The 66,403-nt window shown below is 39.2% G+C and overlaps 2 protein-coding genes across 2 annotated transcripts in view; both read left to right on the top strand.

Moving 5' to 3' along the window:
• The window catches only part of LOC139137278 (uncharacterized), a 20,030-nt gene extending 2,338 nt beyond the window's left edge, over positions 1–17,692 (top strand). Inside the window, exons 2-11 of the mRNA XM_070705279.1 lie at positions 274–1,811; positions 9,375–9,444; positions 9,888–9,968; positions 10,513–10,606; positions 11,177–11,404; positions 12,390–12,633; positions 13,157–13,383; positions 14,508–14,805; positions 15,509–15,695; positions 16,196–17,692. Of these exons, the coding sequence (XP_070561380.1) occupies positions 1,059–1,811; positions 9,375–9,444; positions 9,888–9,968; positions 10,513–10,606; positions 11,177–11,404; positions 12,390–12,633; positions 13,157–13,383; positions 14,508–14,805; positions 15,509–15,695; positions 16,196–16,386 (2,373 nt within the window). The 5' untranslated portion in view covers positions 274–1,058 and the 3' untranslated portion in view covers positions 16,387–17,692. The remainder of the gene's footprint in view (positions 1–273; positions 1,812–9,374; positions 9,445–9,887; positions 9,969–10,512; positions 10,607–11,176; positions 11,405–12,389; positions 12,634–13,156; positions 13,384–14,507; positions 14,806–15,508; positions 15,696–16,195) is intronic.
• Positions 17,693–31,309: 13,617 nt separating this feature from the next.
• On the top strand, positions 31,310–60,352 carry LOC139137277 (guanine nucleotide-binding protein G(s) subunit alpha-like). Its single transcript, XM_070705278.1, has 14 exons — positions 31,310–31,458; positions 40,678–40,929; positions 42,409–42,481; positions 44,953–45,007; positions 52,427–52,546; positions 53,539–53,636; positions 54,411–54,465; positions 54,788–54,861; positions 55,149–55,207; positions 55,512–55,632; positions 56,083–56,216; positions 56,690–56,779; positions 57,224–57,291; positions 58,007–60,352. The coding sequence occupies exons 1-14, from the start codon at positions 31,428–31,430 to the stop codon at positions 58,157–58,159; spliced, it is 1,383 nt and encodes a 460-aa protein (XP_070561379.1). The 5' UTR covers positions 31,310–31,427; the 3' UTR covers positions 58,160–60,352.
• The last annotated feature ends 6,051 nt before the right edge of the window (positions 60,353–66,403 follow it).

The raw sequence follows: 66,403 nt of genomic DNA, 5'->3' as shown, positions 1-66,403 counted from the left end.
GGGCCTAAACAGTTAGACCGACACCGCCAGCGATGCGTGTACTTGCTCTATCATCATGTACGTCACAGAACACGTGCACTTGATATACCATGCCGCTATTTTTTTCAAAGTCAGTGTTCATAAAAAATCAATGTCAAACGTTGAGTATTTTCCACTGTGCCACTCTCAATAAACATATTGTGGTTACTGTAATTTGAGCCCGAGCTCCTAGGGTTGTCCTCTGTGCACGCATTGCTAATTTCAATTTCTGTTTCCTCATTTACATTAATTCAGATACGTTATACGGAATGGCACCAGCGCTACCCAGAATGCCCGCTATGTCGACTGCTATGTTGAAAGCTGGACGCGAAACGCATGACCGGAGTTTGTTTTAGCAGAGGCATAAGGTACGACACGCCTGTCGGCTGTTAACACCTGAATTACCATCAATAACATTTGCTTGGCATAAAGACCTGCAGTGACCGGCGAGGAAAAGAAAAAAACAGTCTGAGTGAGGAATTACATTTCACTGATAAATGCAACGCCGCTACATGGCAACATCATGTGATGGATGATCTATCTTGTCAATTTCATTGTATTGAAATGGACACGTGACTGGAATCGGTACTTCTCCCGGAACGACAACGAAGCGAGGGCTTCGCATTGTATTTTAACTCCCGTGGGCTCTGCCACGTCGTCGAGGCCGGGAAAAATATTTCATATACCTCGCGTGATTCGAATTAATGTTACGCATAAGTAGGAGCGGAACGAGGAGCACTTTGTGAAGGTTAGGTAATTGGCGTGGAGACTGCCGACAGTGGCTTTATTATGGCGCTGGATTCTTCACCGTGTTGCGTTTTACCATACTCTGTGAATTTGTAGTGTTGAGGTCACTTTGTCCACGACAGGACTAAACCGCGTTGTGTTTGAAGACCTCTGCACCTTTGGCATTCTAACCACATTCGATTTTTACAGTATATCTGTATGGCTCGACTTGAGAGCGAGCGAGCGATGAGTTGTAAATTTTCACTTAGTGTGTGCTGAACATCGGTTGTCGTAGAGACGGCGCGCTATAGAGGATGCACACGGTCATCAAGCAAGCCCGCGAGCGGGATCGCTTCCTTCGGGAGACGGAGGAGACGAGGAGACGCGAGAGGGAGCGACACGAAAACAGGGAGAAGTCCGACCTTCCACCGGTGTTCAACAAGAGGTTGTACTCGGCAAAGTCGCACATCGTCATCACCAAGGAGGCGAAGAAGATCATGGAACGCAACCGACAGTATGTGATGTCGGATGAAGAGTGCGCGATGGCGAACTACAGCCTCAGCAACCACGAGTTTCTGCACATGAAATTCATCGTTGAGGGATTGACGTTCATACACAAGGGACAACAGTACGTTGCCGAATGCCTGGCCCATGTTTTGACGCTTGAAAAATACGACGCCTTCCAGTATATTGAGAAACTGCCTCATGAAGACAGGTTTTCCTGTTTGTACATCCTCAGCGGCGTCGTTGAAGTAACCTATGACCCCAAGACTCCTTCGGCCTTCAATGCCCACGACACGAACGTTGTCTATCCCCACACCACGGGGGAGTATCTGGCCCTGGTGTCACCGGAGGGACCGGACAAGGATCTGCCTTCCCCGGCTACTATTTACACCGTCGAACCGTGCGAGTTCCTTCGCATCGATCGGCGGCGATTCCACGAGACGATCGGAATCATGCTGAGAAGACGAGCGTCGATAAAGATGCAGTACTTGAACACGATAAGCGTGCTACGGACACTGCCTGAAGAGAACAAGAGAAAACTGCTGCCAACCATGATAAAACAGGTGAGTCTGAGATGGGGGGGGGGAAGAGAGAGAGAGAGAGAGAGAGAGAGAGAGAGAGAGAGAGAGAGAGAGAGAGAGAGAGAGAGAGAGAGAGAGAGAGAGTGAGACAAAGACAGAGTTAGTATATATATATATATATATATATATATATATATATATATATATATATAAGTGTATATATAAAATTAATATAAGTTTTACTGATATATCATTTTTATATTTAAAATATTCGCTTAAATGGAGATTAAAAGTATATTTTAAGTATCATTGTGTGTACACATAAACATGTATACATGTAAACATACATACTTATGACTCGTTACCGTATTAGGTGACTTTAATATAAACAAAACATGTCTGAGAAAAGTTATGCTTAAGGAGGTAAAAAGGTCACCGACATGTCAAAAACCAAGTTGAAGTTGTTATCAAAAAGACAAAAAACTGAAATAAAGGTGATGTTAATATTTTGTGCTGTTTTTGACATCAAGTTCATCTCTATACTCATTATGAGAAATCACTACCGAAGAATCGCAACACCTCATCGCCGAGGTGTCTACGCCCTTTTCCAGCTCTAACATTTGGTGACGTCGACATTTTCTATTAAACAACTAAACCCTTCTTCTTCTCAAGTTCCCAAATTTTTCCTTTTGTAAATAAAGAAAAATTAACCCACGGCAAACATAGCATATTATGTACAGTACAATGTGTGTTGTCATTGGTGACAAATGAAATCTACATAGTACTCTATTGTAAAGAAGCACTTAGACTTATGGTAGAACGCGCCTCGGGTACAGAAATTCCAGCTTTCAAATTTTATCAATTCTCTTCTGACCTACCTCGTATGGGGGCTCATTTTAAAGCTCTTGATGAAAGGAAGGTTTTTTTTCACCGTGTTAGTTTTTCGAAAAATCGAAAATTTCACTTTCCTCCAATAGACTTAACACTAGGTTGGCGGTCATTTTGAATTTCAAAATTAGCACAACAAAAAGCAATGAACAACAGGCACTTCAACACAATTTTTGGAGTGGAACCAGACCATTTTACAAACCAAACAATTTCGTTTCAAAATTTTTAAAAGTTATAATTTCAAAGCCGCTGTACCATTCATTCCTGCCTCAACCCCATTTTCCCGATGTCTGAAAATTTCTTAAATACCGTCTTTGTCTGCATTTGAACATCATAGAATTTATTATTACTACATCAGATACAGTGAACGTTTTGAAGAACCGATCATTTTGCAAGATACATTAAAGCTTAACAATTAATCATTTTAAGTGCTATCCAAACAGACTATGTAATTGTTTGTTTGGAACTGACATCGTTTGATAAAATTCATCAAAAGTCTGTCATTGTGTTTATTTTTTGAGACAGTATCGCATCACCCTGTACATTTTACGCAATCATCGATTTTCAAAATGCAGTTGCTTGGAAACTGATGAAACCCATAAATGGTTGTTGCCATGGAAACCTTTTATCCTGCGGCACTAAACAGTATTGTAGAATAGTACCGGCTGTGATATCGATATAACTGAAATATCCTGAGTTCCATCTCTACCTGGCCAGCTCCCTGGTAATTATTTTAATCTCTAATAGGTTCCCTTTACTAGTTAAGGGATGCCATCCGGGATTAACATGGAGTGTTACCTGAGAATGCATAGGAAATTTGTAATTGAAATGTAGGCAATGGTTTGTAAGTACTGCAAGCAGGCCGAGGTGCACGAACGATAAAATAGGGCTAGGGTACTACCCCCTTCCCTCCCTCGAAACAGACTTCGCGTTCTATCCTTAGTATAGAATATAAATACACTGAGCTATTTCGAAGACAACGAGAAAATTGACAATTTGCCGAATGCAAGTCTGAAGTATAGGCGGAAAATGTTACATAAAAGTCAACATCGTGTGTGTGTTTTTCTTGCTGACGACGGCCCTCTTGACTTTGTCCAAACTGGGTTGGACAGCATGTTGTAGTCACTCTCTCTAGTTCCGCTCAGAGTACTGCTGCGCTATATACGAGTATCATAGCGGTTGAATATGTAAAAAATTTGTCGGAAACACTCGGAGATGTTATTTGAAAATGGTTTATACGCTTTGCCCTGACGAACAAAAACACATTTGGCGGATCTCAAATTGAGATCCGGAAATTTGTGAAAGAAAAGCTATTGGCTTTGACATCGCAAATACAATGACACTTCGCAAAAACGCAGCACGATTTTGTGTGTTCGACACGTCGTGAACGGGCTCGTCAAACTTGCCATAGTTGGTCACATATAACATTATTAATGAAGCGGCGTTTTCCCCCTTGATGCACTCTGTATTGTACCAGGCAGTCGACCTTTTAAAGCTATCAAATAAGTCCGTTATTTCAACACTGAGAACATTCTCAAATACACTTCAGTTCTACGTGACAAATATGTTCTGAAGGCTAGCAGTTAGCGTTCGCGTATCGCCTTATGTCATATCACGGCAGTCGCCATTTTCGATACCTGTTTCCCGCGCTTTATTTATCGTCTGGCATTTGTGCAAGTCTTAACTGAATTATAATTTAATATCATTTTTGACAGCATATCAAAACTAGAATAATGTAATCGCATCAGGTGGTCGTAGAAAAATCGACTGTAGCCCATAATTTTGTGTGCGTTAATGTAGTATCTGCACATTCAGATTTAATAAACGTTTGCCACAAAAACACACTCAGTACATTTTTACTGCAGTCGTTTGACCCAAATACAAAGAACATATTGAGCTTTAAACATAAGGGATCGACCTTTTAAACTATGTGTATTATCTGTTTTCTATTTTTGCTAGTTTGTTTGAGCTTGACGTTAATAACTTTTTTGATAAAATATGTTTGATTTTTGATCGATGAAATAGAGCAGTAAACTATTCGGAGACGACTGTGCGTCGGTGGAATTGAGAATCAAAACCATTATTTTGCGCATGACAGAGTAGGACTGATTGCTAATGACGTCACAATTCCATCAATAACGTGCAACATATAAATATTTCCCTGACATTTCGAATAGACTGTCGGAAATCCCCCTCACAGAAAAAGGCGGATCGGTACTTCATTATCACCAACGTTATGATTTGGACATTAAAAAAATCACACATCAATAGACCCTACCATAGACTTCAGGCAATAGCGACATCAAAAGGCAAAACCTTTGAAATTCATTGTCGGCAGAAGACAATATGATGCACGCCATGCCATAACAGACCTACAATCACGATATAGCCGCAATTCTAATTTACATAGTCACGATCGTTCACGCACTGCCAAACAAAGACCGTCCCTGAGAGACAGCCAAATCAGCTGTAACTTTAATCAATGTGTATCCTGTAGTCTGTATGGTCTGCAGGAATTAGTTAAAATTCTAGACGCTGAAAGATCGTCGACGGGTCTCCTTCCCATCGGCTAAATCTTTTCATGATCCGCTGCTTTCTGTCAAACACATCCGCGTCATGGAATTAAGCCATTCCGCTCCTCTGCTGAGTAGAACGACACATGAGGAAACTACAAAGGGAAATCACATAAAATTGTTATCAACGATTCGGATGGCGATCTGTGTACAGCTGATGAGCGATGTTACCATAGCAACTGGGGTCAGCACGACAACTATGCAGAAAGGTCGATGTTTCGATAAAGATTTCGTTTCGTTATTAGGGAGTTTGTTTCATATCTAACGTGGAACCATAAAATGTCGTATTTCGAAATTTCTATAATATGTAAAAATATGAAAATATGTTAATGTAACACAATAAGACCGCCAGATAGCTATGCCATTTGATAGACTGAACGTACAATCAACAATGTTTGTATGTAGAGAGATGGGCAGAAAAAAGACAATAGCAAATAGACTGAGTAGGCTAGCTAATGAATTGACAGACAGACAGACAGACAGACAGACAGACACACTGACTGACGATTTATCTTTCAATGAACAGAATTTTCATCTTCTTGTAAATACACTTTGATGGTTAAAAGATAGATAGATAGATAGATAGATAGATAGATAGATAGATATATAGATAGATAGATATAGATAGATACATAGATAGATAGATAGATGGATGACTTAGTTGATAGATAGATACATAGATAGGTGGAGAGATAGATAGATAGATATTCCTGACAGAACGAATTGCACGGTAGACAAATTACGCCAAGTCGGTCGATCAATGTATCGACTCCATCGTAAACAGCAATGGGTAAATACGACATGTTTAATTGTAATACAAATCAGCGGAACGCCAATTACGAGAAAATTAAATCGCTACAATGTCTTTGGATTTACTCAGAGACAATACTCAGAACAATTTCCATAATGCACTTCCGGTTTTACAAATCAGGCGCAAAATGACTACATGTCAATTATCTTAATTGGTGTCTCTCACTTCCGGTAATGGCTGGGCTATGACGTAATGTTAGGTGCCATCTTAGCTCATAATGGAATAAAAAAACAACAATTAATTGCATTCGCTCTCAGCAAATTTGAATTGCAGTGTCGAATATCGTAGAATATCTGCTTCAGTAGCAACAAAATAATAATGCCCGGAAGCTGGACAGAATTGTTAGCAGATCCCCATGGCAACAGTCTGAATATGTAAAATTCAGCCAAAATCAGGCGTGCAATTGTCAGAAGCAATTCCTAACATAGAGTATTTTTTCAAGTATTTTTTCAAGGCACGCAGTTTATATGCTTTATACTTAATTATTTTACCACCCAAGTCATGCCTAGATCAAAACAGCATCGAGCATTGAAAATAAATTTTGTTAATTTTTCGCATCAATGCCCATACAAATACTTCGAAGAAACATACAATACACGTACTAAAAAAAAAACATTTTTCACTGAGGTTATTTTGACACGCTTCCTTTGAGACGGTGCAGGAACTTCTTAGCTCTTGATTATATCATTAATCTTAACACTATATACAGTATGACGGTTCTGCATAAATTGAATGCATTTTGGAACCATATATATTATGGTTGTAAGAGTACACACAGGTATTCGTGTCAGAAAGCTTTCATAATTTTCCAGCCCAGTGCACAATTTTCTTACACACTTCATCCTTTGGGCAAGCCGTATACAAATGCTATAGGGAGAACAGCATGAGGATATTGCACACACGGTATAAGCACTGATGAAATCTACCAAAAATTGCATCTAAATCTCCTTTCTCGGACATACTGTTCTATCTACAAGAACACAATGACATTGAAAGTCCATTTAAAGCGTTATGAATTGATAAAGTACCACAAATTGGTATCATTCTCGTATTATATTCCCTTGTATATTTATTTTATTAACTTGCTTGTTTACAATGCTCTCGGGTAAACATAAAACCAGTTATTTAAAACAAGCAAAAATGCCATTTTCTGGTTGCAACTGTAGCTGTTTTAAAATGCAAATAAATTTTGCATGAGGAAGGTAAACAAGGATGTTACATATCAATGGAATCATAATATTGTGCAAGTTGTGGCGAAAGACACTGATCTCAGGCCGTCTGCATATTCCAATATTTACTCATGCGTTTGTCAATATTGAAAACGTAAAACTGGTCGTTGACTGATCGTCTGTTTCAAATATGAATAGTTAGAAAAATTAGAAAATATGATTTTTTCCCCTGGGGAAATGCATAACAGCGTAGCTTGCCTAGAAGCACGCTGGACGAATAGTTCGCATAAATTATACACGATGTTAGATTAGATAACCCAAGCGTGTACGTTGAATGGCACGAATAGGAATGAATTGGCGTAATAAAGCAGACGTACACTGCTGCCCACGGGGTTCAATCAGTAAATGCTACGGAAAACCAGATTAAAATGCATAATGCATGAATAGTTAATATGCCCTGTCACAAAAGAGTGCACTATGGCGATGGGATTAGAATTTATGAGTTTACCTGGAGCGGGAAGATGATATCGATTACATTGTGTAGTGTATTCAGCTCGACGTAAAATGTGTATGGGTTTCATGTCTTGTCACGTGACTACACAGCCAACTACACGTTTTTTCCATCGACAATTTTATCTTTTATTCATTTCAAATTATGCACACTAAATTGATGGAATGATTGTAATTTTTTGAGGCTGTCGTCATGAAAACAGAAAAGGCTGACAGAATTTTCCCGAAACTATATTTTTACAAATCACCGCGTATTCTGATAGAGTCTCTCTCGCATTCATTCTGTTTGTTCTGTTTGTATTTCATGTTAACATTTGCTTTTAACTTATTGCATTTAGCGACAAAGAACAAGATTTCTACCCAAGTATTCCCGGAAAATATCGCATTGGCCGTGTTAGATACAATAGTAAATTTCACATTTTGTCGTCTGCGTATATTTCCCGCGCTCTCACTACCGTATTTTGCTCACGTCACCTCCATTTCCAGACACGCATCAAGCACATAATACGTTTGCTAATAGAAGCAAATGATACTGCTGACTGACAAACGAATCGTTGAACCAAAGATGAAGTCGTGTAAAACGCACTCTGAGACTTTCAGCCGGGCAATCTATCAAAGTCGAAACTTTAAACCAGTCGAACGAGGAATGTAGCTGAAACCTCCATGAACGGTTCGACGACTTTTCGCTACCGCAGCATTATGATTAAAATTGATAGCTAAGGTCCCAAAGCACAATGCTTGCTTTGTATTCGACTTGAACTCGCGGCATGTTGCTCAATTCATACACAATGTTTTGCGACAAGGTCGGCAGTAAGGGCTTTCACCTAAACAAGAAGCAAGATCGCGAGGTATTTCCTTTGACCTTGGTATAATAGCGGTCAAATTTATTGGATTCCAGTAACGCAAATTGTGTTCGAGTAAACATAAGTATTATTATTCGTGGAATCAATTTCCATGACATTGGATCGAGGTCAAACAATTATTTAACGGGCCAACACAATTCCAGGATGGCCACCTGACCGATAACACTCAGTTAGCATTTCAAGAAGAATTCCTAGTACCGATCAAGCATCTAAGAAATAACATTGCTTTCTTTCACGTCTTCGGTCAAAATTGTACATATCGCGAGATTCCCCTTCAATGAGCTAAATAACAGACGATGACACTCGTGGTGTCACGTGTTTACACATTAACGCATGCTCTTACAAACTTCCGCTAACTCAGAAGCGATTCATGGCGGAAGTTGAAAATCCATGGTTTATTTTCCATTACCTCTGACATTATGAAAATGCTGAGCATCTGTATCATTTTTTGCCGTCTATCCGCAATTTTCTCGGTCAAATATTAGCACTCTATTTACATAGTAAGCGCTTGTGAAAGTCACTATAACGTGATTTCCCCGCACATTCTACATGAATATTAATCAGAAGATAGTCCTACCATGGATTTTGTGACCATAGTTTGGTATTGCTCGGTATGAGTTTCCAGATCTTCGATGTATTTCTAACCGGAAGCTGAAAGCCGCATTGTCGATAACTATGTTTACGTTGCACAAGGGGTAAAGCCAATAACATGAAAGAGTTGCATATGTACGTAAAGACGCATTTCTCAGTTTTCAGTTTGTTTCACGCAGTCCTTTAATCTATTCTTACAGACGTTTCCAGCGGAGAAAGTCATTGTGAGACAGAATGACATCTCCAAATTTTGGTTTCTGGTTGTCTCAGGTGAGTGAATCAAACATTACAGTGCCTTTGAGAGGCTTCCTTTCCAGTAATATACTCGCTATAATTAAGAAGCAGTGCCATTGCAGCAACCCTCGGCCAGCCCTATCAGTTTCAACTCCTAGTTTGCATTTCACGTCAATATGGCAGGCGTGTTTGTAAAGAGGAAAAATGGAAACAAATGGAAAATTAGTATAAAGATGATGATGATGATAATGATGATGATGTGATTTGCGATGTCTACCAAGACAACGATGAAGGTGGTATTTGTATATAGTGTTGGTAAATATAAGAAATGCCCTAGGCCTCAATCTTTACTACATCAGTTTTACATGTTATCGAAAAGTTAGTGTATGTGACAGCCGTGCCTCAACGCTGATAATCACAGTTCTTATAGAATGTCGTCGCAGATCGCTCATCCGCCCCTTCTTTCTTCTTGCATCCAGGTCGGTGTCAACTTCTGCGTCAAGTCCATGTACCCGAAGTGAACAAAGATGTCGTTTTCAAGCTTGGCATCCTTGATGAGGGTGAGAATGTGTCACTTTTGCGCATGTGCGATTATATTTTAACTAACATCGTCTTCTTCCACAATCTCTATGTCGGAATCCAAATGGCCTCAGCATTTACATGCCGCGTTTTGGTATTGTAGAAAAAATGTTTTAACTTTCTTCCTCCCCAATGTCAGTTTGTAGCACGCTTCTCGATTGCATAGAACCCGTGCGACCTTTGACCAAAGTGCTTATGACTGTTTCACCCCAAGAAAGTTAGCCGATTTAGAAGTAATGTTGGAATTGCCAATGTTTGTGTACTGCACTCGTCCCTTGCAATGAGCGAGAGCTTAATAATTCATCTCCATCCTTCAAAATGCATTCTTAAATGATCCGAGGCGAACAGTTTAACCTCTGACATACCACTTAGTTTCACCAATGACAACTTGAGTCTTGGTAGTGTACATTTTATGGGCCATGCAGTAGACAGTAGAACTTCTCCGCTCCACTGTCTTTTTTCCCGGTGACATTATTGTAACAGCGACCTCAATGGTTGAAAGATAACCCATTTCTGTCACTTCAGGTGATTTCTTCGGGGAAGAGGGCGTCAAGGATGACAAACCGAGTGATTACAGCGTCGTTGCTATGGGCGTGGTCACGTGCTACAGAATAAAAAAGTAAAGTATTTTTATATCTATATTAACCAATATTGTTGTTCGGTTTAGAGTGAGAGCAAAATTTAGCAGACGGATTGTCCAAAAGACATAGCACCTAATCTTATTAGCCAAGTGTTATTGTATCGTAAGAAAAGGAGAAAAACCTTTTTGCAAATGAAATATTTAGGAAAGCAAATCTCACAACGCCGAAGTCCAACTTTACAGTTCGTTCATTCCATGTTCAAGGTACTAACTAATATTACAAATATTCTCTCTTCACAATCGAAAGCAGCGTAATGAAGATATGATATTAAATAGATTTTCTTCAAGTGTCCACATGCGCATGCCATTTTTTGATTGTTCAATTTTTGATTCTTTTTATTAGCTTATTCTACGTAATTATATCTTGGAACTGTTCATGCTTTAAAAAGAAATAATATTATATTCACAATATTCGCTATTGTTAGAGCTCGTTTGCTCATTTTATGCTTTCGCGAGTACAACGTGAGAAAGCGAGCTGTAAATTTTAGCCCCGGTGTTTCCAACAAGACATATGACAAACTATACGTCCGTACACATTTCGCGTTTCAGACTTAGTTTTGAAGGTGTCGCGAAAGGACCGTTGATGGCGTTTCTACGCGAACACAAACGTCCCCACATCAGTGACGCTTTCATCAAAGATTTCGGATACGATACATCGGTTTGGGAGGAATACAAGAAAGATGAAGTCCTGGCCACGATCAGGAGAAGACCGGCTAGCGAAAAAGTCATTTCAAGGACGAGGAATAGCTGCGTTAAAAAGCGCCCTCAGACGACTTTGTGAGTATTCTCATTTTTACATTCTCATTTTTTAGTGCCCGTGTTTGCCTTCTAACATTTTCCTGACCACTGAACGCCACTGGAAATCGATTGAGTTATAAAAATAAGTAATAATGTTTACTCTAATTTGAAAAAACTCACTAAAAGTATATTTCGTCGACTGTAGTTAATTTTCTGGCGTCATCTGGCGACGGAAAATCCCATGCACTGATGGAGGTGACATTCGTTCTTAACTGTCGTGAGCCATTGCTCATTCGAGTATCCTCACTAATGGCCGGTTGTACAAACTCATTAATTGCCAAGACGGCAGTTGAATTTTCTGATCATTATTCCACTCATGTAAATATTTATAAATATTAAACATAACGGTATACACAGCGACAAAGGAGACGGAGAGATATAAATACAGAGCGACAAAGACCGATGAAAACGAAGGCAAACAGAGGCGGTCAGATTGACACAAAGGCACACAGGCTCATACAAAGTCATAGACATGGCGTGGACGGTAACATATGATGCTACAGAGCGCTCACGTTTCCGAGACTTGAGGGAATTCAAGTCAGTGAACTCGTCCGCATTTGTGCTTGCACAAAGATAAGAGTGCAAAAGTAGTTAGAAAGTAAAGGGAAACAGCCGTCAGAACTGTGCCTGTGCGAGTTTCTTGTGTACAAACAATGTATTTCGTGCACGATATCTAGATGCACCTCATCATCATAGCTGAAACATTTAAATTATACGATGATAGATTATGACACACATGTTTTAACTTTCATCAATCACCATCGTACCTTGGATACAGTGTTTACATTGGCCTTATGGGTCCCATACGACCTTTGCGCGCAGTTTCGACGACTGTGTCCCTTTAAACAGACGCACAAATGAGAGGTACTACATGCAGCATCCACTTATAGACTGTACAAGGAAAGTTATAAAACTAAACGAATAGAAACAAGGCGGCTGATCGCATTTCATAACTACTTGATAGGTCACTTTACCGTCGAGAGGGCATGGAGGAATTCATTCAGGGTTACCAGCCTCGTCCCAAGTCAGCTTTTCACCTACCTAAACAACAACGAGATGGGGCTTTGGAGCAAAGTCAAACGTCGATAGGAAAGGAAGCGGTGGACGAGGACTCAGAAGATGAATCATGTCCACTCGTCGTCGGAAACCGTGATCCAGCCGAGGCTTCTGTGGGATTCCTGCCGACAGCGAGGATGGTTTTCGGGAGAGTAAGTTTAAAGTCAATGTTATTTTCACGGTTTTGTACTCTAAACTGTTTCAGTACTTTGATGATGAAGCGTATAGTGTTAGCCTGGCTACAGCACGCAATGTTTACAATGTTTAATGTTACAGTTGAAAAATATATTCCAGTCCGGACTGAAACCTAGCTGTAATGAACAACAATAATACTTGACATTACACACATTTGTTGGCAATTTGATCACATTCCAACAAGATTTTGCAGTACAACAACAAGCTGTATTTGAGAGACAGCATAATACTGATAGAAATTATATCAAAAATGAAAAAATACTGGCGGTTTAAAAAGTCAGCATTGGCATTTACAATATACATATAGGTAAATTGCATAGGCGAGAAACATAGGTTGGAAGATACAGAAACATAGTCGCAAAGAGAGAACACATACAAGCAAACGACGAAATGTTAGCAGTTTTGGCGCCAAATCAAATAGGCGCGCCTTCTGAACATTTTCACCGATTTTGCTGAGTTCTTTGTCATTTTGACTTGTAGATAAACACAGACCTATCACGTGTGGAAGCGCGTGACTTTTTCAACGACTGGGCACGTCACGAGAATATGATGAAAGTCCAAGGTCGCCTCGATTTGAGCATCAATCCGGCCGACTTGAAAGACAAGCAAGACATACGAAATGTACAACTGTCGACCAAATATAGGAACCGCGAGGAGAGCACGTCATCGTACAGGACGCACCCAACGCCAGGAAACAGAGAGGATGCGTTAGTACCAAATTTTTGACAATTGTTCTTGCGCAATTTTACTTTTTTACACAATTCTGTAAAGCAAAAAACAAATATCCTATTTGATTTTTACTGATAGATATTTCCATTTTGATATATTCGCCGAAATTTATAGAATAAGCTCATATTTAACCCTCGAAATTATCATCAAAGTTATGTAGATCATGTTTAAGCATCACGTTAATGTTGAGCGAAAATACGTTCTCAAGACCTAATGAGAAAAACTTACTACTGAAAGCTGAGTTTTGAAAGTTAATGATCTAAATGTTTTATAAGTAAAAGAAATATTCCATTTTCTGCAAGCTTTAAATGACAAAACCTTGATGGTCATTTTCTGTTGTTTCCAAAATTTCATTTTATCATTCAATTCAAGGAGTTACAGTGTGTCACGTGCAACTAGCTTGCCTATAGTTTCTCTGGTAGTTCCTTGTGACTTCTTTCTCAGATCAGTTAAAGTCCATTTTGTATTATTGTCCCATGGAAAATTGGCCAGCTTCTTTCAGCAATGTAAGTGTATAATAATAACAATTTTGCGAGTAATCCCGGGTACTAAGATACGTATACATTGTGCCTAAGAAGCGGTCGAGTCAAGTCGATTCGAGTGGAACTTGCATTAGTTGTTTGCCTCTCTAAGCTATTTCCCATGATTAGGGTAGAATGCACCTCGGGGACACGTATTCAGATTCTCTAGCTTTTACAATAGTCTTTTACCCTGCCACTTGCTGGGCTCACATTGAAGCTTTTGGAATAAATAAGTTTACATTAAAATATTTCTGTAAAATCCGACACCATTTTGAATTCCAAATACTGGTAAATATAGGGTTATTTGTTTCTCAAGTACCAAACTTTTCATGGTGACACCCCGCCACGATTATTTCTCCTGATTTTGAAAGAGAATGGTTGAAAGTTTGTTTGAGGAAAGTTGACCAAAAGTTTAAGTATTTCATCTTCGAGGTGCGAACTACCTTAGGTAACTAAACTAGACATTTGGTCCATTTTTACAGTTGATCTTATCTTGTCTTTTGTACTTTATTCTTTTTGCTAATACGTTTTACCAGCTGCAGCCGTGTTTTAAAATTACCGTCTCTCTTTGGTTCTTTAAGGTGGACCACACCCATTCACGAAGCCAATATTGAATCAAAGAAACACTTATTCGTCGTGAAATTTCGCATGAATTACCTGAAACGACAGCTCAGAGTTAGGCGCGAACTGAAAAAGAAGGCGGAAGAGAAGAAAGAAAAAGCGCGACAATACTTGGAAAAGTTGAAGCTGAAAGAAGCACAAAATGGCAACCAGAACAGCGACCAGAACGAGGCTGAAGCGGACGACAGAGATGGCGATGATGGTTGTCAAGACGATAAGATGACAAAGCTTTCAAACTGCGAAAACCCACACAAACCGGTGAGATGTGAATGATAAGTTTTATTTTTGTACACGATGACCAAGTTCATCCAACACTTGACTACTGGTATTTTTCCAAGGCAGTGCGAAATTGCAAACATTATCAGGCATGCCTTATATGAAATGACCAAATCTAACAATAAGCGCTTGCGAGGCAAACTGATCTTTTGCACTCTCAATATAAACTTATGAATAAAATCCATGTAAGTTTCACAAATTCATCATGGAAAAGGTAACCCCGTAGAGCAAGAATTTGTGAACTAACTTGATATTGCCTCATGATGGCGCTGCTCAACCACCTGTTGATGCTTACCGCCCCCTCCACGTCAGGTATATATTCCTCTTTTAAAGGGAAAGTTGTCTGTCTTCTTTGATGCCTCTGGTATATTTATTTTTCAAGTTCAAGTGTATACGAGTACCTTTTCTTAACATTCTCCCTAAAGTAGAGAAATCGTTGACAAATCAATGTATGCCGAATGAAAATTAAATTGTCAACAATGACGTCAGATGTTACAAACTTACAAACATACAGTTTGTGTTGAAGAGTTGAATACAATGCATTTGATCATGATCTTGGCCACAGGAAAGGAATTGTGTTTTACAATAAGAGGACAAAAATAACATTGAAAATACATCAAAAGTGACAGCTCATGGTGCTTACTTGATCACTCTTTTAAAATTCTCTTTTTTTTTTAAATCTCAGTCGTTAGAAAGACACCTTCAAATCAGCGACCACAACAAAGAATCGTCCGATTCGGGTCTCGAATCAGGTGCCTCTACGCCGAGAAAAGCAGAGGGCGCCTTTGAAGTGCCAACGATCGACCACAAAGGTCCAGAAGACACCGGAGTCGATAGAGCGTTCGAAAGGAGACAAAGCAAAGAAGTTAACCGTTAGTATATCATGAGTATGTTGGAGAGAGAGAGAGAGAGAGAGAGAGAGAGAGAGAGAGAGAGAGAGAGAGAGAGAGAGAGAGAGAGAGAGAGAGAGAGATAGGCAGATAGGCAGATAGACAGACAGACCTGCAGACAGACAGACAGACAGATAGGCAGACAGACAGAAAGACAGACAGACAAAGATAGACACAAAGAGAGACAGACTGTAAAACAGACTAAGACCATAGAGACACAGAGACTGCGACTGACAAACAGAGACAGACAGAGACAGAGACAGACAGAGAAGAGAATAATTCAAGGAGATGGACTAATACCGCCATCTAGAAGAACAGAAAGGTTGATAGACAGGGAGAGAGATGCCGAGAGACATTAAAATAAGAGGGATATACATCAAAACCGTAGCGTATGAAGTGTAAAATGTCATATCATAAATTAAACATGAATAAAATGTTTGTCCTCTGCCACAAGCTTAGAAATCTTTTTATATCTTTAACAGGTGCTTTGCTGAAGAAAAGGAGTTCCTTTCGTTTGGAACTTGGAAACAAACTTGAAAGAAAGGACAAGACTTCGACATCTGTCAAGCCAACCACGCAACAACCTTGCAGATCAACTACACAACAACCTTGCAGATCACAGACATTTGTTCTTCCTCGAGACACAGCTCTGAAAAAACAAAGGCCGTTATAATGACCGACCATAAGAAATAAGCCCTTGGCTGTTAAAAAACGGAAAACGTTATGACTGTGTTCGGTCTACAGATATTGCGCGTTTTGCGCCGATGCGCGCAATTCACGCCGTTCAACGCACCCTGTAAAATGTTTCGTTGTCGTTCCTGCCTCACTGTACAGACTGTAAGACATACAGACATACCATCGAACAGGTGCCCTTCTTGACACACTGCCACGCCGATTCAGTGAAATGTCAGTTTTGTTGATCTTTAGTGAAATATCGGTTTGTTGATCTTTCAAGGACGTTTATGCCAAGGCCACCGGGTCACTCACCTGACCATCGAGTCGATTTAACAATGGCATCAAGAGAATTATTTACATTTGAGAATTACACCAACGTCTCATACGTGAATATATGTTGTGACTTATCGTGAATATATGATATTGATACAAGAAAATTATTACATAATCTGGAAGGTAACACTGGCAATGAGATATTTAAAATAGTATTTCGTAAACTATGTACAATTCGAGAGAGAGCCAGAGAGAGAGACAGACAGACAGACAGGCAGACATACAGACAGACAGAGGCAGAATGACAGAGACAGTCTGAAATAGAGATAGACATACATTGACAGAGACACATGGCAACTTTATAAGTAGTGTGAGTATTTCTAGATCTGAATCACATTTAAAGACAGTTTGAAGAACATTTTCGGAGAAATTGGGAAATTCCGAAAACGCCTTGCCACCGTTTCATGATGTCTAACGTTTTTGACTTCACAGACCTTGAACTAGAACTGAACAAAAGAGCAACTATATTTTATACGAATAAGTTGACGACGAATTCCCCATTTAATATCAGCATTATTATCTTTATTGAGTAAAGCTGTTTGGTGCTGATAGAACCTGTGATCAGCGTTAAGGAAGGGACACTGCTATTAATATTATACAACATATCATAACTTTCTAATTCAATTATTGAACCGACTTTTATTCCGACAAGTTTTCTACACACCATACCATATTCAAAATACGACGAAGCCACAAATGGTGGATGGAATTTTCTGCCGGCAAATATCACCCATGCTCTTGTCATAGCTGTGTTTCCACAATAAAACGTTGGAATTTCCACTTTTTTGTATCGCATGTGGTCTGTCCAAAAGAGGGCGCAATTCAGATTCACCTTGACCAAAAGTTACACAAAAAGTGAATAGAAGCCGTCAAATATGACGTTTCACAAGAATTTACGGTTCTTTCCATTACAACTATCTCGTACTGTAACTCTACCCAACATTTAATAAAATCTCAATGCACTCATCTCATTATCTTTATTGTCGACTCGATTCAACAGACATTTGTCATGTTTATAATGTGGCGAGAATAATCAATTTTTGTTTTAGATTAATGTTTAAACTTTGACCTCTCACGTAGTATGTCGTCTGCAGAGAGCGGCGATGGATCTTCTGCGATGACATTCCATTTTGAAAAAAAAAAAACAAAACAAAGTGAGCGAACAAATAAAACATAAACAAGTGTCAAGGACGGTAGCCAGATCAATTATTGCACAATCGAGTGACTTGTATGACGAACGACGCTTGTGAGCAGTGTTCCCCGACAAGCGCCACGTGTACCAACTGAATTTTGTCCATTCTGCTTTGCGTACTCGAATAAACTCGTTTCTTTTCTATCTTGTTTAAACTTCCATGAGCAGTTCCAGTGCTTTGGTTACTCACGAAGATAGTCCGTATAGAAAGTACATGTTCAATACCTGATTTGAGTTTTCCAATCTGCACCAATGCTTGATTAACTTGACCTTCAGATGTGAAACATTCGTGAGAAAACAGTTTTAGATCTTATATGTTTTCAATGTAGGTGGAAACACAGTCCCTCTATCCACCGGACCGGTGGATAGAGGGACTGTGGTGGAAACTTTGTGGAGATTTGATCACTGTCTCGAGTAGATGCACAACCTTCAGTAGTTTGAAGTTAAATGTCTTGAGAATAATGCAAAATATTGCAGCCGCTGGGCCTTCGAGTATCCTGAACCATAGCTTGCCACAGTGACTGACAAGCTCTCCTCTATTGCTGTCATAGTCGACGCTTGAACTGAAAATGTATGATCCCGGGCCTTACTGTGTGGTCAAGTACTGTACCGATTCGCATAAGTGGGACTCAGGGACTCGACAAATTAGCATGACCTCGCTGAGTTTCGAATACCAAGTCAAATGAAGCCCCGCTATATCTCAGTGTAGCGATAACCTTCGTATGTGGGTACGTGCAAGCAGAGATGTACGCAAACGCATTATTCAAACCAAGCTAGCGTTTCCTAATTAAATATATTTATTTATGCAAAGTGTGTCGATGACTGCAGTTAGAATATGCAAATTTCAATAACAATGACTCATTTTCTAATGTAGAATATTATAATTGCCGAAAATCATGCACTACCTAAAGCATGCACATGGCTGAGGCAATCAGAGTCTATGCACTTTGTACTTAGGTAGAATTGGCTTCGGGGACAGTCTTTGTGACACTCCGCTTTTTGAATACCTCCCTGGCCTTCTGCTCAATGTGTGGATTTGTTTTTAAGCCGGTAGTGTAAAATAAATTTGACTGTATATAGTTTTATCAAAAATCTGATTTTGCGTCACAGAATTAACAATGGGTGTGGCCGCCATTTTGAATTTCAAACGACGGTTCTGTAATTTGTAATCTGTTTCAGCTGTTTCTCGAATCCCAAACTTAGATATTGTTATTCTTGATTACGAAGGAGGATGGCGTGAGGTTTACCAGGAACAGCATCAGCGAATGTTTAAAATTTCAGTTTTTAGGCGTATTTGTGTATTAGTTGCCAGGTAGTGATTTTGTTAAAATCAGGTAGGCAAACGATGACCAATGGAAGATCCAAAGAAAGGCAACACGTCATTTGCTTCTGAGCGACCGATCTTGACAATCATGTAGGTACACCCTGGCAAATGAGACCACAGGGTATGGCAAGCAATATTCGTCTAAAATTTATGAATATGATCAATAAATGTCATGCATTAAACTTTTTTCATTATACAAGCCTTACCTGTGTCTAGTGTGTGCCTATTACTTTACTAACCATCTGTGTATAGTATTTCAAAGAACACAGTCTATATCTGTTAATTGCCCTCCCTAATCACTTCATTAATTTTTGAGCTGTCGATCACCAACTTGGGGGCTGATCGCCCTGACCAAATAACTCGTAAGCAGCTCATAAGGTAGTAGACGGACTACTTTATGAGCTGCTAACAAGTTATTTGGGGATCATGGCGATAAACCCAATCGTTGGTGATCGGCAGAACAAATTAATGAAGGGGATTAGGGAGGGCAATTAATAAATATGGACTGTGTTCCTTGAAATACTAAACTGAGCTAGTTAGTAAAGTAATAGGCACACACTAGACACAGGTAAGGCTTGTATAATTAAAAAAGTTTAATACATGACATTTATTGATCATAACCATAACGTCTAGACTAATATTGCTTGCCATACCCTGTGGTGAGACATGCGTACTTTGAAGTTTCCGCCGATAAGAACAGGGCAAACGTGGAGGTCTTAATCTTTTTTCTACAATGTTACAGATTGACATTTAGAACTCCCCTTGTTTTCGGTTGTCTTCGGTACAATTTCAGGGACACTCGAAATCACGTGTTGACCTACATTTCTTGTGAAAAGATTTTCCCTGAACAAGTACTTTTTGCGGTATCGTTATGTCACGCTTGTTTAAGATATTATATCATACCAGTATGTTGATTGCGCAAATACAGCGATCTGATTGGTCGGTATATTGGCGATATACCACGGCTGGCACACGTGCGAGCTCTCAGCTTAAGCAAAAATCCGTTTTTGACGTTCCATGCCAGAATTTCAATATACTGTTATGATATAATAGCAATAAATCACACCCAGCGACGGTATACCACTCGATTTTGACCAGTTCACTTCATATATGCACTCGCTATTGCTCGTGCATATATGTCGTGAACTGGTCAAAATCTCGTGGTATACTGCCACTGGGTGTGCTTTATTGCTTAAATATACAAATATACATATACGCCAAATGATTGTTGTACATTCGTCTTAGAACCCGAAGATCCTCTAAATCTTCAACATCCTTCAGTGAAGACCAACTAAATTTCATGAGGCTGCCATGGCGTTACCTTGACGAGACAGACGATCCATATGGATCTATTTTGTCAATATTTGGTACGCACTGTTTACTTGGAATTTGTTTCTATCCCGGAAAAGGAACGTTTGCAGATACATCGATGAGTAATCGACGAATGCTCTCTCTAAATTTTCCAGACTACAATTAGTCTTTGTTGCAGTTGTCTTTGTCCCGAAAAAGAAACGTTTGCAAACTGCCCGGACTGACTAAATGTTCTCTTCAAATTAGGCACGTACAATTATTCATGATAAAAAAACATGATACAGTTTATTCAGCAGAAACGCAGTGATCGGCTCACACAAGTTACACTTTCTGACCACTTTCAATTCTGCGCCCAGTTTTTTCCCCCAGGATAGCAGTGGGTACACGCCAAATATTGCCGTCTTGCTTTATTGGTTCTCATAAAAGAGCACATCACTTGTCATGTCAACTGCTGCAATAGCCACGCGGTGCTTTAATTGGCTATTTCCCGTACCAACACGCGGTTAACTATGCCCACTGCATGAATTGCGGGGTCCGACGAACTTCCAGGGACAAAGATTTGAATGAGTGATCCGTTATCCTGAATATATAAGCAATGCCATACAATACAGACCCTGACAGAGACAAGTCGTCCTTAAACAGATATATCTACATTTATAACCATGAACGTTCTGTAGAGTGGGAGAAATTTACCCTAAGGGGCAGGGGCGAGGCTCTGCGTAATGAAAGAAATAAACGGAGGGTTTGCCGCCCATGGCTCGAGGGGGTTCCTTTCTGACGCCAGGTTGACAGTAAAAGTAGGTAGAGAATAAATAGGTCTCTCTCAACCGGTTGAGTTAAATTGCTCCGAAAGAAAGGACGCGGTTACTGGACTACCAAAAAGCATAATAAAACTCAAAATTATAGTTCTTTTATCCTTGGTCTCCTGCAAATATGATGTAGAGACACGATCAGTTTTGTTTGATTTTCCCAGAATTGTCTATCTTCTTTGAACAGACAAGATTCAACCAGCCGTCTATTCTTTACTTTGTCCTGTAGACACATTCACGACACCTTGCTTGCTAGTCGACCAAGTGTTGTTTTGATAGCAACAAAGAAAGTGTATCAGTCAATGCCGAGTCAAAGGAAATTTCATAGAGTGATTATACTCCCTACCCGCCTCTCCCTCGTTAGCTTCTCAGTGTGCGCCTCTTCTGTCCCCATATTGAGTTTCAGGGTTATCTATTGCAGCCAGCGAAGGCTTGCAAGACATTTGGCCTGGGTCTGAGTCTAGTCTACCCTGACCATCAGGCAACATCGGTGTAAGGACAAAGTGGAAGGTTTGTAAATTGTAGATAGCAAACCAGTGAGTTTGAGAGAGTTTAATAATTAGAACACTGTGGACAAAAATCTATATAGCTCTCATCTTTTTTATCTTATAATCTCTTTCAGGTTGAATAAATAATTTTTTATGCAGAAAGTTGAGCTCCTGGGCAACTTACATTGTAGGACGCATCTGTACTAAAGCGGTATTCTATAGGTGAAGTCCCGAGTTCAGAGGTTAACACAATTTTTTTCTATGAGTGTTGCAACAAAGCTTACCAGAAAACAGCGGTACAATATTTAAATTAGAAGAACAGCTGATATCTCGTTGCACGGACGGGGATATCGGCACTTTGTGGTTTTTAGTGTTTTACTCAACAGCAGGGAGATATCATATGGGCTCTGTATTAACAAGCTACTGTATAGGACACGACACAAGTCCAAGACATCAGTGTCTCGGTCACCGCTGGCTACTCCCTCGCCTCCAGATTCTGACTTTCAACTCATATCATAGAATTAGGGGAAGTCTTAACCCTTTGAGTGCTGTGATTTTTCCCCACTCAAAATTTTAGTGCAAGATTTTACCAATTTTTATGAATTTTTCTGTAATGTTTTGATAGTTTTGGACCAAATTGATATCAAATTACATTGGCTACAAGTTTTTGGCAAGAATCTGGAAAAAATGACTCGGATATATTATAAAGGGGACGAAAATTGACTTTGGCGCTCAAAAGGTCAATTATATTCGTTTGTGGGTAGTTCAAGGAAACTCAATACTCTAGAGTGAGAGTGAATGTCCAGCTTAGTTTGGAATATCTGTTCTTACATGTATTTGGAAAGCACTGATGAGTTTTGTGCGGAAAAAAAGTGAAAATTGTTTTTCTTTCCTGAGTAACGGTCGGCTACTATGTGTGGGTAATAGTTTTAATTTGTGTTGACCTTCGATGACACAAAAAATGGTTTTCAATATCGACTGCTGTTGAAAGGAAAATTCAAGGAGAGTCTATTTGGCCTTCTTGAGCTGTTGTGTGACAATTTGGACAAAGCCAAGTTCATGGGCGTTCGCCAGTCTGTTGGTTTTGAGCTTTACCTTGACAACGATTTCTCCTTGAAAATGCCTCACCAGTGTATGCGCGCGTGCGCGTACATGCAGACTGTCTGGGCGTCATGTTGAATTTAACACGGAACTTAATCAACTGACATCTCGAAAATGTTGATACGTTTTAGCACGCGGCGATCACACAGGCACCGTCTGGTTCGGACAATTCCAACAATTATCCATCGCCAACTGTATATTGACACAGATTAGTCACCATGGAAACAGCGGTGGGAGTGGCAAGCCCGACGTCACCAAAAATGTAGCGAAATGTCACGGGAATTTATATTTAGCCAAGGCAGGCAAGAAATAGATCGGGCACGGCAGACTATCGAACAATTAATAAGTCATTTGTGGCAACAGCGAGATAACAACGCTTACCTGTATCAAATAAATTATAATTGGAACAAACCCCGCCTCGCTGATTGGCTGACACTGATAAGCAAATGCCAAATATAACCTACATGGCGTCGTGTGATCATCATCTGGCTCAGGGCCAACTAAATATACCTCATTCACGATAAGAGAGCACCAAGGACTTCGAACCCCTTCTGAATAAGATTTTTCTCATAAATTTAAGTTTCGGAACAGTGCACCTGTTAGGCCAAAACGCAGTTAGACACCATATAGCTTCTATCAATGTTACCAAAAAGGGGGGGGGGACGCAACTCGAGGTGCGATATCCAGTATTTAAATTCCACAAGCACAGCTAAAACGTGGCACGCAGTTTTTCTCTATGCATTCGGACGGAACAGCTTGTGTCTCTTTTTTTCAAGTCGTACATAATACCAAGGCAGACTGTTGCATTGTAGATATTGTATCGAAAAATCGAGCGACAAAACCTGAATGCCTCTCGTATTGCATGTAACACAGAAAAGCACAATGGCTTCAAACAGTCAGCATATAAAGACGCATTTAGACATTTTTTCTGTCCACATCTATTTTTGGAGTCGTTCAAAGTCCTACCTCGGTCCCACTACCTGTTTACACAACCATTCAATGGCGACGGGATAAAACTGCCGGGTAACCAAATGCATGTATGTAAACCCGGGTAATGTAAATCAATTTGTAAGTGGCTAAAAACATTTAAAATCCAATGAACGCAGGACATTGGATGTACGAGGCCGCTATCAACAATATTATTACCCGAGGAGGGTTTTTTTTATGAAGATAACCATTATAGAGCTAAAGACATTTAGTCCCACAATCGACGCTGTCCACATCAGCTTAGTCCAGACCAACAAGGACAAACTAACTTGGCCATCTCGGCCCATAAACCACAACATTTTATCAAGTCCGTATAGCCGGTCCAAGTGAGGTTAAATGTTAGATTCTAATTAGGAAGCTGAACAATTTATAGCAAAGTTATGTCGCACACACACGTACTGAAGAACCTAGCCCCTATTTCTAGTGTTGATGGATCGGAGATTCCATATGTGTTTCAACTGATTCGTAGAGGGTAGTCCGAGGGATGGAGGTTAGCTGATTGCATGTCAACCGACAAACCCCGATCATCACTGCCGCTACTCCTGACCATATGCAAAACTATGAAGCATCGAAAGCTGTGGAAAACTAATAGACTTATTTTTTCTAAATATTCTCATGTTGATTTCGGAAGTGAGCGGTTCTAACCGATTAAAATATCAGTTGGTTTCTGTCGTAGTTAAGCATGCTTCGAGCTGAATTTGGTCTTGGCATAAATGTGTGGACACCATTGTCATGACCCTAACCCTAATCTACTGATCTCGAAATGGACCCCCTCAGTTAACAAAGTTTGGCAACTGTCAGATCCGCTGTTCACAACCTGATTGAATAAAATCTGGTGAGGACACGTTGGTGATAGAAGCTGTCCAAGAATAGCGTACATGTTGTTGCCGCAATTGTCTGATCATGATCATGAACGTGAACTTGCGACAAAGTTCATTACGAAGACGAATCATGTCTCCAGCTCGCAGATGACGAAGAATATGTCTCGAAATTTTTTATCAGTTGTGTGCCAATGCTTCTTTTAAAACTTTGATAAATTAGTGGCGACCTTTCAATAATAGAATAGTAATTACTGAACATCACGTGACCGCTCATTTGCATGTGGCGATCATTCGAGCCGTTACTGTGTAAATCTCCTTCAGACTCTTGATGTTCCAAGCAACAATCTTATCACACGTACGCCGACAAGACTGGATTTATGTCCCCATTGCAAAAAAAAAAAACCAAAAAAACGAAATCACAGAAAAAACTAACTCGTTACTATTACATCACACCACTGCGTCATAAATAACGATATAAAACAATCAAATTATGTCTACTCTCTCCAAAGGAGCTTAGCAGCGCAAAATTATACGGTGTATGTGGCGCCTCTTGGGTGCATTTCACCACAACGCCAAATCTGACACAGCAGCGGTTCAGGTGTAAAAGTAGGTCACTTGACAAGCAGTCTGATTGGTAAAAGACTTGTTTGCGGAGGGAATGGTGTTTTGAAGTAGACTTAAAAGTGGGCCAGGTTAACGTTACGATCTTTTGTACTTCGGTTGTGTAAACTTAGAGAGGTGTTTTTAGTTACTGGGAGATACCAAGTTAGCAGTTGTATACTCACGAAGTCCATGCAACAAGTTCTGATCACGGGGCCAGGCATGAGTCTTTGTATATTATTCACAATCCGCCTAATGTCTACCATCTTGGATGAAATCTCTCTCTCTCTCTCTCTCTCTCTCTCTCTCTCTCTCTCTCTCTCCTCTCTCTCTCTCTCTCTCTCTCTCTCTCTCTCTCTCTCTCTCTCTCTCTCTCACTCACTCATTGGATCACGCTTTAGCGCAAATAAGGGAGCCTTTAATTAATATGGCGATCAGGACGTGTTGCCAAACTTCTTTAGGGATTTCACAATAGGAAGTGACCCGTCATCGCTAATAGAGAGAAATGCTGGTAATTTCCATAGAAAATTACACAAAATGACTTTGCCCGAAAATAAACTAGTGAAGGAAATGAAATTTATATGTTGTGTGTCTTGATTGTAAGATTTCTTCCAGTTTATCTTCTGAAAAATAAACGGACAACATCGAAGACAGATGGTGATCCCCTTTGAAAGCATGACAATAGTGCCATAGTTTTGTTTAATTTTTTTATATATTAACCTTTTCAGTTTGGTATGCGTTTGTCAGGAAATTTCGACCATGGATTCACTTTGCAGAGGTGAGCAGATGACGCGCGACCCTACATCAAAACTTAAAACACGTTAAGTTCACAATCTTAAACATACTTCCCGCGTTTGAATATTGATTATAACGACTCTGTTGAAAAAAAAAAGATTTCACCGACACCAACACAGCTAACTACCTAAAAATGACCCTTTAGAGATTTTGCCGGCTCATCGCGTACCATAATGAGCGAGAGATCCCTGAAATACGTTGCTTTTCTCTAAATGTCATCCCCCGACAATAGGTCGTCATTAGCAACTTCTGGAGTTGTTGATAAACACATCAACATACTGGCTATAGACCGTGGAGTACAAGATATTTTTAGCGCAGAACCCTAAAAGTGGACACATGAGACCATAATTAGTTCTTTGGAGAAGATTTCGTGAAAAACCTAGGAAACATTTGTAGCTTAAAGGTTAAAGGGAAACAGTCGTCGGAACTGCGCCTATGCGAGTTTCTTGATTACAAACTATGTGTTTCGTGTAGATGCACCTCATCATCATAGCTGCAACATTTAAATTATACGATGTAGATTATGACAGACATGTTTTAACTTTCACCAATCACCATCGCACCTTGGATACAGTGTTTACATTGGTCGTATGGGTCCCATACGACCTTTGAGCGCAGTTTCGACGACTGTATCCTTTTAACATGAATCCAAACCTGAAGCATACAAACTTTTGATTTATTTATCATATCTGGCGGGATAGAGGAAAATGTTTATACATTTTACAATAGTTGTTTCATGTAGTAATAAGAAAGACAAACAACAAGCCCCTGATATTCTGTTTATAGCATCGTATAATTTATCAATGGAGCCAAAATGTGGCGATAATCAAAATATAAACATATTTCGAAGCCTCCGACACTGACCTCGCTCACGAATGCTTAAAAAAGCGCGTCATTTGCCAAAGGTTGCCATTTCCTTGTCATTCTGACAGAATCGGAAGCCAAAAAATGTCCATGCGGCGCATAGTGTTTCTTGTTGAAATTTTACAGAAAATACACATTTTTTATTTAGGTCTTAATGATTTTTCGATTTTTTTTCTCAAGCTAGGTATGCCTAAAGTCCGAAAAAAGAAGGACCCTCGCAACTTTGAACAGCAATTAAAAGACGAATATGTTCACCTCGATTAAAGATATCATTTTTTTACGTCTGTACACAATAAGAAGGGTTAAATGTATGGACACCATACGAAGCTACATGTTATGGGTTTTAATTAAGGTACAGTAGTATACGCCTTGAAATTGAAGTTCAAACTTCAGCTGAAAATTGAAACGTTTGCTAAAATGTCTTTTGATGGATTTTTCTTCATACTAAAACGCACAGCGAAACTGTAACAATAACAAACATCAGAAATATCATGAACCATCTGAACAAAATTGTCATTCGAAAAGAAAACAGAGATTCCGGCTGTTCACAAGGTCTTAACCAACGCACTTTCTCCAAAGCAATATTTCTTGTCGAAGATGACATGCAAATCCCTCATACTAATTATTTTCAAAAAGCAGAGAATCTAACGCAGCAACAGTTTACAAGGAAAAGGAAGGGCGTACATGTTTAGGGTAAAAATCTCCGCGTTAGTATTAAAAAATCAATTTAAGTAAAAAACTGGATAACACATTATTAAATTAATATCTAATTAGAGTATATATAGAAAAAAAAACATTTTCTATTCTCATTGTTAAATGGCAGACGAAAGATTGAAATTAAAGAAGTAATTAAATCACGATAAGCAAAATTAAAATCATTCTTATTCGAAATGTAAAAACTTTATTGCCAAATAATTTGTTGTCATATGGTATGTATCAGGTGAAACTTTCACAATATTTGACCCAGCCAGAGTGGAGTTAATTTTTTTTGAACTGTTGAAATCGGAGAAACAAGAGGCCAGGAAATCAGGTGATTTGCATGAATTAGCAAAACTTTACACTTCTTTCTCACCCAACTTACGACTGCTTGTTATACTAAAAGGTGAGCCCAACCAAATTTCAACTTTGGGTTAACAAATCATCAAAATTGAATGAATCTTTGTGAAAATGTGATTTTGAGCAAAATACGCTGTGTTATGTGCAGCGTCAGCGAATGATTTCACAGAATGATGTCATTGCGTTTCAGTTCACATGGACGATTGCTAAAAGTCTCAATGGCAACAACTTTTCGCATTGTGTTCACGATTGCAATTTTAAATAAAAATGATGTAATGTTGCTTTGCAACGCCTTGTCATTCGGTACTGTATTATGCTTCTACCAGAAATTTATGAGTCTACGTGAACGTGCATCTCAAAATACGGCTGCCAATGCAAAACAGAACATAACTATAATTGGACATAGTTTATTCAATGTTTATTCATCGATAGTGCATTAACAGTTATTGTATTTGGAAGCCATTTCGTTCTTATATCAGCCTCTTAGTTATGTTGCACAGTTATTAGGGCGCCTTTCAGTTAGAATATGAATTAGCATAATGTTTTCTACTTCAACAGGTCAAAGGTCATGGATATAACTGATATTGAGATAAAAGAAGGTGACATTGAGAGGCAGTTAGACAAAAATTACAGTGTTATGTCCTTTGCAGGGCAAAACCGCATAAAACGGCGCCACATGAGCTGTTACTAATAATTTGGTCGAGATGTCGCAAGCATCGGGAATTTACTAGAATCCATTGAAACCAGCATGACGTTTGGCCAGTGGCGAGTAGCGTAAGATTACCAAGAACTTTTCGTGCGAATCAGCCTTTCAATATTTACGTACAGGAATCGTGATTTCGCCCCTGTGCCGTCCCTCCGCCACGTGCACACGCTATTTGTCCGGTTGGTTTCATCAATCGATATCTTTGTCGATTTCAAACCCATTATCTGATCGAAAGAGACATGCTGGACGCACTGTCCTACGTCATGATCGATGGGAGATTTCTTACAGCTGTCAACGCTGGTTGTCGACGAGAGAACGGTCCTCAACGACACGACAGAGTCGCGCGATGCCACCGTCAGTTACTTTTCGAAACGGTCGTCCGTACGACGGGCTCACAATGCCGAGTCGGCACGTCTGTTCGATAGATTCATTAAGGTTAGAATACAATGTGCAAATTGCAAGATAACGGTACTTGCTTGATCATGGCGCGATTGATCGAACAATCTGACACAAAGGACCTGTTTTATCACCTGCTATTGCAATGCAAGGCAGTTGATGAACGTTCAGTCAAAAACAGGGATACAGACAGTGGTAGATCAATCTACATATCTACCTACCAACTTGAGAAACATAGCTCATACATACATACATACATACATACATACATACATACATACATACATACATACATACATACATACATACATACATACATACATACATACATACATACATACATATATACATGCATACATAAATACATACATACATACATACATACATACATACATACATACATACATACATACATACATACATACATACATGCATGCATGCATGCATGCATACATACATACATACATACATACATACATACATACATACATACATACATACATACATACATACATACATACATACATACATACATACATACATACATACGTATTAAAGTACGTACATACATGAATACATAAATACATACATATAGACAGAAAAAAGGCAGAAAAAAGACAGACAGACATGCATATATGCATACATTAGGTGAACACGAAAAATACATTTTGGTCAAGAAACTGAATTTTCGCGACATTGAATTACACTTGTAGATAGTGAGATGAATTTGGATAAGATTATATTTGAGCTTTTTGTCGGATCACCACTACCACGTGAAACTGAAAGTCACTTGAAGAGTGTAATTTTACTCTGAGACTGAAGCTTGTTTTTCTTGTAAAACTCGCTTTACTTGCATTGTACGAACCATATTGTTGAGTCAGGCTGTTGTGGTGGGTTTAGGTTACGACCGTGCGATTGACAGGCCACGTAAATTTATGCCTCCACAATTAAGAGACACAAATTTATTCTATAGCTCATAGTGGCTTATCACGGCGAGATACACTAACTCGCAGGCGAGAAGTATGGACGCCGTTGTCAGACAGGTTTTTTTGGAATGCGTGACCCCAGCTTAACCCGCCCAATCTATATTTATAACAAACGCGTCGATTTGGCCAACAGCCTTCCAAAAATAAACTCCGGCGAGGTCGAACTATAATCAGGGGTCTGTGAAATTCAAACACGGTAACAACAGCCAGCTTTGTGCGCTAAGCCTTACATGTGTCAGTGAACTAGTCAGGCGAAAACAACGAAAACCGCAGAAAGTGTAAGGTGTTAGCTCGTCTTTCAAGTCAATAATCCCAGTAAACATCCACAAGTGCACGTATTTATTTACAGAACGACCGAGTAAACGCGCGCTTTTAAGGTCTCTCATTTTTTTTTCAGCGCGCGCGATGACCTTCTCTCGTCTGCACAATTTTAATTATCGCCAGCGACGACCTGCACGCATGCCTAGTTTATGATTTGCTCAACATTAATTGCCAAGCGACCGAGATTATGTTTAAATTACAAGGTTGGCGCCTTTATCTTGCAAATTGGGGACGTGCTATTTTTAGAAGCGATAGCCGATTTTAGAAACCGCTTAACATACAAAAATAGCTTTATACCTTTGAGGTAAACGTGGAACACCTTTTAAAGCAAAAAAAGAGAGGGGAAAGTGGATAACCTATTGAAAATATTCACTGTATTGGAAAGTTGCTGTATTTTTAGAAACCGGTCGATAAGTTGCATGAGGACGTTTTAACAGTCTCTGTTTGAGTTGGCGCGGCGCTACCGTTTGTACTACCGCTTCAATATCAGCGTCGTTGACGGAACTGTAGAGGAGAAAAATCATGAAACAGTGTGAGGACCGCAACAATTTACTCCATTAAAGGTGAGTTTGCGAAAGCTGTAATATGGCGCAATCGAAAGTCGGACATTTCTGACGACATCGCTTGAGCAGTGGGCGCAGAGTTTTCAGTGGCAATACCATGATTTAAGGAGATCAACAAACCAGCTCCGTGCAATGTCAGTTAAAGCCTATTAAAATGCCACCATAGGAAACCACAGCACGCTCATAATACTTGGTGGAATAGCGTTTTATTATTGTTGTTGGTACAATACAACTGTGGCAGCCAGACGTCGTTCAAACTTCGCGTGTACACAATGCGACCTTTCACCCGTGGCGTCGCGGCCACCACATCGCCGAGTCAGGGGGCAGAACATGAAGTCCGCTTGTTTCCACCGCAGGACGGTAAACCCCGATTATGAAGGCTCGACATGTCGTACACAGCTTTGAAACCCTCGCAAGGTAAGTGTGTGGAGACCGGTAGCCCTTCTGAAGCGCCATTTTGACTTGTAGTGGTGACCGACAGGTATCGAGCTCTCTGAACCGTGAAACTCGATGTCTGGTCAAATTTTTTCTCGATGCACCTACAGCCTGCAACGTTATTTATTCCTTCTTCGCCATCGCATGAGCTTCCCCGACGGTACGGTGAACATTTGAGTACCGACACAAGGTGTGCCGAACACCTTTTTCGTGCATGATTCGCTCGTAATACAGAGAGGCTGTCAGTCCATAGCGATTTAATATCCGCGGGGCTTTTTTCTGCACATGCTCGCAAACCAGCAACTCTCGGTGCTGAACCTAAATATGTCACGGCCCGCTGAATCAATTCGTGGTTTATCTCATTCCGGTTGCTGCTTCCCTCACAAATGCCCGTTTGACGTTGTTGGTAAATTTACACTCCTTTGATTGACTTCTCTGTCGTATAGACGGATACTATTGAAGCTGCATGGGCATCACGCCATCTGTATAGCAGCATGCATGGAGACAATAGCGTAATTTGAGTGCCACTTGTGGAGGGGGGGGGGTGATTTTGCGAGGCATATTACACAGTATTTAGGTGAACAGATAGGCTTGCAGAATGGCAGATACACTGGCTGATAGAGCTTGGTACACGAAGCAGACGAAGGCAACAAAAGTGGGACATGATGTGTTCCGTAGCAGTCATGGGTCAATCCTTGTCTCTTTAAAAAGGCCTAGGACAATGTAAGGTGCGCAAATACGAGCGAGAGAAACAGAACCAAGAAACGATAAACACACTATCCATCTATCTATCTATCTATCTATCTATCTATCTATCTATCTATCTATCTATCTATCTATCTATCTATCTATCTATCTATCTATCTATCTATCTATCTATCTATCTATCTATATATATATATATATATATATATATATATATATATATATATATATATATATATATATATATATATATATATATATATATAACGGACAAAAACAAATATGTTAACAACCAGATCAACGATATCAAGGACAGGACATTTCAAGGACAAATGATGGTTTTAACAATCCCACCAGCCTGCAAGTACTAGGCGAGTTGCAGGGCGCTTCCATTAACCGCCATTGGGGGTAGTGATAAAAACCAAGTCACCGTCACCGTAACGAGCAAGATAAAGTAACTTCAAACACCTGCCTCTGTATATTTTGTTTAAAATCGACTTTCGTCAATCTGTTTTAGAAAAGACCACAAACACACCAGTTCCTTGCATTGTTGACCTTTGACCTTACATATCAATAATATCTAACCCCATCTTCAGGGCCATTGCGTCATGAACTTTGACACAATCTTTCCCTGTTTTTAGTGACTTGCATACTGCACACGAATGATTGAAAGCACTGTGAAGGGGTCAGTCTGAGAACGTTCAGACAAAAAAAGGTGGCATGATTAATAGTGTTGGTTGAGATAGTCCAGTTGATGATGCTGGCTTGTCTCTTAAATTTGGGTCATCCAACACTCGGATCTGTGCTTTCAATTTCGTTCACTGAGGTTTTGCTCCTGTTTGTGACTTGGTAAGTTGACTTAGCCATTTCTGAACGCAATTCTTGCATGATTTGTCGGCCAGAAGTGCCTCTGAAATCGGTTTTCAGATCCCACACACCCATTGCAAATATCACTGTTGGTTGCACCGGATTGAAAGTAGGTCAAACTATACATAGTGGGTCACCATGGCCGAACGCCAAAGACGTTAAGATAGCTTTGCCGTAACATTCTTGATAGTCTTATGGTGCCACCGAAAGAATGAATCCTATATGTTTGCATTGACTGTATCAAACTGCGACAGCATAGCATTTTCAGTGGATGTCCAAACTCTGCTGGTTGCGAATGTGCTCCATAGGTACATGCAATATGTTACATCTCAACTCAACAACACGTAGTAAATTGAAGGCAAGCTTTTATAGGAGAGCAGTTGCGAACGATTAATAATGTTCACCGCTGGGATGGAAATGGCCAGAGGCTTCTAAGAAAAGACGTGGCAAACGCTCGTTTTGTTCATATAGTTTGATTGCTTTATGAACAAATTGTCCTGTTTTATACATAAAATAATCATCAATCACACAGTTTATGAAACATTGTTTTCAAAGTTACACTTCTTAGAAATAACTAAACGTTAAAGGCACATATAGCTGTGAATTTGATGCCTTATTTTCAAATTTTATTTTCAAACCAAATTTGGTTCCCATAAATGTGCTAACTGAAGGACGTGTGTAGAAATATCACTGCTCGCTGATTTGGTGCCGCACTCGTAAAATGGTGCCCCCACGGAAACGTACAAAAAATGCAGTATTTCGTGCACATACACATCGTAATCATCCAAGAAACAAGCGCTAGCCTGATGGTCGACATTTTGTTGTAGAAATCTTTATTTTCTCTGTCATAAGATTAGTTTTTGAAAATTGCGGGAAATCTAAAATGATGTTCAATCGTTTGAATTTACAGGCATGTACATTGTATATCATTTTGTGAAACTAATTTATAATCAAATGATACAAAATTTGATTTACAACTGACCCATGTTGTCCCCAAAATGTGCAAAATGTCCCAAAAAATAAGCGGGAGAGGGACACAGTGTCCCCTGGTTTACGATTCCTGGCTGCTAAATAAACTGACTATCAACCTGGGAGAATTTTACAGTTAGAAAGAAGTGTAGAGACTATACCGTGAAAATAAGCAAGGCGGACAAGAAGACGTAGTCCAAATAACGTCACTTGAGACTACAAGACACTTAAAGTCAAGACAAGGTTTCAACAATATAATCAGAATGACAAGGTTAATATATTTTTATCTATGACTATAGCCGAGACATGCAGTTTGGGTACACTATGTCATCAGTCTTCAATTCAATGCCGCGCAGCTGCTGTTCATATCAAAAGCCTTTACAAACATTTAGACAAAAACAGCCCCTGTGTTCTAAGAACTGCAGACACCATGTCTTGGGTAGAGTTGAATTCGGAATTTTTAGGACCCGACAGACTCAAGGAAGTGTGTTACTCTTTTAAAAAATAAATGATATACTGGCAATGTGTCTTTGTAGTCAGCAACTCGGATATAGTCACTCAACTGTATACCTTCGTTCAGTACTGAACAATCATACACATTTTATTTTTACTCCGAAAAAAAAACCGTTGCAGTTCGCTGACACCGTATTCGATTTTTGACAAACTGAATTGATGTGTTATTCGACGAAAGCGAGTTTGATCTAAGACGTTCGCTCATAAGTCACGAGATCTTGTAATCTATCAATTAATCCCTTGGTTTCAAATGCACTATCTAATATGCATAGTCGCCTATGAAAGGAGTGCGCTGTAGGTAATTTAAATAAAGATTTGCATACACCTTTCATCCAATGAGAATATTCCAGTATGCACGTTAGGTGTGAAGTTGTTGAAAGTCGTTTTTTTCCTTAATTTTCCCTCTGTAGCAGTTTGAATCGATCTTGTATCAGGTTCGAAAGTTAGGAACACGGAGCAAAACTAATTAATGCAGCTCAGAGAAACGAGTTTATCGACGATGCCTGCAATTTCACTTCTGCCATAGCGAATCTTTTATGGCAGATATTCTATACAATTCCCAAATTTTAGACTGACCAGTAAAACGCCACTGCTGTATCGCTTGCCGGTGTCGTAACGCGTTCAATCATATAACCATTGGGTCAAATTATTGAAAATACGTGAGGTGATTATGGCTGTTGAAAAGTTTGTACGTTTGATTACTTTCATTTTAGTTCATGATATTGCTAGGGTCGAGTACGACTAAAGAAAAAATACGTAGTTCCCTATAATTTGTACAGGACACCGCTAATATATAGGGAAAATACCGTGTGTTGGCACCTCAGGTTTAAATACCTGTACGTCGGGTTATCATTTATATTATAATCAGCAATTCTTTCTCGGTTTTTCAGTTCTTGTGTAATAGTGTGGTCTATATACTCAATAAGGTTTCTTGCAAGATATTCCATTTTAAGCCGTATGTCCGTAGAACAATTTTACAGCGTCGATACACCAAGTCCAAGCCTAAATATCAGGCAACCATGTAAAGCTTCAAATAAAGCAAAACTGAAATCTATGTCGCGGGAGTTATCGGTACAAAATTCAAATCTTACTGCTACTGGTGTTTTCATTTAATCACTCGTAAAAAGTTAAGTAGGTCACAAGGTGGCGCATTGGTTCCCCCATCGGTTGCACAGGAACGCTTTAAGAAAGTCCCAATGTAGCGATTTCATCGCTACCTGCAAAACTGTTTCGACACTGCTTTTTTGTATATGAGAGCACAAAATGTGGGACATTATTCAAGTTTTGTTTTTTTTAAACGGAGACCCCTAGAAAGTGATCACACGGTGTTCAATCGATGCACCCTGTTGTTCAAGTTGACAAGCACTACACACAAGTCATATGTGTGTGGTGAGGGGCGATTGGCCCACTTACTTCAGTGAAGATATAAAGGAAGCCTTTGTTCAACTATTAGAACTATTGAGTAACATGAATAATAGAGGTCCGCTGACTGTTCCCAGTTTTTTATTAAATTGATAGTGAGACGCACAGAGGGATACAAAAGACTTGTCCAATTATCGTCGGGTCATGACCCAAGGACCGTCCTTATTAAAGGAGGGTGTGGCTTAACGCGAAATGTTTTATTCGACGGTCTTGCGTACAGTATCAAAGGCAGGCAGAAGACCCCGTGTTAGGAAATGAACTCATTACATTTGATATTATTTCTTTAAATTTGTATTGTGGTGTTGAGATGGTAACAATTATGAGGAACGGCGAGGAAAACAACATTAGCTGAACAAAAACATCAAAACTAAACCCGAAATTTTGGCTCGATTTTTCTAAATTGCTGTCGGAATAGATGATCTAATTTTAGGCATTATCCGGTATTTGAACGTTTTTACCAATCTACCTTTGTAATTGCCATACTTGTGTTGACTTTTTTTTAATATTGCAAAATTTGTACCATGGTTGTGCGCACAATCATCTGTTGCCATAGTGACACTTTTTTGTCTCTCGATCAGAAGGGGAGGGGAAGGTCGACTTACGTGAAAGATGTACCTGGGTTGCAGCTGTCAACGATGATCACCGATCTTAGGGATGGGGTTGCGTCCTGCTGAGTTTTTATTATAAGCGGCATTGTCATTCAACTGACCCTTGACCCTTGTCCGATTTTCGGTCCGAGAATGGGAGTAAATTGGGTTTCAAAGCAAACATGCTGAAATCCTTTTTAATAAAGAAAGGTGCTCTCGGGGAGAGGGGGGGGGGGCAGACGTCAGATAATATTTGTAGTGACACACTTTAAAGTTTTTCTCCCAGGGCAGCACTCAACTGAACAACGTGAAGCGTGTGTCTGTCAAGTGTCTGTCGATGAGAGTCAGGCAATGCTATCAGCCAAGTTTAGCCACCTGTACTTCACTTTGAACGAACCCAAAAGTGTCGTGGCAATGACTCCACAAATACAACGCCGGCAAACTTTGGCTTGTGGTTAATCAACGACATTAGATATTGAAAATGTTCCATCAGACGTCAGGCCGAACTTGAAAATATCTGAAATGGCTCTGAGTAGAGTTAAAGGGAAATTTAGCCAAAATGATATCTCTTACGTTTCATGTTTGAGGTAGCGGTATGTATCGAAAGTCGTGAAAAGTGATGTGTGGAGAATTTTAATTACCGTCAATAATCGCAGCAAAGACTGACATACGGCGAGTCCCATGAGGTCAACAGGTCGGATCAACAATGTCACCCACTGGGGGCGTCCTTGCTTGTATAAGTGAAAAGCGTTGAAGACCAGTTCAAAGAATTTGTGCGTAGATTCGCGTCCTTCAGAAGTTTTGGTTACACTCTGTTATTGAACAGGTTGGACCTGCGGACCGCGTCAATTCTGGGAAATCGAGTTGATTTTATGACACGGGAGATATCAAGTCAGCAAATTTGAAACCATAATACGTCTTGATCGTGGATTCCATCAAGTCGCGAGTTCAGTCAATCAAAATTGACACGACCGGCGACAACAGAATCTTGTTTTGGTTATCTGTTATCATTAGGACCGATATCAATCACTTCTGAAGACGGGAGAGTCGTGTACCGCCGACTTTTCGCCGATATTTTTTAATATAATAAGCAGTGGTCAGTGCCGTCCTCAAACTGTAAGAAGCGCTCAATGTTATTCCGACACACAAGGAGTACTTATGAGAGTGATATTAATAACTGTAGGCCCATACTCGTTCGTCCTTCCCCTCCGAAATCCCTCAGAAGCATGTTTAAATTGGCCTTTTTAACTGTTAGTGCTCGCACAGTTTGATTCATAATCCCCACTACTGATATTTCAGGGAACATTTCATAATGCAAAACTGCTTGGATTAAACTGGCGGGTCATCTTCTCCACCACGTTTATTTCGGTCTTTCCAATAAACGGAACTATCTCCATCTGACTGGCAAAACAGGTGACCAATATAGGGGCAGGTCCAGATGCTACCACTTGGAGAGCAGAGTCACGACTATGTGTCCAGGCCGGTCAATGTCAAGAAGGTATACTTGTGGCTCATTGTTTTTTTTGTGTAAAAAGATGCTTCTGTTAGGAAACCCTGAAAGAAAACTGAAATAAACCGCCAGTTCAAGATAGGGGTCCATGATTTTGATGTAAACTAATTTCAAACTAACTTTCAAATCGTTGCTCGCACCTGTGTTACGGCTTCGTTCGTATGTAGGTGGACATAGATTAGATACATAGATAGATTATAGATATACACATAGATCGATACATTGATACATAGACACATAGATCGATACTTAGGTAGATACATAGATACATAGATACATAGATACGTGCGTGTGTGCGTGCGTACGTACGTACGTACGTACATACATACATACATACATACATACATACATACATACATACATACATACATACATACATACATACATACATACATACATACATACATACATACATACATACATACATACATACATACATACACAGATGGCTAGATTTTTAGGTAAATATAAAAATAACGTTTGTGAGAAATAGATTAATGACCAAACACTCAAACAGACAAATGATGAAAGAAATATGAAACATAACAAGAACAGAAAAATGATAAATTAATTTATATGTAAATTGTCAATTGAATAATTATCCGACAAATTAATCAAATAACACCATAAAATTTAACAATTTGAAATAAAAGGGACAAACTCGGCCATTTTTCATGAAATTTGTGTGATGTGAGATACTAGTATGTTTGACATGTCGAAACATACTGAATGAACAGATGACCATGCATATATCCGACCCCGGTTTTCAAGACACGATAAACGAAACCATGACGAAAATGAATTAATGGTCATGAACATTAATTCATTTTCGCGATGGTTTCATTTAATTTGTTTAAAGCCGGGGTTGAATATATGCATGGTCACCCATTCATTCAATATCCTTCAACATGTCAAACAATATAATTAGTGTCTTGCATTAAACAAAATTCATGAAAAAAGGCCGACTTTGTCCCTTTGATAAAAAGAAATAAAAGACACAACGGAAGATACGAAGAAAGGGAGATTAATATGCGTCAAACGTAGAGACGGAACGAAAGAACCATAAGAAGGCAAATAATAATAGATATGGCACATAATAACTAAATTTGTTGCATAGTAACTAAAGACAGTACATAATAAGTAGAGATGACACATAATAACTAGAGATGACACTAAGTTTACTAACTAGAGGCGGTTCAGAATAACTGGAGACGGTGCATAATATAACTACACACTGCACATAATAACTAAAGACGGCATATGACACGTAATAACTTCTCTCGTCTACCGGGTTCAAATGTCGCTTTCACCGGCACTTGCAACTCATTAGTGCGGTTCAATGGGCTACCCTTTTCTGTTTTTCCCTCTCCAACGAGTGTGTGACGCCTTGTCTTCCGTCAAGGGCCTATACTCTAAACATGATTCATAGCACTTCCCATAGCAACATCTTTTTGCCTCGATAGGGAGAGAGTCAGTTTGATAAAATTGTCAGTCGGTCTTGGTCATCAAATCAACAATGTAAATGAAATTTATAATAAACAACACGTGAACGGATATATAAATAGATATATCGATAGATGGATATTAAATGACCGGTTCGTTGGTATATTGTTTTCTAATCGTGACAAACTTGTGGAAATATTTTCTCGTATATTTTTTAACTTGGTCCGTATGTCGTTTAATCTGTCACCTCATTTTGTAATCGTCGTGTGCTATAGTCGACCGGTGTTACATAAGAGACTACTTGTACGCAAAGGCTTGATAGCGATTGCTGAGTGTGAAGTACCACGCAATGTTCGAATACTCGCTCACGCAGTGCGGCAACGAAACGTGTTGATCTAAAAAAAAATCATTCTATTCTGCAAGTCTGAGGCGACTGAAAGTCGGTGTGACATATACGAAAAATAGCGATGAAAAAAATAAATAGAACGGGACTGAAGTTGAAGTGATAAAAAACAGCCGCGCCGCATTTTACACAGAATCGAAACAATCGACTGCATTGTTCTTTTCGCGTTGCAGGAATTTACAGGTTTTCTCTACGTGAAAGAAGTACTACCCGTCCAGCTTGTTACGAGCTCTGAAAGAGGCGAAAAATCAAAACTTCAGGCGGATCTTGTATGCGAAAAGTAGCCAAACACTGCCAATATTTTTTTACCTCTGTAAGAGGCGCAACAGGTTGTCATTGTCGTGATCTTTTCAGCTTTTTAAGTAAACTTAATCACGGTAGACAAAACAGTAAATAAAAACAATACAAAAACAAAACAAAATAGCCGGGCAATTTTGTGAGGTATTGACGAGACAGGCATATGGAGTGATCAGGAGTGGATTATGCGTGAAAAGGAAGGACACTGACCAGAGAATGAGGTTAAAAATAGACCGGTCGAATGTTATTACTACAGTTTGACCAACTGAGAGCAATTTTGTCTTTGATGGGCGTGGCTCACTTTAAAAGTGTCCAAAATAGGCCAATACAAAACCATCTGTCGTTTCCCCAAGACCATTAGCAGACCCCTGAGCGGCGAGTATTTATCCACCAGTAAGACCCACTGAGCAAACGAAGCAACAGTACATATCGCAAGACACTCATTCTTGCTCGTTTCTTTTCTCCCCCTCAACTCTTTCTTCCAGTTCTTTCCAAGACTAAAGATCGCCAGAGCGCGTTTCCCTTGTCGTCGTTGTCGGGGACATCACGAACGACGACAACGTCGGCGACTTCCACGTACACGCCGGTGGTGAAACCGTCGGCGCAGAGCAAAGGCGGTAAAATGAAAGCCGACCAGGAGGCGATAAGACGGAGCAAAGAGATCGACAAATTCTTGAAGAAGAGCGGCAAGGAATATCAGACTTACCACAAAAGATGGATGAAGCTGCTTCTATTAGGTAAGTTGCATGTTGCCGCGCCAAGCGCAGCCAAGGCTTCGTATTTCTGAAAGAATGGCAATTAAACGGTTAATACACATCGAACTGTGTTACTAATGCCCCGCTAAAGTCTAGCTACACAGTGCCGCACTCTTAAATAGTTAGTCCGGGCTGCTTTTGAAAAAAACAAACTGTCAAATCAGCCTTTTTATGTGATATCATCCTTAGGATTTGTCCCTGTCTTGAGCTTCTCAAAGGAGAGAGACTCAAGCGAGTGTTCACAATTGGCAGTATCACCTTGACAAGCTCCGTTCAGGGTGGGAATAAAGCCCAGAAGATCGCACATGTGTTTTTTTCCGAGCCGTCAACAGGAAACCAGACCCGCAAATAGCACGTCAAATACACCTTTCAGCCTGAAACGAACCAGTTTAATTTGAAATAAAATGCTCCCCTCTCCTACGCGAAGAGCTCTTCGTCAATATGACTTGTATAATGACAGACATGTAACTGTGTTATTAGCGGTGTCACTCGCTACAGGCTATGATATGTGCCGGATGTATTTTTAATAGTGTGAAACACAATTGTTATAAAAAATTTTAACACCCACTTGTCCTAGAGTCAGGGGGAAATAAAATAATATTGTTTGATTTTTTTTTGCTGGAGTCAATCGTTTTATGATTGCACGATGGGAGTTTTATTTGGGTAAGGTAATTTGCAAGCACGCATGTAGAACCATCGACCTGTCATGGTTGCTTCGGCAAGACACCTCTCTGCAGATAAATGTCTTGATTTCTGTATGTTCGTATTATCGTTCGCTCTTAAGGTAATATGCGCCTCGATCACAAAAGACTCTCAATTTCTTCTCAAATTTTCCTCAAAGAATCTTTCAACCGTTCACTTTCATAAGCAAGAATAAAAATTGGCGGTCAACGTAGAAATTTTGGTACTAGAGAAACAAACTACCCAAGATTTGCCGATATTAGAAATTCAAAATGGCCGCCATCCCTGTGTGAATGCATGAATAAAATTTTCAATTTACGAAAAACTAAGGCGGTAGAAAGTTTTATTACACCAAGAGCTTTAAAATAAACCCCCACAAGTGGTAGATCAGAAAAAAATGTCAAAGTTTGAGAGTCTGAATATCTGTCCAAGAAGCGCATTCTACGTAAAGCAAAATACTGTTCGACGTCGACCATGTGCCGTTACATACAGCGCCATCAAGATGGCGACTTCGATCAAGTATGTGACAAAATTACCAAACTAAACTATAAAAAAAATACAAAATATTAAAAGGTATACAGTGACACTGTTCAAGCTAGTGTTATGAAAGTGTTCATATATTATAATTATTCATCATAATTAATTTGTAAAGGCCTTGCTCTCTATCCCCTGGGGTTTTACAAGAGAATTGAGTGATCTACCGATCTAGTGGTGTATCTAGTAACCGTAAGCTGTGGCAGGAGAATGATATTATTGTTTTCATTGTTTCCATGGTTACAGGAGCGGGGGAATCCGGAAAGAGTACAATCATGAAACAGATGAAAATTCTGCACGAAGACGGCTTCAGTGACGAGTAAGTGACGCATTTACAGAGTCTCAAAAACCTCAAATTTTGTCATTTGGGATGTGTCATCTAATTATATGTCATAATTAGCCACTTTCGTTGGAAAAATTGAAAGAAAGATTGTTTTTTGTTACTTTGCTATAATGACGAATCACTGTTATTACGCAAGTCTACAATTTGTGACAAAATAATGATCTTAGTCCGTCTGCTGCACGGTGGGAGTAAACTCGAATGTTTACCTCCCTGATGTATTGCTGTTATTGACAATAGGTGATCAAAATTGATCTGTTTTATAGCATTTCTGTTCTTCGAAGATAATGAAATGATATTCTTGTTTTGCTCTTAACGTTCACGCGTTGAAGCAATTCGTCCTATACATTGTAGATCTCACTTCACTGTTGCCATGGTTTCGGCTCCATGTATATCCAGCACATTTCCTTCTTAAAGGCGCGCAAAAAATGCCCTCATAACCCTGACATGCAAGACGCCGACTCATTTAATCATTTGGTTCGATAAGCAAAACAGAAGCACTGGTCTTACAAGACACATCACTCATTAGTTGAAAAAAAACATAGAATGCTCTGGTCATATCAGAGAAATACATCATTGCAATACTGTGGATCCAAGCCATGACATTTTACAAGTATTAAAACAAACCGATACAACACATTGACAGTATTTCTATCCAATGGAGTCAACGAGTCGACATCTTTTATGTCTCGATGACCGACACATTTTGCACTATTTACGGTAGAATGCGCCTCGGGGACAGATATTTGGACTCTGAAATCTTTTTGATTCTTTTCTGATCCACCACTTGTGGGGTTCAGTTCGAATCTCCTTGAGTAAGAAAAACTTTGACCGTCTTAGTTTTTTGAAAATCGAAAATTCTATTTTTCTCCACGAAGTTAACACGGGGATAGCGGCCATTTTGGATTTCAAATATCGGTAAATCTTGGGTAATTTGTTTCTATAGTATCAAAATTTGCTCGATGAACCCCGATTTTTATTCTTCATTTTGAAAGTGAATAGTTGGAGGATTCCTTGAGGAAAATTTGAGCGAAAGTTTGTCTTTTACTTACGAGGTGCATATTACCTTAAACTTTGAGAAGAAAACACGATGACGCGGTACATACAACCTTACACGGTGATGTCAAATTTGCTGTACCTTGCACATCTGTACCGAAACCTACCGATGGCAAATTCAGTGTACGCAGAATTGGGTGGGCTATTTGACGAATATAGAGAGGATTTAAGTTTCGAAATTGTCTCATCGGCAGGTGATCAGTTAAGCAACGAAAATAGCATTCGAGGGAGAGAGAGAGAGAGAGACAGACAGACAGACAGACAGACAGACAGACAGACAGACAGACAGACAGAGAGTAGAACACAGCATTTGACGAGTTCAATGAGCACAGGCAAAGAAGCTATTTAAAAGTAAATGTACACTATTTATTGCAAAAATCAGCATCACGTGTTCACTCGATTTAAATATTTTAGAGATAAAAATAGTGTAACACGAATGAGCTTTCAGGTACTTGGCTTCTCTTTGAACCCTTCGTTAACATACTATGTCACGCTAAGTTGTAACCCAAGCAACAGACCCTAGGAGGCATACCTCTGTGCAACACATCCAATTGTGTAATTACACTTTGTTTATCTCGTATGGCTGCATCATTGAATGAACAATACATATAGCACAATTTTATCATTTTAGGAGGGGCGGGGGAGGATGGGGAAAGCAGACGCGTGTTAAAAATCTCCCTTTTGGCGGTTACCCCTTCCAGCCGGTAAAGCCAAATTTTTTTTTACCATGAGACAAAATCAACTTATAACTGGGAGAGGGGTGTAAATTGTTCGAGTTTTTTTTTTGGTCAGGGTAAACAGCGAAGTTTTCCAACTTATGTCCTAGAGGTACATGCATGCACTGAATATCGCTTTTGTTCAGTTAAGTAGAGAAAATAAATTTATCAAAAATAACAATTTACTTTTGGTTCCAGTAAGAAAATAAATAGATACTTAGATAAGTAAGTATAAGTAAATAAATTGATTAACAACAAGAATCAGGCAAACAAACAAATAAAAAATAGTAAAAAATTAAACATAAATTAGTAAATAAATAAATAAATATATAAATAAATAAATAAATACAAAGAAAGTCGTTTACTGGCCTATATCCCAGTGTCAAACTTAGTTTCAGCTAACAAAATATTTTGTTTTGCCAAGGAAAAGGGACTTAATGCCGACTACTTTTCACCTCGCTAAAAAATTCTTTCTCATATGGTTTATTTTGCCGATAGTTTTAGAGGTAATTGTGAGCATGCGTGTTTCAAAACTTGATTCAGCGAAGCCAGTGCTGCGGCAGATAGTGATTCTCTAAGATCCCGTCCACGTGACACTAGGACACGCGGCTAAGCCGCGTACATGCTGTGGGAAAAAAAACCAAACAAATGACACGGTTTTTATTGTTTTCTCGACAGGGAAAGAAGACAAAAAGTACTCTCCATAAAGCGTAATCTGCACGATGCGATCTTGGTAAGTGGGATATCATTGACATCCCAACTCCCATCATCCTCTGCTTGTCGCCCCCTCAGTACTTGAAAAAAAGGTCTTTCTCAGCGGGCGCGTGCCCTTGAACCGGCGATGAAATGGTTACTCTAGTCCGGCAGCCAGTGGGGTAAACCTTGCTTTGTGGTCTTAAGTTTTTTTCTTGGTGGATTTCGTTTGTCAAGACCACCACAAAAAAGAATTTAATTACTGGCCCTCTGTCAGCATTGAGCAATTTGAGAAAATTAGCATAATCAAAATGGCCGCCAGCTTATTGCTTTTTGTATGAGAAAGAAGACTCAAATGGCTTGATACATATTGTAACTTTGTTTTTCTCGTTTAATCACCAAGCAGTTGCTGACGGAAAACTGGAATATAGATATTGACATATTATTTGAATGACATGCTAATTTGCATAATTCCAAGATGGCGGCTAGCTGTAAACATGTCCGGCAGCCAGCAGCCAGTGGGGTAAACCTTGCTTTGTGGTCTTAAGTTTTTTTCTTGGTTGCTTTCGTTTGCCAAGACCACCACAAAAAGAAGTATTACTACTGGCCCTCTGTCAGCATTGAGCAATTTGAGAAAATTAGCATAATCAAAATGGCCGCCAGCTTATTGCACTTTGTATGAGAAAGAAGACTCAAATTGCTTTATACATACTGTAACTTTGTTTTTTCTCGTTTAATCACCAAGCAGTTGCTAACGTCAAAGTGGAACATAAATGTTGGCATATATTATTTGAATGACATGCTAATTTGCATAATTTCAAGATGGCGGCCAGCTGTAAACAATTCTTTGTTAAGCGTAACTCTACATTATTATCATTTACTGTACTTTGTGCAGTTATTTTAACACACACAGTAGCTTTTACATCAGTTTTAATAGTTGCACGTACATGAACTTCTTTTTCTGTTGCAAATTTAATGTTGATAATCAGACATATAAGCAACCGACTAGTTTAGCCTTCGTCCATTGTCGAGAACTTGTCTGTTTACTTGTAAAAATATATCAACTGATGCGGACAGCGTTCTGGTAATTGTGTTTCACTCTCCCACGAGCCTCTGTTATGTTTCTAAGTAAGTTAGTGATCTTTATGCCTTGGCTAAAACCAACCTGAGTTGTGATTTTCTAACCGAAACAATGATTAAGTAAGGTGGGAACTTTTTCCCAGCTCGACTATCAATGCATTCCATGTACATTTAAGAAAAAAAAACGTTGTGATTTACACTATTTTCGAGGTTGATATGGAATCTTCTGACGTCACATTGAATCCATGATTAGCCACACTTTGTGTATCAGAAAAAGACTATGGGTTTGGAGTACAATAACTTATAGAAGATATTTCCAAAGTTACTCGGGTTCTCTAAAGGTAAAAAGGGGAAGGCGGCTCAACACACCATACTATATTTGAGGATGTTCAATTTTTTCGTATGTTACTCTTAATATGTGTATTTTTGGGGGGTTTAATTTATTTTTGGATGTACTATGACGATTCGTCGTTCGGTCTGTGGTGTCAAAATCATTTGTGATCCATTTTAACGTGCATTTCGAAACTCTTAAATGTGAGTTCTTCTTCAGTCTCTTAATATTTATATCCTTATTTTGTTTGTGTATTACATTTAGAATTATTAGAATTATTAGAATTACATTTGTTCATTTAGTAACGAAACTATTACTGATATATTTGGATCTGAATGCCATCCAGTATGAGATTGTATATTTGTATTGTCTGTGTATGGCCTGTTTTCCTTTGGATGTTGTTGAACTCTCTTGTTATTTACTTATGTTTTTATTTGTTGTTTTTTTTCTCTTTTTCGTCGATCCTTTGCGTTGATTTTGGCTCTTACTACAAGTAATTCATCTTTTAAGTTTTGTTTCTCTTGTATGCTATTATTGGTTTTTCATGGAACAAAAGCTGAAGACGTTCATCGCTTTCAATTATTTTCCATTTCATTGTTAGTGCTATTATATCGTTTGTTCTAATTTGTGGACTGTATTTGGTTGCGTATGTACCGGTATATTAGTTTTGTTATTATTGATTTTCCCTAGTTTGAGGTACGATTCGCACTTTGTGTGTCCAACTTCCTTTTTCTGATTGTGCGATTTATGTGGTCTTATAACCTTGTTTTTGTTTTGTTTTTGTTTTTTGTTGAAAATTCGACTTTCTTGTCAAGTCTTGGTTATTATTATATGTTGTTACACGGGCATATCTCAGCAATTTACCTTAATTAAACCAGTAAAAATACCTTTTTGGGTCACACGAGTTTCTGGCTAGATATTGAAATGGTCAGTTATTTTGGTGTGAATTTTTTTGTCGAGAATTCTCCCTTTTTTGTATCGTTGACTTAGTAAATCATTAATGACACTTTGAGGAGAATACTCTATTGTAAATTTGAAAGTTCAGTGTAACTTCTTGATGTTAGCCATAAATTCACATTCAGCTTAGTTTCTGTTCCCGTATAGATCATGAAAACATCATCTCTGAATCGTTTCCAAAAGAAAAATCTGCTTCTGTGTAGTTTAATGACCTCAGTTTCAAGGTTGTAGAATGTTGTATCAGCGATTTCCCGCGAAACTGGTGAACCCAGGCTACAGCCACAAATCTGTTGATAGACGTTTCTGTTAAATTCAACCGTGTTATGTTGCAGAAATATTGTTAGTCATTCTTTTGTGGAACGCTTCGATCTTTTTTTTATATTTTACAGCTGTAATTGATAGTTGATACTGAATCAAGTGCGTTTGTGACAGCTGGCTTCAGTTTAATTTGTGGAGTATTAGTGTACATCGAGATTACATCCAGAGTGACTAGTAATGCATTATGTTGTATTGTTATCTTGCTTAGTTTGTTGGTAAAGTCCGTTGCGTCTTTAATGTACATTGGCTGGTTTTGTACAATCAGTTTTAAGAAATAGTCTATCTTATGTATTCCGATATTTTGTGTGTTGGGCTAGAGCAGCCATAAATAATTTGGACCGTGACGACAAATGAATTTTGCTGATGCTGGTGACTTTTTTGAATTTTTGGAGTGGATACTGTGTAGGTGTGCATATTATGTGTATTCAAGGGATCATGATATTTGAACGTATCATTTGTCTATTTGTTTATTTTAGTACATGTCCGTGTAGTTTTCTGGTTGTGTTGTCGCTGTCATTTACATGCACTTTTGTATCGTAATCTCTTTTGGCTTAAAAGTCTGTGACTTTCTTCAATGTAATCTGTTTAATTTGATATTGCTATTCCATTTCCCCTGTCTTTATCGAATGGTTTTATGGTAATGTTATGGTTCAATTTGATAGTGTTTTAATGGCATTTTTTCTGCCTATATTATGTTAGATTGGGTTGTATTGAAATGAATTTCGGAATTTTCCAGGGATAAATTTTAAGCCTCTATTCAATGTTATTTCAGGAGTTAACACAATTGGAACTAATTTGGGATAATTGGATGGTGACATAATGTCGATTTAATCTTCAAATGTAATCTAATCTGCTTTTCTTTTATATTACACACTTGTTTTTATGAGTAATTTGCGATACTACAACATTCAGCTATATGGCATCGAACATGTACACTTTTCAGAAATTCGCAAAATATGAAAATCCAATTATCCCAAATTAGTTCCAATCGTGCTGTTTATATTCCGAGAGATATTTTAATACATTTAGTGTTCTTAGGGATTTGTATTTGGTACGCCTGTTTGCGTCTTATTTTTTGTTTGTTTCTTTAATTAATTCTTTTCTTTTGCTTCCATTATCAGAGAAGATTTCCTCAATCTGTTAAATTTTCTCTGTGTGTATTTTGAATATGATGGCGGCCTGGCCATCGTATTTCAATGGTAGTTCTTTGGCTGAAAAATTTGGTGGCCCTGAAAAAGAGCCCTTTGGTTTGGTTTGGGGAAGTAGTTTTTTGTACGTAACAACTTATATTTTGAGTTTATGTGTAAGTTGTTATTTGACTTCTTCTTCGAAACGTCCGAGGAGCTTCTTTGCTTGTTGTATTTGGTCTCTTTCTGTTAGAGATTGTATTCCTTGTAAGACTGTTGTGGTATTTTCGTTTGCCAGTTATTGGACCGGTTATATTTGTGTTCGGGCACGTGTATAATGTTGAGAGAGCTGTATGAAACACGGAGCCTACTTTTACCTCGTTGTAGACTTTTTGTTTCGCCATAGTGTCCCAACACTGTGTCCAAAATTATAGAAGACGAAAATATAAAACATATTACGAGTAACATAGGAAAACACTGAATATCCGCAAAAGTAGTATGGTGTGTGGAGCTGCCTTCCCCTTTTCCGCACCACTTCATTTAGCATTCATTGTAGCATTGTTTATAATCTACTTTGGTACAGTTCAAGCTTTCCTTAAAATTTGGTTTATGTGTTAATTTATGCAAATGAGTATTTAAAAATGAGTATTTAAATTTATTCATCTATGATTATTAACCTTTTTTTAGTTGAAGCACTAATAGAAATGTGCTTTTACTAGCAGACTTTAACAATATAAAGCCTACTTCTACTGCTTCCAATGGTAATTTGTGATAATTTTGTGTTAATTTATGCAAATTAGTATTTAAAGTTATTCATCTATGATTACTAACCTTTTTTTAGTTGAAGCACTAACAGAAATGTGCTTTTACTGGCAGACTTTAACAATATAAAGCCTACTTCTATACTGCTTCCAATGGTAATTTGTAATTTTGTGTTAATTTATGCAAATTAGTATTTACATTTATTCATCTATGATTACTAACCTTTTTTTAGTTGAAGCACTGATAGAAATGTGCTTTTATTAGCAGACTTTAACAATATAAAGCCTACTTCTACTGCTTCCAATGGTAATTTGTGATAATTTGGCGGCCATTTTGTTTATGCTAATTATCTAAAATTGCTCAATACTGACAGAGATCCAGTAACTATTTTTTTCACTTTGGTTATCTTGACTAGCAAAATCCGGTTTAAAAAAAACTTAAGACCCTAACACAAGGTTCAGGACAAAAAGTGGATTTGGCTGCCGGACTACTCGTTAGAATTAATCACGATGGTTTGTCACTACAAATTAATCAGACAAGCTAATAACATCGTTATTGTGGTCCTCAAAAACATTCGATTTCAGTGGAAAACAGCTGCTGTGTTCAAAACATTAGCCGAATTCCTCGATCATGGACGCTCGTTTATAAGCAAGTGGATAAGCGAATGGAACTTTATTCAAGTCGGTGATTTAAAAAAAATCATTCGCAACAGTTTCTCTTGCGTCTCTTCTATTTCATACAGACCTTTTTGAAATTTGGCAGCCCAGGTCAGGTTTTCCTATCTATCGAACGCGTTACCTTTGCGCTACGTATGTGCAGTAGTGACCTGCGTGTTCCGGGTGTGCCCCCTTTTATCGTGTATACCCACTCATCATTGCGTTCGCCTCACTCACATGAGAACAGAAATAATCGCGTTCACCCAACTCAAATATTCACAAATTAATTCGCCATGAGTTGAGGCATAGTCACTTAACAGTGTCAAACATGGGACTGTTTTCGACTAACTTTAAAACAAAGCTCACTGTTTTCTAATACGCGTTTTAATTTCCTCAGGTGACGTTTAAAAAAAAACCGAATGTGAGCAACTCATGAACCCGTGTGAGGAGTTATTTGTCAATGACAACCACAAATAATCTCAAGTTCTGGTTAAAATAATTATGTTATTATCGCTACCGTCGTGTGACACCTGTGTAGCATGGATTATTTAAAAAAAAATCGTGTATTGTGTTCGGCTATAAGCAACGTTCATTGCGACTAGTACTTCTCAAAGAATATGCGCAGTGTGTGAAAAATCAGAGCAAAGCGAAGACGAAGCACAGTGGTGACATTACCTAACAACATTGCCATAGAGCTATAAATATCGCGATGAACTAATTAGCCTTGAGTGGAGCTTGTATATTGCAATGGGTTGTAGCTTAATGCGTCCAAAGAGCAATTACCGAAACAAGTCCAACCGAACAATAAAAAAACATGTTTTCAAGACAGACCTTTTATTTTTCAAATATTTGTTCAGGTGCACACGACGACCAAGATAGAAATTGCTCAGCCATCATGGCGCAGGGCAATTATTTCTCAAGCGGGGTTACCGGGTTCAGGCTAGGGAAAATAACAATTATTTGTCATTTGACCACCGGACTCCGATTTCATGACATTGCCGATCATTTTGCGGACCCTTGCGGTTTATATCGCCAGGAAATGGCCAATTGTGTTCATGCTACAAGTGCATGTTCGGCACCAATTAACATCTATTTTGGTAACGATGCGGAGGAGGGAAAAAATCGTGGGGTGACACTATCTTTAAGGGGAACAGGTTTCGTTGATATTATAATCAATGAGTTTGAGTGATAAGCAACCACAGATGGGTAAACGTAAACAACTGTTTTAAGATATTGTCAATAATACAGATAAACTGTGTGGGTCGCCGATAGTCAGATAACAGCTAACCCGAACTACCTCCCTTTGCAAAAATCACAAATCCTAGGACATACTACAGTATGTAAATTATCTTCGCACAATGTCGTTGTTTGTAAGTCAAGTGGTCTTAAATAACTATCACTGAGATTTGAATAACTCTACAGGGACAACAACACTCTTTGTGACATGACTTTATGATTGACTTCATATCGCCGTGTTCACCATTTTGTTTGTCAGTCTTTTCATGAGCCTGTGTCACAGTCTCTCTTTGCCTATTTCCTGTGTCTCTGTCTATCTATCTTTGTTCCTGTCACCGTCTACATATCTCTTTCTGTCTCAGTCTAATTCTCTCGGACTATCTGTGTCCCCGACTCTGTTATTCTCTACCTCAGTTGTCCGTTCGTCCGTCCGTCTGTCTTTCCGTCCGATGTGTCTGTCTGTCTGTCTATCTCTGTCTGTCTGTCTATACTTCGTCTTTGTGTCTGCGTCTGTCCCTTTACTTCTGTCTGTCAGTCTGTCTGTCTACTCTGTCTGTCCGTGTGTGTCTCTCTGTCTCTCTATCTGTCCGTGTGTGTCTCTGTGTGTGTGTCTCTCTCTCAATGTCTCTGTGTCTATCTCTCTTTCTCTTTCTCTGCCTGTCTACCTCATCTGTGAGTCTGCGTCTGTCCCTGTACCTCTGTCTGTCTACTCTGTCTGTCCATCTGTCTATCTCTCTGTCCGTCTGTCTCTCTTTCTGTGTCTGTCTGTCTGTGCGTGTCTGTCTGTCTGTCTGTCTGTCTGTCTGTCTGTCTGTCTGTCTGTCTCTCTCTCTCTCTCTCTCTCTCTCTCTCTCTCTCTCTCTCTCTCTCTCTCTCTCTCTCTCTCTCTCTCTCTCTCTCTCTCTCTCTCTCTCTCTCATGCCCTTATTTTCATTTACGTCCCCAAGTTGTTATCCCTCATGTTTATTCAATGTATCTGCATTACTTTACAGACAATCACTGAAGCCATGAGCACATTGACTCCGCCCATACCTCTGGCAAACCCGGAAAACCAATATCGTCTTGACTACATTCAAGATGTTTCAAGTCGTCCAGATTATGACTTCCCGAAGGTAAGCCACCTACCGGACATTTTAGCAAAATTTCCCCTTCAACTAACAAAGTATGTTAAATTTGCAACTTTTTTGGCACGGCTTTAGCATGCACGCTTGTATTGAATGAAATCGCCCGATTTCTGTGTGTATGTTTGTTTCACGTTTATTTATTTTACTGATGTCATTTAACTTGTTTGATAATTCTTTAAACATTTATCATTGATTTATTTTCATAATCCTTATGATGTATTTGAACTTGAAATGATTATTCGAAAATATTTAAGTAATGCAACTTTATTTTTATCATATCTCATTGGAAGTTTTTGATTGGCGAGTAACCGCTTTCTTAAGATAATCAAAATAATACAGGTTTAGCTACTTTACAAAAGTTGTACATTTGAAAGTTAATTTTTAGCTTTATTCACTCAAACGTTGACATGAAGGCTTGGAAAAAAGTAAATAAGTGAAACCAATTATAGATTAGAAGGTGAAAACCCAATTTTCTTCTAACAAACGCGATTTGATTTGATATATCCTCAAACGGCGGTCTTTCTGTATATTATTGTTCCTTTGCATCAAGACTATATTTAAGGTAGTATGCGCCTCGAAAGTGAAAGACTTGCTCAAACTGTCCTCGAGGAATCTTTCAACCATTCTCTTTCAAAATCAAGAATAAAAAGCGGGGGTGACCATATTAAGGAAACAAATTAGCCAAGATTTTACTGAAATTTGAAATTCAAAATGGCAGTCATACCTGTGTTAACTCTATGGAGAACAATTTTTCGAAAAAAAACGAGACGGTGAAATTTTTTCTCATACAAAGAGCTTTAAAATGAGCCCCCACAAGTGGTAGATCAGAAAAAGAATTGTAAAAGTTTGAGTCCACGAATATCTGTCTCCGAGGCGCATTCTACCTCCAAGTTGACTGATGGAAGGTTGCGTCTACTGCACTCCGTGCCACTGAGAGCGGGACGAAGTATTTACTGGTGTGATCTGGTCTTTTTATTTAGGAATTTTTTGAATACACGATTGCCCTGTGGCAAGACAAGGGTGTCAGGCAGACGTATGAACGTTCAAATGAATACCAGCTCATCGACTCGGCGAAGTAGTAAGTATCCAAAGGGATGGACTAACGCTCTCCTTGCGCTATTTCCCATCAGCACATAACCAATCAAAACGCACGGATGAGCATAATTATTTAAAGGGACAAAGTCGGCCATTTTTTCATAAATTTTGTTTGATACGAGATACTACTAATATTGTTTGACATGTTGAAAGATACTGAATGCATGGGTGTGACCATGCTTGTAGTCGACCCAGGTTTTAGACGCGACACATGAAACCATCGTGGAAATGAATTAATAGTCATGAAATAATGGTTATATATATATATATATATATATATATATATATATATATATATATATATATATATATATATATATATATATATAGTTTTTATTGTTTTGCATGAAGTGTTTTGATAAATTTGAAAAAAAATAAGGAGCAAACTATTAAAATCGTCACAAGTTGTCACTATGCTTGCTTTGGTGCCTGTTAATTCTTGGACTGAAAGATTCAACCGTGTGCGGGCGCTCCGGGTCGGAGGTCGCGGAGTGCTTGAGCGCCTGCATACGGCTAAATCTTTCAGTTTCGTTACTATCGTGTCACTGAAATCGTCACTCTAATATACAGAAGCCTTTTTCCCTCTTTCGAACCATGATTTTTTTATCGTTAGAAAACTTAAGTGCATCGTTCACCACTTTGCACCGTCACTGAGCAGACAACACCGGACATTCGCAGGCCACTGTTAGGCGATTGCGCCATCGTAACCGATTCCTTCACTTCAAGACGACTTTATTTATCCTTTTCTTTCTCATAGTTTTCTAGACAAAACTGAAGAAGTAAGTAAAGACGATTACCTGCCAACTGACCAGGTGAGTATGAAGTGCGCCCCCTTGAGGCTATGTGGAGTTATGCAATGAAATTCTCTGTGGATATGTTCAGTGACATGACATGAGATAATACATATGATTAATTACCCCGTCCCCGAGTTAAACGTGTGTCAGTCTTTTTCGTCGTCGAATATTTGAATCATGAATAAACTTAAACAAGGAATGACAGAAAAAATTCTCTACAAGATGAACGTCATAAAAAGTCCGAATGGTATCGATCCTGTTTTTCTCGTTTGTTCGCTTTTTTATTTGTTTATTTGATTTTTTTGGTTCTTTTTTTGACCGGCAACTTCATTTCATACAGGATGTTCTTCGCTGTCGAACCATGACAACGGGAATTTTCGAGACGAAGTTTGAAGTGAAGGGAGTCAATTTTCAGTAAGTGTTCCTTCCACTTTGACAGACACGTGCACACTGACAACACGAAGTAAAGCTTTCATATTTCTCTTGAAACTCGGAAACCCAAAGCCTCCCATTGTACAACGTGTACATATGGATTTAATTTCATTTCGATGTAAGTTGTAGTACATACATCAGTGATATTTTCCCGCTCCAAGTGATCATATTCCTGCTAATTCCTCAGTTCCATATCAGCGAGGAAGATGTTTCTGTATTCCGTTCAATGCCGCTTCTCTTTGCATAACCGTCTCTTGTATCACTTTCAGCATGTTCGACGTTGGCGGTCAGCGCGATCAGAGAATGAAGTGGATACAGCTTTTCAACGGTGAGGGCGCTTAACCCGTTCTCCGAGCACGGACGTATTGTATACAATGTGGTGACTGCAGACAGCTACCATGGGAAAATTTTATTCAATTTAAAGATCATTGGCAAATTTTAAAAGTTCACATTATATTGTGCGGTACATGGGGATAACGGTTGAATAATTCATAAACTTTGAGTGTGCATGTCAAGTTTTGCCATCAACGTAACAACATATATGACACAACAACAGGTATCTTGCCCATCGACGTACATTTTTCGTCCAAAAGCAGCCAATTAACAGAATTATTTTTTTCTTTCTTCGGCAGACACAACGGCGTTGATTTTTGTAGCGGCGTGTAGCGGTTACGACCTCGTTCTCAGAGAAGACCCCTCACAGAACAGACTTGTAGAAGCTTTCGAATTATTTACAAGAATATGGAAAAACAGGTACGTGTATTTTGATTGGCTGACAGGTACGTGTGTTTGGATTGGCTGACATGTACGTGTGTTTGGATTGGCTGATGTTGAGGACATAAACTTTTTTGCCAAACCTCTTGTCTGCCGCTTGTTTTGACCAATTTTGGCGCCTTCGAAAATAGAAGTTCAGATTCTTGCTAAACCTATATTCATCCCATAGATTTGGCACACACCAGAATATGTCTACCATATTGAATTTTGTTGATATGTTTGGAAGTATACAGCAAATGAAACGTAGTTTGCAAAAAGCCGTACACGCCTGCCGCAATTTGTTTGCAACAAGTACAGAATATATTCGTCAGTTCGCAACGGTATGACACTGACAGGGCACTGCTCATGGACAAAGTGCCGATAGAAACAAACATGCCTGACGTCAGTTTTCAACTCTCTCACAATAAACGGTTTCCTTTAAATTCTCAGGTATCTCAAACGCGTGTCTTCGATACTGTTTCTCAACAAAACTGACATTTTAGCCGAAAAGGTTCTCGGCGGCAGGACGCAGATCGGGCGATACTTTCCGGAGTTCAATGAATTTGTTGTTAGAAAGGAGAGTAGTAAGTACACGTTCGTATTTAAAATTGAGTCTATCCTGCCATTAAACTGGCTTTGTCTTGTCATGTACAGGGAACACATTTTGAAACATGCGTTCTCCGATAAAAAAAGGGAACATTTTGTCATTTTGTAATTTCAGACTCAAATATATTTTACAGATATCATATGCAAGATTCAATGACAATGAAAGCCTGAAACATGGCCAAATTATGGGACTCTGGGACCAAAGACGGCACGTCCGATCACTAGCGTGTTTTTTACATATGCATAGATTTACGATAATCCGGCTTTTATAGGGGAATTTTCTGTTTCTACATCCTCCGAAATCGTCGCCGAAGCTGACTCAGACTCTGACTTAAGATGCTTTGTCAAAGCTAGTGAGAATTAAATAGGAAACACTGACCTTCTTGAGCAAATATAATGACCGTTTTGTGTGATTTTCAACTACAATAATGGTAAATGCGTTGTCTTGCAGGCATGATCAAAACCGATGCGTTTGAAAGAGAGCCTACGTGTTTCTGTCTACCGGTGAGGGAACCGAGAGCCAATGCATATCATAGTAGAAGTAAGTTGGGATAATTACACCGCATCATCTCATAGAGGGCGCTCCCACAAATTTAAATTTATACCGAGCAAAGAAGGAGCTAATATCGATGTCAATGACATTCTGATTTTAATTCAGTAAACTGCCGAGCCCTAATTTGGTACTTAAAGTTCAGTTTTGAAACTACCGACTGTTCGTATAATTGAAAATCTTACAGTAAGTGTTCTCAAGCTAGTTTTAAGAATTTTAATATTGGATTTCAGAAAATAGAATCATGGGGACGACTCTTTAGAAAGTATGACATGTATAGTAAGACAGTTACTTATAACTTTTAAATCCATCCACATTGTTTAATTATTTTTGACTTTTGAAACATATGTCAAAACAGTATAAAACTTTTTTCAAATGCTTTGATGGCTGAATGTTTTAATCGCAGTGTCTTTTTCCCTCTCTTTTCTATGTCAGGAGTATCGTCGGCAGAGGAAGACCGGGAGATTCTGAAAGCAAAGTCGTATATTCTCCACAGATTTGTGGTAAGTGGAATTTTCTCATTGATTTAGGAAAGCGTAAACAACTTGGCACTGACAGACAGACAGACAGACGGATAGACAGACAGATACGTAGACAGAAAGACGAGGACAAGAGCAACACTGCTGCTCACAGAAAGGCAGACAGGAAAGAAAGAAAGTTGGAATGACCCACATAAACGTGGTCACCTTGCACCGAGAACATATCATTTTTCTACATCAAAGATATTTGCTCTGCTCCGAAATAATTTGAAAAGCAAGCAAATTTACGATAAAAGGTTTGAAAAGAAAAACATTCACGACTCAACAGGTACACATGTTAAGTACTGCACAGTCTCGTGCTCTTCCAAGATTCCGAAAATAAATGTCGAATTTGGAAGAGAGTGTTTTAAATTTGGTCAAAATGTGTATTTGGGCTCAAGTAGGACAGAAGTTGAAGGACAGGTCAACCTTCATGTATTATGATGAACATTTTCATAAAGACTGTTTTTTGAATGTATCATTAATTATAGTATTTGCTACCTTGCTAGGTAAAAATCTTGGAATTTTTGTTTCCCAAATCTTCTCACGGTGTGCACGTGATCCATCCGGAAAGATGAATACATTTTCTCAAGGAAAGCAGAATGTCATATCTCTTTAGCTGCAAGCAATGTAACACATCTTTGCTAGAGCCAATACATTTTTTTACAATTAAATCAATTGTAATTTATTTCCTCCACAGAGAATAACTCAAGAAGACGAAAAATTGAAGTCGATGAAATTTTGTTATCCACATTTCACATGCGCAGTCGACACCAAAAACATCGAACGCGTGTTCAACGATTGCCGGGATATTATTCAAAGGGAACACTTGCGAAACTATGACCTTTTGTAGTGCCACAGAGAATAAACCAATCAATGAAGGGGTCACGGAACATGCGCAGATGAAGTCGATTCAAAGCAATATGGCGGATGAAGTGCATTGAGCAGATAGGCCGCTTCCGAAAAAAACTCATTTTGTTTCTTTACATGCAAACCGTAAATGTGGTTAGGCCAGAGCTGACTGTACACGATTGACATTAATCCGGTGAAGAGGACGACGACAGAGAAATGGTGTCTCATTTGCTTGAACTATTAGATGACAAAGAAAGCCTGATCGTGACGATCAGCAACGGCTCAACAGATTTTCTCTTTTTAGAAGCGATCTTACTATTTAAGCTTACTACTTACCATTTCGTTACAAGTTGCAAAGAAAATGTGAATTTTTAATGTGTTTTGTAGGTCTTTTTAAGTGACCTTCATATCTGACTACCGTAAAACCAGTGTTTTCGCCTTTCAACATGAGTAGGAGCCTTCTGAGACACAGATATACATATCACGTGTAGCTTAGAAAATGCTTATATTTACAGAGGAATATGGCAGGTTTTGTACTTAACAGTTACGTTAACTTTTGAATCATGTACTTAACGTAACGTAACGTAAACACATGTATAGTCTGTAGGGTATAAACGGATGGAGCCCCTTCACCGTGTCCACTTAAGTTTACATATTCTAAGCAATCAACATTAGGGCTTTCTTAGAGTCCTGTTTTCGACATACAGTGTAGACGCTAATTTTTTTTTGTTCCATAAGATGCATGTTAAATTCGACAAGAAGGTACTTACAGTGTCGTGAAGAATGCAACTAATCTATCGGAGCAATGGGGGAGGGGGTTGTGATACCGCATTGTCTGCTACGGGAACAGTCCTTTCGTTTTTATGTGTAGGCAATAGAGGTCGCACTTTGCAAAGTTCTTTGCCGACCGATTGAAATTGCTTGGACCATCAAATATGTAGAATCCTTTTGCCGGGGAATTAACTCATTGAAACATGTTTTCACTCATTATGCAGATGATGGTGCCTTTGTTGTACACTCACAGATCACAGTATTGCCAATAGATGACAACACAAAATGGCCGTCCTTGTATCATGGGTTACCTAATGTGAGTAATGTGTACTTTGATTTGCCATTACAAGAGGGCAAAATTGTTACACCCGGACTTTTCTGAAATCAAAATAGCAATTAGACAAAATCTGTAGTTATAATGTACAAAATACAGTGCAGCAGGATTATAATGACACAGAACTGAAATTAAACTCTTTCGCGTAAAAAAAAATTGATTGCATAGAAAACAGGGCGATGTAAGAGTCATAGCTTTTTTCCGTGAATTTAATTTTAAGCTGCGATACTGTTAAAACGGAGAGCGTAACCATTTGGGATTATCTTGGAACACCGTGGGACCGGGGCCAATATCAACGGGTCCCCCGGCCCAGTGCAGTCTAATTTACTAGTCTGGTTTCAAATTGCTAGTCCTACAGAGTAGTTTGCTTGTCATGCGGTCTAGTTTGCTCTTCCTACAATCTAGTTTTCTGGTCCTGGATACGGTCTCTTTGAAGAACATAATCTTCACTCACCCAAGGTGTTCCAGAAAATTTTGTTTGAATCTGGAATAATTATTGTATACCAGGTGCCAAAATGGGTTTATTATGTCGTGCGCAACAAATTTTGTCCGAAATTTTTGGGGAATACAACCTACAAAGACCATCGACCAGGGATACAAAGAAACCTTAACACGATTTGAACTAATTTGGGATAATTGGATGGTGAAGTAATGTCAGTTTAATCTGCAAATGTAAGCTCATCTGCTTTTCTTTTTAAGTTATGCACTTGTTTTATGAGTAATTCGTAACATTACAACATTCAGCTAAAGGCCACCTATCACTTTAGAGAAATTTGAAGAATACGAAGATCCAATTCTCCCAAATTAGTGACAATCGCGTTCAACTACTGCACAGCTCCATATATTGGGGCGTAGTGGCCGTGCCTGGACCGTTGAAGACAGACGATTGATGAATCGGCGCACATCGGCGGTTGTCAAGAAATACTTCCGGATGAAAGATCTTTGCGTCAATAACCCTTTTTTCGTATTGTGTTTTGTCAACTCTTGTACCTTTAGTAATTCTGAGAAAGTATGCGATCTGCCAATCGCCAACGATTACCAATCATGTCAGTTATGCCTTTGGTGCGCAATAAAATTTTGTTTGGACGATATGTTATGCCTTTGCCTTGCATGTAAATCTTATGTTAACTCGCTCTGATAAACTTCAATGTAGCACGCGCCTCGAAAATGAAATGCTTAAACTTTTGCTAAAAGTGTCCGCAATCAAACTTGAAATCCTTTCTTTCGAAACGAAGAAAAAAATCAGGGCTCATCATTCAAAATTTGATATTACAGAAACGAATTACCCAATATTTACCGACTCGTGAAATTCAAAATGGCCGCCATCCATGTATTACCTCTACTGCGAAAAATTAATTTTCGATTTTCCAAAACATAAGCCGGTGAAACCTTTCGTTACCTCGTGAGCTTCAAAATCGGCCGAACAAGTGGTAGACCAAAATAGCATTGCAAAAGTTTGAGATTCCGAAAATCTGTCCCCGGGTGCATTCTATATACCTTAATTATCCTTTTGAATTTTCAGCGATGAGCTAAGCTATGGTTATATTTATATGACTTCTTACATTTTGTGTTATCATTTATATATTTTAAGCCTAAAGATTGCAATTTTTAAGCAATTAATGAGCTTTAAAAGAAGTATTCCTCGTCATGTTTCATCGTTTTTAATTTTTCAAATCTTCAAGTCGCATTTCATAATCTTTATCAACTGGTGAAATGTGTCTAACTTGAAACAAAATCGACTGAGATGCTGGCATGTAGACTGAATTAGCGCCTGCCGTGAGACAGTTCTTCCACCGGGACACCTATAAGCTTTTACAGTACATGGACAATACTGCCGTGTCGCAACCTTAACAACAGGATACAAAGTGTAAACTGCAATTCCATCACGTGACCCTAAAATCAATGTTGGCCTAACTTATATATGTTGCGACAAACCTCATGTTGTTGTTTCCCTTTGTAGAAAAAAAAATTACTGGAAAACAATGGATGGCAATTAAGCTTAGGGGAGGAAATTATATTTTGCGAGATCTAAGCATCTGCGAATCCTATGGGAGGTTACACAACAAAGGAACGATAATCGTCAATTTCTTCCCGCCAAAACACTGTTTATGTTGATACTCGCGACAACTGCAGGTCCCGTTGTACGCGATTGTCGTACCTTGGGACATTTGAAACCACAACATTACACGTCTACTTCGTGAGCCGAGACTCCGCAGATACATCGATGAGAGTGTCCGGGTAGTCGAATTAAAGTTGTGGGCCGTAAGCCGATGATGTGCGCACGAAACACGTTTCCTGGAAGTCGAGGATATGGAAGCGTTTAACACTACCAACATCACAGTGGGAGAAATTACACAGAGTTCTGGACGACAATCTTTGCTTTACATGTTTTTATTCTGTGTTCAGGCGATAGTGTCTACTTTTGGTAACTCAGTCGTAGGAGCAGCTATTCTACGAAACAGAACGCTGAGAACACGCTGTCACTACCGCCTTGTCTTGAATTTCTCCGTCGCCAATCTATACATTGGTCTGTTAGTCATACCTCTGCAGGCGCTGTACACAATCGTAAAAAGTGTTCGGTTTAACATGATTTTAAACTTTTTCAGAATATCCGCCATCTTTCTGACGTTATCCAACATTGTTCTTTTGTCGCTGGAGAAGTACCTGTACATAGTTCGCGCCGTTCACGTACGTAAACCTATTTTCTGAAAACCGTGTTCAAGCATCAATAGCTGCCACTTGGATTATTGGATTTGTTCTGCCCTGTTTTGTCGTCGTTCTGAGAACGTATCTCATCGAAACCCCGGTCTTTTACTTCCTGATACTCTTTTACACGTCGTGTTTGCTATTTCTATTGACCGTGGTGTGTTTCGTGAGCTGCAAGATTTGCATCATCATTCGGCGCCAAAATCGCCGCATAGCAGCTGCAAACCGTGTCAGCTGCCATGTGGTCGAACGGCCGCCGACACTGACCAGACCCGAACTCCGCTTTGCGACGGAAACGGCGACACAATTGCTGGTTTTCGTCGCGGTTTTCTCGCCGACTGTTTACCTGGGTTTCAAGTCACGGACTGAGGAGTTTACCATGACCTGGCTGCTGTTTAACTACTTTGTTTTCAGTTATGGCGCGGTGAGCCCGTTCCTGTATTGCTATTCTTCGGATTTCCGCAGAGCCTGCAAAGGGCTGTTTGGATGTGGTGGTGACGAAACCAACACGTCCAATATCACACAAAATCATCAGCACATAGAGAGACGTTGAACTTCTTCCTTTAATGATTAATTTCACTTTTCTTCACTTTCCAACACAGACGTTTGTGAAGAGCAAGATTATGCCTTTTGGTATGCGCCCAAGGGACAGATATTTGAACTCTTCAATCGTTACAATGCTTTAATTTCTGGGCGACTTCTTGTTTTGGCTCAGTTTGAAGCTTTTAGCGTTAGTAAAAGTTTTACCGTCTCATTGTTGTGAAAATGGATGGCCGCCATTTTGTATTTCACAAGAATATCGGTTAGATTGAAGATGATTTGTTTCTCCAGTATCCAGCTTTGCACGGTGACCCCAAATTTTTATTGATGATTTTGAAAGTAGAAGTTTCGCTGGGGGAAATTTGAGCAAAAGTTTAAGACTATCAATTTGAGGCGTATATTACCTTAATTGTAGCTTAAATCATGGGCATGTGTGTAACATTGTGTAATTCCTGACGCTGTCAAAGCGCCAGGCTTTTCTCCCGATTTCATCAAGTCATCCCCCTAGTGATCATGGGCGCCGCGTTTCTGCGAAATGCTGGTTACTGTGTACGCATCAAGTATTCCGAGGATGCTACCGTCTTCAAAGTTTGGGAAAGGCCTTCTGCACTACCTCGTAAGTGTAAACAACTTATCGACGTGCTAAACATTGCTTTGTTTAGGTAAACCACATTCGTAGAGGGGTTTTTGACGTTAGGCCTCACGGCCCACCTTCTGATACATTAGAGTATCCCTCAATGAGAGATTGAGACGGTGATCAGTGTGTCTGTAAGAGTGTCTATCTCCCTCACGCTGTAGTCATTTTTTAAACAGTAGTATCGTGGCTATGTCGTATACCGACACCATAAAAAACACTACACATCACTTTGACGGCCAGCCATTCTGTGGCGAGTCCCTTGGGTACGTGTATCTTTGCGATTCGTGTAAAAATCATAACAACAGAACAATTTACCAATATTGTACAGTGGAGATATATAATGAGGGTATGTATATTATATCGCCACCCCACGGTCTACAAACGTGGAAATCTCGCACCAAATGGGGTTTGCAATTTGCAAATGTACTTTTGTTTTCGCTGCCGTTTACATCTTGCACATTATCGACTTTCCGTCACCCTGGAGATATAGTTTCATTGACTGACGTCTACAGGTGATTGTGGTGGAAACATCTGAAAGGCATCGAAACTGAAGCACAGGATGTTGTAGACCAGCGCCTCCAACGGCCAAATAATGACACTCACACAACGCCGCCCTCTTACAAATCCCAAAACTGTAGCGAATGAATTTGTCCACAGTCCTGGTCGTACTTTTTTTGATTTGTCACGTAGTCGCTCGTGTGGAAACCAGAGTGAGCTTTGCAAAAACTATTTTAGGAGGTGCTGTCCATGAGGCGAGTATCGGAGATGCAAGGACCTTCTGCTTTCGATATGCAAAAAAAATAAAACATGAAACCTGCAGCTTTCTTTGTAATCCTGTCTCCCAATATGAACATTGACATAGCAAATTTGAGGTTCATATTTTATAGATATACTAGCCAGGGCTAAATTTCTTTTGACTAAACGAATAGGGAGACTATTTTCACAAACTTAAAAGCCGATGATTAATTTATAGATGTCTGAATTTCAAGACGTCCGCGAAAAGTATCCAAGTTTGTTTAATTATTACTGTTTTCTCATGCGGCAAAAATACAATCCGGGTTGTCAAGGTAACGACACCTTTATCCAGCATTTTCAGACCCCCTGGTGGGAATTGACGACACAGGACGTGATAATAGCATTATTAAAAAGCATCCGGCAAAGACAATGATACCCATTAACTTCATATAAGTAAAGTCCCTGGTGGATTTTGTACGAATTTATTATAAAAAAAACCGTGATGACACTCGATGAATTGTTACACCAACTTCCTGTTCGAAAAACAAAACAAAAAGAAAAACGATGATGGCGATATTTACGATTATAACTTCGTGTACCATGCCTTGCGTGTCATCACTTTCACAGTCGTTCATTTGTCAAATCACAGTCCCTCCACCAAACGGTCGGGAAACGCAATGTATTTCTATTGTCCTGATGCGCGTTGCGCTTCCGTTACACTGTTTATTCGCGTAAAGAGATTATAGCGACTTGGTCTAACATTAGCATAAACGATGACACCATTTTTACCTGACATGCAATGAACTAAAGGACAATGCGCATGCGTACATAGGCTGTGTTTCGTATTTACACGTGCTGGTTGCGTTTGACTGGACTACACTTGCAGTCAACACCAATGTAATCATTACGACCATGATTTCATTTCTCTTGATGACAAGACATCGTTTTTAACACCATTTCAGAGGAACAGAGTGAAGAGGTCTACAGTGTTCTGATTGTATAACTTTCAGTTTAAGTTAAAACGAAGTTCACATGCCCCGTCCGTGAAAACGAGTGCAAGGAGCCAGCGATTTTCGAGGACATAGGACATCGAAACAAAATGACCTTTCTTTGATGTAAATTTTCCTATTCGTAGCGGCATTCGTAGCGGCATTGTTTTACAGCTACCGGGAGACCTGTGCGACACATCAAGCACATGGCTCGATAGGGCTTCATGACACGCCAGAAAAACCGCAATGGGTTGAAATCAAAACAATATTTTTCACGTAAAATTCCCGCCAATGGATACGTTTGATCACAAAAATTGCGTCGTCAGTGTATTTTAAATGGTGTTATACAAGTACCAAATCAAGAAAATCTACGTTAAATACCATGTAGTACGCAAGGCACAGCGATCAAAAAGATTTCAAAGAATCGAACATCGACTCTGCGAGGGTCGCAAAAACAAAATGGCGTTCGGCGAGTTTGGGTCATCTGCTTTTCTATCCTTCCCTTATACTTCGATTTGCAGTTATTGAATCGCTAAAATAAGTTGAAATTGCTTTCAATCAGATAAATAGGTCCCAATCGAACTTATTTGACCAGTCATCAAAACGAAAAACCATGAATATTTCGACTCTTCACACAACGCGAACACAGATCGTCAGTGGACGCCATTTTTTGCTCACGTGTGAACACGTGAGCATATGTCGCAGCGATGTCTGTCTGTCTGTGTGTCTGTCTGTCTGTCTGTTGGTCCATTTTCTCAATAACGGCTGAACGTATTTCAGTCAAATTTGGTAGACATCTTCAGAATTCAAATGGCTAGAACTGAAAAGGTTTTGGTGGGCGTGGCTTGGATATTAATGAAGTTATGAAAGTTTAATTTTTCTGTTACGCCGCGTATGAGAAGTGAAAACAATCGACTGTTTGAGGGCGCTGTGAAATGTGCTTGTCCAGGTTGGCTACAGCTGGATAGCTCTGGTTTCAACCACGGTCCTCCGTGTTTCAACCTCGTATTGAACATTAAAAATATGATATTTTATTACTCATTCAACTCACTATTCAAGATAAAATATCGTTTAGCAAATTAGCTTTATCCTTGGTAATTGATTGTTTCCCTCGCTGCTCGATCGCCAGAAATGAGTACATACGTTCTCTACCTAGCCTCATGGCATGGAAGTGCTGATGAATAATAACTTTGGGTCAAAGGTATTGAAGTGTCCAATCAGGTTCGTGCACAGAGTCCAAGGCCATGACCTACTTCATGTACTTCTGCTGTTTGATTGTGCTTCGCCAAGAAACGTGTTCGTCATTGTCCATAGAAGTATGTTTGCTCTCCTTTGAGGTTGTTTGTGAAACAAATTCCGGGATAGGCCTTGGAATGCATACGATCGGCATCGCGGCAGTGCATGTAGCTAGCCCTACGAGTATGACGAGAGTGTCCGGCTTTGGCTACGCCGCCTCCCGGCCATACTCGTAGGGCTATGCATGTAGCGTACCATGCTTGTGTAACTGCCGAGGTCAACGTGCATTCACGGTTG

The sequence above is a fragment of the Ptychodera flava genome, chromosome 7, assembly GCF_041260155.1.
Source record: "Ptychodera flava strain L36383 chromosome 7, AS_Pfla_20210202, whole genome shotgun sequence".
In the NCBI taxonomy this organism is placed as follows: Eukaryota; Metazoa; Hemichordata; class Enteropneusta; family Ptychoderidae; genus Ptychodera; species Ptychodera flava.
The sequence above is the reverse complement of the archived record's forward strand: the minus strand, read 5'-3'. Positions and strand labels throughout refer to the sequence as shown.

Bases quoted from the DNA above. Each gene is read 5' to 3' on its own strand.
- LOC139137277 (XM_070705278.1), top strand. From the start codon at position 31,428: ATGTCGTACACAGCTTTGAAACCCTCGCAAG. The intron at 45,008-52,426 runs GTAAGTGGGATA...ATTACTTTACAG, and splicing joins ATCTGCACGATGCGATCTTG to ACAATCACTGAAGCCATGAG. The intron at 57,292-58,006 runs GTAAGTGGAATT...TTTCCTCCACAG, and splicing joins ATATTCTCCACAGATTTGTG to AGAATAACTCAAGAAGACGA.